The sequence below is a fragment of the Peromyscus californicus genome, unplaced genomic scaffold, assembly GCF_007827085.1.
Source record: "Peromyscus californicus insignis strain IS unplaced genomic scaffold, ASM782708v3 Scaffold_8__1_contigs__length_139910024, whole genome shotgun sequence".
Classification (NCBI taxonomy): domain Eukaryota; kingdom Metazoa; phylum Chordata; class Mammalia; order Rodentia; family Cricetidae; genus Peromyscus; species Peromyscus californicus.
Window position 1 is genome coordinate 43,497,333 of NW_026294606.1, and position 72,089 is coordinate 43,569,421.

Below are 72,089 nucleotides of genomic sequence, written 5' to 3' on the forward strand. Positions count from 1 at the left end.
TCAACAAAGATGGCCTTTTTCTGTCTGACTCATCATATCTTCCACTTTGTAGTTAGGGATGGTGAGGTCCCCATTATGGCCTGGGTATCACCACTCACTGCACAATCTTCCTAGTGTCCGACAGAATAAAAATAAAAGACATCTTTTGTTTTTGAAAAGAAGGAAAGATGAGTGTGAGCAAGCCAGTAAGCAGCTTTCTTCCACGGTTCATGCCTGGTTCATGAATACCAGCCCTGGTTGATGGTGGTTTAGGCCTTTAATCCCAGTACTTAATCAATTCATAGTGGAATGAAGGAAAGGAGATAGAGGATGTATTGATTATTCTTCAGTATTTGAGATCTACTTTCTTTCATTTTTTTTTTGCATGGCTTTACTTGTGTCCTCCTCACTATTGGTCAAAAGGGACTCATACTTCTGCTCCCTAAGGATACACCATTGGGCCTTTAGTTTCCTAAATGGGGAGACAGATCCTACTTTGTGTATAGCATTTAATCAAAGCTCAGGAGGGAGTGGAGACTCAGAACCAATACCATGTTTTATGGATTCCTGGCAATTCTGAGGAAATTACAAAGATGATTGGTGTGGTCCGGAATCAGAAGGTGGCTGTTGCTTCTGGAATAAAAGAAATAATTAAGTGTACCAGAGGAAATGTGCAGGGTGGGTGTTCTGTCTAGAAGGCTCTCTAGGAAGTTGAAGCTTGATGGAATTAAGAAAGCAAGTCATTCACATTTCTAGTCAGGAGTATTCTAGGCAGAGAAACTTATGGGTACAAGGAAAAGTTTGAAAAATAATGAAAACGCTACTGTGGTTGATAAGAAACTGCTGGTACTGATAAGAAGCAGAGTTGGAAGTTTTGTCAGGCCTCTTGGACCCTTGGAGAGGCACCTTTAAAGACTAAAACATAATAGATGAGATTGGATGTTCTTCACAGATTTCAAATTTGCCATTTGGAAGTAGCCAAGTGTGACTTGTATTTTAAAAGGAGAACTGATGTCTGTAGGAAGGATAGCCTGTCACTAGCATAAAGAAAGCCAAGAGATCTAAGACTGTACCACAATATGAGGATTGGGGAAGAAACTTAATTCAGGGCTTGAGGATGTTAGAGGACTTGACCAGTCAGATTTGGGAAATATTTTAAAGGTAGAATTTTACTTTATGTCTTATGTAATGTGCATGTATTTGATTAATCAGAAGAAATGTACTAAGAAATATGCTTTTAATTGTCTTTGGCTGAACAACTAGAATAATGGATTTGGTCTTACTGGAGTAAGGATTGGAGTAGGGATGAGTCCTAGTTTGGACTTTACACCTTGTTCACACTGTATACACAGTGCTCAGGGGTAACAGACAGTTGAACAGTCGAACTTGGGATTAAATCAGGTGGTAAGAATAAAAAGTAGGCTGTGTTGGTGATACAGTACCTAGACTCAGTTGTTTTGGGTAAGATAGTTTATAAATGAGCACTAAGAAAAGACACAGAAGTATTATAAGGATGAGGAGAGGGCCCAGCTCACAGGCATATGGCCTGTGCATCTACAAAAAATCTTTATGCTCAAAAGTGACTAGTCTTGGTAAATAACCTCCATTCAGTGTCTTGAGACTCTTAATAATTTAGAATAACTTTAGGTTTGAACTTTGTGTTGCAAATTGTATAGCAGGTCTCAGTTGAAACTAAAGTCTCCAGCTAAAAGCAAGAGCCAATTAAGTAGACTGGAACCCAAGCAAATGTGCGTTATGTCCTAAAGGCTAAGTTGATGAGATTATACACAGATGAACATAGCACTGCATGCTCTCAAAAACTACTGCAGGGTCGGGCTCTCTCAGTGCTAAGTTATGATCACTGCATCACAACATGGGTGTGCTAGCTGCCTAGACTGGACTGAATGAAAGAGCGAAGAAGATAATATTTGCAAGAAGAGAATGGGTATGGAATGATCTCCAGGACAAAGGGATAGAACTAACAGTCAGAAGTGCCCATGCTCCCCCCCAATGACTTTAACTACATAACAAAGTATGAAACTGTAAAGTACACAAAACCATTAATATCTGGAGCCTCCGGGAATTGTTTCTTTTTGTTATTTTCCAAATGTTCCCTAATAGGCATACAGTACTTTCATAATTAGACTTCCGAAAGTGTTATGGAGACAAAGAAACAGAACCTATCATGTTTGGGAGGACTCAGTATTTGAGGTGTCAGTATTAGGAAAAGAAAAGAGATCTCCTTCTGTTTGCCAGTAAAAGTAAATACCTAGCAATGGGACAGAGCAGTATGTTCTCAAGTAGAAATGTACAAAATGACTTTGACCTGCTTTAATTGCATAGGATTCATTTCATTTCTAGATCTGAATCACTGGTCATATTTCTCCATTGAATGTAACAGTTTGACAGGTCAAGGGGTGGAACTGCTTGGGGCTAAGATGCTAGGTGGGCCACCATTCCTGCTTCTCATTGGTGGTGCACATGCCCATCCAAATCTGCCTTCATGGGTGTCCTGATCCTGATGTTACTCCCCCAGGGACTTTCCGAGCATCTCTTGAAGCAGAGCCTCAATAATATTTAATTTTTTTGTGTTTGCTAAATTGGCTGAAAGTAAATGTCAGAATTTGAGGTCCTTGATATCTGTATTCAGAATTCTCTCCCTCCCTTCCATGTTTATGTCTTATTAACAGATTTGCCTGATCTTTTAAAAATTCATATAAAGACCATTGTTCCAAAAGGGAATTTTCAAAATAATATGTTGTTATGAAGAGATCGTTGCTGATTCCAAAACAAGCTTACCCTGGTAGACTCTGTAATATTAGCTCACTAATGCTTTTATTTTGATCCATGACCCACGGGTGATGAGTAGAGACTTTGGAACAACCTCTTAAGCTGAGCTCCTCTGAGCTGTTTATCCTCCACATTCTGTTGAAATCTTTATTAGTATTATAAATCTCAGCTCTCAGGGCAAAATGTGAGAATTAGATCTTATGATTGTTACACACCACATAGAGCTCAGCTATGTGGACACAGAGGCAATGACCATATTTTGGTGGTGGAAGTGGAGGTGGTGAGGACTGTATGTTTGAAGCCCTAAGGGTGGCAACTGGAACATTCCAGAGCCAAGGGTAGACACAGATGCCAAGGCTGGAGACATATACAGGAGAAGGCACATAGATTCTTCTGGGACAGTTGAAGCATTTAACTGAATAATGAGCAGTTTTATTCTCACACTCCCTTCATGAAAGACACACACTCATGAGTCTCTTTCATCTTTCCTAATGAATATCTTACGCTGATAAATGTATACTGTCTTTGTTTCCCACATAAATGTAAATTCTTTATAATTTAGCATAGTCATTTTGTTATTGTTATGATTATTGGGACAACGGTATAGCAGATTATGAGTACTGAGCAAGCAGTGAGTCTGCTTTGAAATCATAACTTTGTAATCTGGGTAGTGTGAATGGAGCTGTCTTCAAGTCAGCTAGAGGGAATAGCTTGCAGCCAAGCCTTTCTGCCCTTGACAGCCAATGATTAGTAAATAGACTGAAGCAGAGAGGTCAATGCCTTTGTTTATTATGGGTGAAAAAGCCTAGGGTATGCTTAGACATTGACTGTTCTGATCTCCTGAGGAAGAGCACCAAGGATAGTGTGATCAGTAACCAGCTAGACAACATTAGAGTTGGCTGCCTTGGAGGATAATGAGCTTAAGACAGGGAGTTTTCCTTAAGGAATGTGGGTCTCACTGACTCAGTCCTGGTTGTCATCAGGCAGGTTGAAATTGATTGCCTTAGAGAGAATCAACTACTCCCATTTGTTTTATTTGTGTAATAAAAATACTTGGATTGTAACTTTGGGAGGTTTAAAGAATATAAGTGTTTGCCTATCTGTTTGTGTCTATATCTTCTAGACATATTAAGACACCACTGTTTACTACTGGGTTCCAGAGAGGTGGCACCAATGGCAAAGGATCTGTTTAAGATTCTAGTTTTTGTATAACTTAGTGGTAGAGCACTTTATTAGCATCCATAAGACTTTTTACTCAATCGCTAGCAAAAATCACAGCAAAGATAGATAGATAGATAGATAGATAGATAGATAGATAGATAGATAGATGGATAGATGTAAAAGTAGAACATCTCACTTCCTGGGCAATGTTCAGAGTCAAGTACTAATCACAGCATCTATTGTCCTGCCTTCTTTCCATTGATTAGAAACAAATGGATATTCCCTTGTGACTGAATGGCCTGCACCCCTAAATGCTTTAGCACACAGTATAGAGTTGAAGATGTCAACTCTGATGGAAGATGTCAACAACTGATGGAATAAAGGAATACAATTACCTTTCCTTTTCCAAAGCTGCCATCCTCATTGGAAGGTATACCTGCACGAGTCATGGAAGGCCTAGCTCATCTGTTGGAGGACAACTGCAGGTCTGTGTGGCCAGTTAGAGAGGACTATCAGAAGTCTGGCATGACTTGAAGAGAATCACAGAGTGATCTAATAGGAAACTACAGAGTGCAGTTCAAGCAATCTCTTCCATATTCATTACAACCTCACACAGCACCATAACCTATTTTCCTAATACCAATACAGGTGAAATTTAACTCAATCCCTTACATTAATTCATTATCTAAAAAGCTTTAAGACACAGGAAGGGGAGCATTTTAAAACATATCACTGGTGCTTGTTGTCTTGTCTTACAGCACCTGCCCTGAACTCCACACATCTTCAGAAAAGAGTCAGTGAAAAGAGGATGATTAGTTTTTTCCCTGATGTTTTCCTGTGAGCACAGCTGGGGCCATTTCAGTATCCAGGAATTTCTTTGGCAAATGACTTAGGGAGGGGTGGAAAGTGAAATGGAAGAGGACTCTGGAAAATCTTTAACACTGGGGTGTATTCTCTTTCTAACTGGCTCCAAGGAGTTTCCACTCATGGAATCTGGCCTATCATAAAGAATATTTCTCTTCTGTACTTGATTCAACTTAATAAATAGTGTCAACCAACCATGATGGATGGCTAGAGTCTTTTACAGTACACAACAATAACCTTCATAGCTAGACTACAAAAGGACAAGAATTCTGCCATTTGCCTCTCTGCTTGGCCTGGTCTTCTAGCTCAGCTGGAACCTTTTGATAATCCTTCCTTAAAACCGGTTCTTTTTCCTGAATGCTGAGAGCATCTGCCATACATTCTTCTTTTAGCTGCCTTTATTGGCTAATTTTCTGAATAAAACAACTCTCTAAGTGTTTTATTATAAAGTTGTAAAGAAAGTAACTTTTGTTACTAAAGAGGCAAATAAATACTCATTTGAAAACACTGGAGCCGGTAAGATTTAGAATGGTCAGAGTCTTTCAACCCTTTTAAAGGTAGTTAAAAAAAAAAAAAAAACAGGCCTTTCCACTAAATCAATGATATATTATATGAGATGGTGTGAGAATGAGAAATGTTTGTTTCGCTTACATCTAGTTTTTTGTATGCTGTCTTCCAGTCATACTACACACTATTGAATCTCTGTATATAGTTGCATCTAGTAGTTCACATCACTGAATCTTTCTTAGGTAGCCACTATAGGGAAAAGGGGCTGGCTAAAGAAATCCACCAGGACCCTGGAGCCCAGAACTAGGGAAAGATGACTCAGATAAGGCCAGTGAAAGACACAGTTTGGCTCAGTCAGATCAGAGCCATCTCTGCCCCTGGCCAACTGACTTGTGAAACCAACTAATCACAGAGCAGGGCAGTAGAAACCTGTGCCCTAAGTCAACTCCTGGTTGACTCCACTCCCAAGACATCCTGTGTAAACCACTCTGCCTGGTCAGTGTAAAAAAAATAAAATAAAATAAAATTTAAAAAAGGCTGTTCTCTCCACCCTGGTAGAGGCAGCTACTCTCCTGGACTCCTCCTTCCCAAATAAATCTCTTTCTCAAAAGAGTTTTGGGTACGAAGATCTTCATTCACTGGCGTAGAGAAGATCCTTGCTGAGACTTCCCTCAGTGGACAAAACAAAGGAGAGCTGAAAGAGTAGAGCAAGGAGGAGCTGAACAGAAGATCTTTGCTGAGATCTTCTCAGTGGACATAGCAAGAGAGAGCTGAAAAGTAACACTTTTCTCCAGAGCCCGAGGAGATTGCTACATTTCAGCAGGGGTTTCCCCTTATGCAGAGTGAAGCAAAAGAAGCAACATCTTAGGCCTAAGAAGCAGAGCTCTGCTAGGAAGCCCCCTTAAGTGGGGGCTGAGCAAAGCTCAGCTGTAGAGGCTCTCCAGGAGAGGAGCAGGATTGCTATATCCTGCAGGGAGACCATCCCCCATCACACCAGGTATACCTTGACTTTCCTGAAGAGTCAGGATACCCTTCCCTGCTGAAGCAGTTCCAGGTATGACTCTCTGGAGAAGTCAGAAAAATTTTCCTTTCCGGGTTGGGCTGCTTCTTTGCAGTTCCAGCTTTCAGAACTGGGCTAAACAGCTCCAGGTGTCCAGGACACTTTCAGGGTAGAGCTGTTGTTCTGAGCATCTCAAGGTGTCTGGGATATCTCGCCCTCCAGGGCTGACCTGTCTCCTTGAAGTTCAAGCCATCAGAGCTGTCCTAAGCAGCTCAAGGTGTTGCCTGACTCCCCAGGTAGTCGGGACACCTTTCCCTAGAGTTATTGCAACCAATTTACTTACATTGTTGGTGCCCAAACCCGGGACCCAATCCACAGAATTGCAAGCAATTTACTTAGAGCCACTGTGTCTAGAGCCTATGATTCTCTTTCTAGATGACATCTGTTGGAGTCTGGCTCAATGCAAAGGCTCTCTTCCTCTAATAATTGTGTTCATTTTGTTCCCTACTAAGGATACACACCACAATCTCCAGCCTCGTTCTTCATAATCACTCAGTCAGAATCCTTGCAGTTTTGCCTCACTTCATATCTGTTATGGCATTTTTCTTCCTATGGCTACATCCTTATAAAGAAGAAAGTTATGATTGTTCTGTGACCTCTCACATTTTTAAACAGTAGAAATTATTTCACTGTAGATTATAAATATGTATCATAATTCAAAACCAGAAAAACCAATAAAGCATGAAAACGTTTTTACTTCTTTGTAAACATTTGATTGATGCTGTGTCCATTTAGAAGGCTATCAAACTGCCCTCTAAATTCACCTCTACCCATAAATTAGAGGAGCTCTCGGACCACATCAGAGAAATTCCTTCATGCAGTACAGGGTTGTTTACAAAGAAACTAACATGTGGTCAAAATACAGAGAATAAGTGTCAGTGGGTTGTTTTGCTACACTGAGACCTCTAGATAATTTCCCCTCCTCAAGGGTCAGGAACTATCTTAGAAGATGGGAAAGAAAGACTGTACGAGGCAGAGTTTGAGAGGACCAGAGTGTCCAGTGTCTACTGGAGAAGGCAGGACTGTTGTACTTATGATTCCACAGCAGCTACAGTTATCTACGCAAGACCTGCACAAGGTCAAGCCAGTGAGCAATCTAGCATGGAGTTGAGCCCCTATCCCTCAGGAGCAATGGAAAGTTGGTAATTTCTGGGAGCGAGAGTCAGTTTTCCTAAAGGGTTTGGCTTCTGTTAGGTTAACTACACTCCAGTGGATCGCCACACACCCAGAAGTGTGTGGGCAGGGCAAATTGAAGTCAGTGGATTATAAAATTTAATGTGACACACAATGAGAGGACTAGGCACTGTCATAAGGAGGAGTTGGAGGCGAATATGATTGAATTATGTTGCATGAAATTCTCAAGTAACTAATGAAAATATTTGAAAGTAAAATAAAATTTACTGAGTGTAATTTAAATGATATTCATTTTATTATGGACAACACAGAGTGATCAGCTTTGTTACATCTTGATGAATTGTCATGTTACTTTCTCAGTTTGGATTGGCTTCCCACTATCTTCTGTGTTTTCAAAGTCATAAAATATCTCCGAGAATGGCTTTAAAGTTATATCTTTTCAAAACCACTTTTCCCAGAAACCTTAAGCCTTTGCATCACAGCCTTTTCTTTGGGTATTTCTAACTCTGCCTTTTAGCCATCTGGAGTCACTCAAACTGTGTCAGTATCTTCTAATAGCTCTTTCTTCCATAACTCAATTTACATTAATTTGAATTTCACTTTAAGTTCTTTGAGAAATAGAACCAACCAGATATATATTTATTTTTTATTTATTTACTTTATTTATTTATTTTTTTACTTTTTTGGGGGGTTTTTTGAGACAGGGTTTCCCTGTGTAGTTTTGGTGCCTGTCTTGGATCTTGCTCTGTAGACCAGGCTGGCCTCGAACTCACAGAGATCCACCTGGCTCTGTCTCCTGAGTGCTGGGATTAAAGGCATGCACCACCACCACCCAGCCACCAACAGGATATTTAAATGCAACATTCCAATAATACAGTTTTTAGTAATCACCATTTCACTAAATAATATTAATCCTCTAAAAGATACCATTTAGATTTTGATTTGCATAAATTAGGATACACATTTCTTCTTTGTTTTACCTTCATCCAAAGGTGTGGAGAGATAAATGATCTAGGTCCTTGTTCAAGTCCAAAAGCTTGAGAACCAGGATTGCTTATTGTCTAAGAGCAAGGAGGAATGGATACTCACCTTAGGTAAATTTCCCTGATTCTACTTTCTCATTATATTGTATGGTTTTTTATATACATTGATGAGGCTAATCTGGTCTTTACTTGGCTTGCTGATTGAAATGTTGATATCAGACAACCAGAATGTTTTACCAGCTTTTTAGATATCATTAGCCTCTTAGAGCTGACTTACAAAACTAACCATCACAGAGTTCTAGTTCTCAGCTTTTATTGTTTCATGTACCTTCATCCTTGTGGCACTCCATCTATTGGTCAATTTCTTCTTTTAATGAGCCATTTTGGAAAATGTTAATATAAGTGAATCACTGGAAAACAAAGAAGAAACCAAACTATGCACTTTCCTGTCAGTCAGTGTGAGAACTGAATTAATAATAGATAAATGATAACAAACCACTGACAAACTTTAAAGTAAGTGATTTGACCAGTCTGATCATGATTCACATAGGTTACAAATGTAGCAATATGTGAGTTAAAAATACATGGAAAAGCCGGGTGGTGGTGGCGCACGCCTTTAATCCTAGCACTCGGGAGGCAGAGCCAGGTGGATCTCTGTGAGTTCCAGGCCAGCCTGGGCTACCAAGTGAGTTCCAGGAAAGGCGCAAAGCTACACAGAGAAACCCTGTCTCGAAAAACCAAAAAAAAAAAAAAAAAAATACATGGAAAAGGTCCCTAATTATGCAATTCCTTATAATTATTATACCATGGTGATCAAAATCTGAACAGTATACTTTACAGGATTGATATTAAAAATGGTGATTATTAAGAACTGTGTTATTGGAACTTTCCTAACAAAGAATGCCCTGACTTTACAAGTACAATTTAACAGCTTCGCTTTTGAATTGTAATGTTTCTAATTAATTGATACTTACTGCTCTGTATGTTAGTCTATTATGACTACTGCCTTCTTCACCATTTAACCACACAAGTACTTCATAGTATCTTACATGCATTCTCCTCCTAAACCAAGGTGAAACATTCTAAGCATTTGTACTTTGGGCCAAAGCTTTTGGCTGTTTTAAGGCATCAGGGGGAGTATATATTCCTGAATCACGCTTCAGGACTGGAGGGTCAAGTCTATTTTGTTGTCTTGGCAATTTCTATAGGGGGTGAATTTGAAGATGCTGGATCTTTCTGGGTGCCCTGAGTGACATCCCCAGTGAGATGGTTCTGCAAACTTGGCCATCTTCACAAGATTCTCTTCTATGTGCTGTAAGAGTGAGCTTTACAGAAACAACCAAAAAGATGAAGGATTTATTTTGACTTACAGTTTCTAAGGTTTCATTCTGTCACAGAAGAGAGGATGTGACAGAACAGAATGACTCACATTATGGCACCCAGGACACAGCGAAAAGTGGTACCAATGCTCCGCTTTCCTCACTGCCCCTCCCATTCTGCTTGACCTCTCAGCCCATTGGTTAGTGTCACCATCATTCAGAGTTGGTCTTTTTCCTTTTGCAAATCTCTAGAAAAACTCTCACAGACACATCCAGAAGTCTAGGTGACTATAAATCCAGTGAAGGTGCAAGTGGAGACTACCCACCACACCCACCAAACAGCAAGCTCCTGGAGAGGGAGATTCATGCTGAGTTCTCAAGGTGTAACACCAAGGTGCATTTTTCAAACTTGTTCTGCAGGGAACTCTATAAAGAGATGTCTGCTGATGTTCCATCTGCTATCTCTCAACTACAGGCCTAGGGAGAATAATTTCACCTTGGTTAGTCACCCAAGATATTTCTCTTCTTGACATTGCTACAGTGAGACACCAGCATCTAGTTTTTATAGTTTCTTGGTTGGTCCCTAAAAAGTAGGACAATATTCTTATTTTTTCTCTCTGTATGCCATAAACTTTTTCAGTAAGTAACAGATGAATATACAGGGCAGATCTGTCTTTTTATCCTCTACAGCTAAAGGAAACTATATAGTGTCAGTCTGGGCAGCATTTTGTGGCGTTTCTAACAGGAAAACATAATGAAAGAGATGTTAGTACCTTCTCAGGCTGTAAGAACACTGGCCCTTCTGTAATCAATTTTTAGGACAGTTACTCTCAGAGCCCAGCTGCTCTCTGTCCTATAAAGGTGACCATATTAGCTCACGTACAGAGGCCATTCATTGATGGCCTAGCCAGTGGACCATGTGAGGGTCCTATCTACAGTCAGCATAAACTTTCAGATACTATGAGACATCTAGGCCATTCCTACTCTCGGTTGGATTGTTTACCTTGTCATTGTGTCTGTCCACCTAATGCTCTGGGCATGGTTTATTAGACATAAGTAGAAATACTATCTGTGCCCTGGCTAAATGATGACATGCAAAATCTCTATAAAAGCAAGTTTCTTTTTATGCATTTTCATGAGTTGAGCTGGGGGAGGGAGGGATTTGTTACACAGCTGCAGTAACAAGAATAGGAACCGTTGGCACTGAAAGATATCTTCAGTTACTCGAGTTGTGAAATAAGTATGCTTATTCTGTACTTTCTGACATTTCCCACATGCACTCGAATAACACACATGTTCCATAAGATACAGTGAAAGAATACTAGGTGACTGTGTAACAAGAAAGGTCTGGAAGATTTCTCAGGCTTTGTATCCTGGATGCCACTGAGAAAAGACTGGGGTGTCTTCCCTGTCATCCTTAGGAAGGACACCAGTTAATTACTTTTCACTGTCAGAGTCTTTCATACAGCACCTTCTTTTGAATTATCCTAGAAACCACACTGACATATGAGGCTTAAATTCCTACTCTCACCAAACACTACCAAGATATAATGACCTTTATCTCATATAGTCGAATGGTTAACCCTGAAACATTCCTAACTGAGTTCCCACTAGGTGGTCCCACTCTAGACTACCCTTCTTCATTTTCCTATTTCATCTCCTGGTTGTGTTTTAACTGACATACTTAGAGATGAAAGACCTTACTAACCTAATTCAAGTGAGTCAGACAAATAATTTGAGCTCTCCCAAAGATGGGGGCATTCCTGAGCAGTAAGCAAGGGTCAGTTTAACCGGCATCTTGTCACACAAAACCACAATGTTGGCATTAATAATGAGCCAACAGCTGATAAAAGTGGATGTGTGAGGAGTTGCTTGTTTCATCCAACTGAATTCAATACATCATTTCAACTATGCAGATGTTTAAGTACTTAATTTATTCTTAGTAACCAAGAACAACTTCATCTGAACTCTTGGGGCAGAGTCACTATCTTCAGAATATATTGCCATCCGAACAGTTTCTTATAGCAATTTGTTTAAGCAAGTCTCTCAGCCCTTAACAGTTTAAAATTATATTCATATGGTTACTCTTAGGGAAAATGAGACTTAAAGTTTCTCTTGGGGGTAAACTAAGGACTAAAAGGTTATTTCCTACCATCTTATAACCTTAAAAGAGATAGTTTCTGAAATTAAAAAAAAAATTATTTTGCTCATTTGGGCCTGAAATAGCTGGATACTGAAAAGAGGGCTGGAACCCCTATCCTTGGAGGGATAAAAAAAATAACAAAAATTACATCTTTGTAATATGAGAGGCCCAGAGCAGAATGCTCCAGACGAAGGTTTGTGTGTTGGCAGCAAGCATTGCCCTTACAGCATCGGATGTCACTGAATCATATGGTATCAATAATGAGTGAGTTACGGCCAGAGAGGCCAAGGTTTGTCCACAGAGGCTCCAGATCCGAATCCTCCTCACAAATCTCAAATGAATGTTCATTCTGAACTCTGGCCAGTTTTGTGACCTTTTTGCTGACCTGAAAAGATTTTGTAGCTAGGATAAGACTCAAATTAGTGTCTGGAACGTCTCTCAGAGTGGCCAAAATATTTTCTTTATGACTGTGGAGCAATTTCCAAATCATGGTGCTTTCTGTACAGAGCTTTCCAAACTATTGAAATCCACAGTATTTCCCTGTATAAATTGTGTTTTCAATTTCTGTCTCAAGATTTGAAATAGGCTCTTTCAATACGATCAAGATACACACATCAACTGATAACATTATGCTTGACCTACTGAATTAGATTTGTGATCAGAGGCCAGAAATGGAAGCCCATGTTTGTAATCTATAATCTTTCAATAGTCTCTCTTCTAACATGGCTTACTTCAAGGCTCTAACTAAAATGATAGAAAGTAGTAGATGTGCCTTTTGAAATTCTAAAGATAACTTACACAGGAAAAGGAAACAGAATTGTCTAAGTGTCTGCATAAATGAACTATGACACCTAGTGCAGATGATGAGGATGACAGTTTTAGGTGGTCAAGTAGAAATTCATCATATATATTTATGTATAAATTACTAATATGTAACATATATAAAACAAGACAAATATTTTTCAATCCTATCTTAATTTGAAATTAAAAATTAATTAAAATCCCACTTTAAACATCACATTTAGTATTAATTTAGTAAAGAGATTGTGTTGGGCAAAAGTAGTCATTGTCATGGGATATTCAACTGATTATTATTCAGTATTGTTATAATTCTATTCCCAATGCAATATGATGAGAAAATATATACATAAGAATTGAGCATAAATTTTGTGCCACTGGTATAATTTCAGAAAGTGAAGTAAATTAAAAATTACTTAAGGGGACATATAAAGGATAAAATAGGAGTTAAAAGTTTTCATGAACAAGGTCTCTGCGCTGGCTAGTTTTGTGTCAAGTTGACACTGGCTAGAGTAATATTGGAACAGGAAACCTCAACTGAGGGCAAGCTTGTGGTGCATTTTCTTGATTAAATGCTTGTTCTTTTTTTTTAACTGTGTGACTTCTCTCCATTACAGAAACAAGGGAAGAAATGAAATACAGAACTGTTCACCATGGAAGATGGAAGAAACAAATGGATTCATGAGTTTCACACTCGGGCACAAAATAAGAGAAAACAAAGATGTTGAAGAACTTAAGCAATTTATTCATGGGAGTGTCTAGGAGAATCTGCAAAACACTGTGAACATATGTGTCTGACAATAAATGTTTTCTGGATTTAATATAATAGCCCTAATGGTATTAATTGCAATGTTATTAGCACTTTCAAAACCATGGAGCACTTGTTATATGCCAGATGCTGTGCTTAATTTAGCTTATATACTTTCTTGAATCCTTTTAAAATATGAAATGAAATTCAAAAATGAAATTCAAAAATAAAAACTCTAAAAACAAAAAAAGTTTTCATGAACTAGTTTTAATCAAATTAAATGAATAAAGGTGAAAATTCTTATTCACACTAACAATTCCAAAATAACTTGATTCATTCTTTAAAAATACTGAGTATAAACCAATATCTATAAATGTAAAAATGTTACTTAGACTAGAGGAATTAATGAATGAGAAATTCTATGACTTTATAAAACATTCATTATTCACACAGTGATTATTTTGGTCTCCTCCAAAGTAAATACGTAAAATCACAATTTAATCAAATCATTAACTTAGTATTTTGAAACCTGAGTACTTGTGTCTAAATTTCTTCTGCAAGAAGGAGGTACAGTAACGCTACATACTCTCTAAGAATGAAGAAACATCTCTCTGCTACATTTAAAACATATAAAATCAGTTACAATTAAAAGACTAAGATAATTATAGTGTCTAAAATAGAAAAATGGGTAAAAAATGTGAATGAGAAAGTTACAAAAAGAAAGAAACTAAATTCTTCAAGTAAAACTTTCCAGGCCAGCAAGATGGCCAAGAAGCCTGTGGATTTGAATTTGATCCCTGGAACCCGAATAGTGGAGGGAGAGAGTTAATACCCACAAGCTCTCCTTGGATATTTACACATGGAATGATGATCTCTCTCCCTCTCTCTCCCCCTTCTCTCTCTCTCTCTCTCTCTCTCTCTCTCTCTCTCTCTCTCTCTCTCTCTCTCTCTCTCACACACACAAACACACCAAAAAACAAAAAAGCAACCTTTTTTTGCTTAATTTACTTTCCTTAAAGACAATAAAATGAAATTTAGAGTTTGTCATTGGCTCTTTTGCTCTATTTTTCTGGTTGTTTGTTTTTAAAATATAAGACATTTGACAAACTGATATCTAATGAATGTAAGGAGGAAATGTATCTGCACTTTAGTATATTCTTAAACATAAGTTAATAATTTTGCTTATCGTGAATTTTATTATAGATTCACAGACCTAGGAAAGGAAGCTTATTACTATGCAGTGTACACTGGCCACAATTAGAAACTAATAATATAAGATAGCCTTTATCTCAGGTATAAGTGGCAGAAAACCAACTGTAGTTTAAAAGAAGAAGAGGAGGAGGAGGAGGAGGAGGAGGAGAAAGTCTTTTATTTCTCTTCCAAGCCAAAACCCAATTAGGCACTCCAGGGTATATACAATCCTAACAAAGATTCCAGGCTTTGTGGGCCTCCCCCTGAAGCTTCAGTACGGCAGCATGTGCTCCTAGACAGCATAATGGAAGAAGAGAGCAGAAAGGCGAAGTCTGTTGAAGTTCTGTCTCTTGAGTGTGTGCTTGGCATCTGTCTCATGATGCTTCTGCTTCCTGTTATGCAGAACTCAGTCACATTCAAGCTTACTTCTAGCGATGAGAGATTGGAAAATGTAGTTCTCATTCTAGGCATCCGTATCCCTAGTTACAGCATCAGAGAGTTATTGCTAGAAAAGAATAGGAAAATGGATTTGGAGGGAACCACTGGTAGCCTCTGCTGTGTGCATAAATGACTAGCAATAGAAAAGTAATTCCAGACAATTGCATAATGAAGTACTATGCAGTTTCTATACATACAGTAAAGTACTATTCAGCCATAAAATAATGAAATCCTGTAATTTTCAGCAACAAGGACTGGAATGGAGGACACTGTGTTAAGTTAGATAATCTGGGCACAAACACTCATGCACTCCCTTGTTTATAGAAGCTGAAAGACTCAATATGCTGAAGAAGAGAGTAGAGGACAGATCACTTGAGGCTAGGTGGGGACAGTGCACAACCAAGGGGTAATGTGTAGAAATGGACCACTTTTCTCCTTTAGGGGACAAGTATGACAACTGTCATCTAAAATTAATTTTACATGTTAGAATAACTAGAGGAAACTTTCAAGGTTCTTAACATATGGAAATCAATACTGAAGATGGAAATGCTAGTATCTACAATTTGATCATTGCACACTGAGAATTATCAAACTATAATACTGTCTGCCATAACTAAGTAAGATGTTATGTCAGTTAAAAAAGAATAAGGTTTAAAATTTTTAGAGCATGTGTGAAAAATACCAGCCGGGATTCAGAAGATATGCAAAAGTGGTCAATTACACATTATTTATAATAGTCTCAAACTGAAAATATTATAAATGTCACTCAGCATACAATGAATAAATCTAGGATGTTTATCTAGTGAAAAAATATAGGCAGTGAGAATGAAACAATATAATGCTCTGTACAACAGTATCAATTATACCTAAAATAAAATGTAGAGTAAATAAGGCAGGCAGAGAAAAATAACTGTAGAATTCTACTCATGCATAGTTCACAGCTAGGCACAAATAACCCATTTTAGGAGGATGGCATTATATGTAACAGCAGCAGTGACCGGGAAGGGATTGAAGGAGCCTTTGCTTGGCTGGGGTTTATCTAACTCCTTAGTGGAACGCTCCAGATCTGGCTCTGTGTATTGGGGAATGTTCCTCGTGTTCTGTGCTTACAGACATGCAGGTTTTAGCATACACATCTGTGGTGATATTGGGTTCCCCAATATATTGTGCACCTTAATAAACTTATCTGGAGTCAGAGAACAAAACAGCCACTAGATAGACATAGAGGCCAGAAAATGGTGGCACATACACCTTTAATCCTAGTATTCCAAAGGCAGAGATCTGTCTGGATCTCTGAGTTCAAAGCCACACTGAAAACAGCCAGGCATGGTGACATACGCCTTTAATCCCAGGAAGTGATGGCAGGAAGCAGAAAGGTATATAAGGCATGAAAACCAGGAACTAGAAGCTTTTAGGCTTTTAGCAGCAGTTCAGCTGAGATTCATTCCGGATGAGGACTCAGAGGCTTTCAGTCTGAAGAAACAAGACCAGCTGAAGAATTGGTGAGGTGAGGTGGCTATGGCTTGTTCTGCTTCTCCAATCTTCCAGATTTAACCCCAGTACCTGGCTCCAGGTTTGTTTTTATTAATAAGACCCTTTAAGATTCATGTTATACACATCTTACATCTCAGTAAGATACTTTCCACTTTCTTTTTTTTAAAAAGGAATCTCATATTTGACCTCAAATTCTTGTCCCAAATTCTCGAGTGTAAACGGTACAGCTGTGTACCACCACAGTTGACTCACAATCAACGTCCTTAGTACAGCTGTGAACCACCACAGTTGACTCACAATCAACATCCTTAAAATAACTATCCCTAATTACGGCTCAGTTTTACATATTTCTCTTGAAATAAAAAAATAAATAAATAGATTCACATGCAATCCATGAGTACCTGTCTTAGCTAGGGTTTCTTTTGCTATGATAAAACACTATGACTAAAACACTAGGAAAGAGTTTATTTCAGCTTATAGTTCCAAATCACAGACCATCAATAAGGGAAGTCGGGGTGGGAACTCAGGACAGGTGCCTGGAGCAGGAATTGATACAGAAGCCACGGAAGGGTGCTGCTTATTGGCTTGCTCCTCATGGCTTACTCAGCCCACTTTCTTATAGACCCAGAACCACCAACCCAGGCATGGCATCACCCACAGTGAGCTGGGCCCTTCCACATCAATCATTAATCAAGAAAATGTATGACAGACTTGCTCACAGGCCAATATGGTGGGGGTATTTTCTCAATTGAGGTTCCCTTTTCTAAAAAGCTTGTGTCAAGTAGACATAAAACTAGCCAGTACAGAATCTTAAGGTAACTAAATACAAATTCAATACATGGTAGATAGAAAGGTATCTGGTCCATTTTCTGTCACCTTAAGTGCCCTAGATATCATAGGAAGTCTCATTACCAGCTACTAAGGGACAGCTGATAGTGGTCAACAATAAAAAATTCTATCCATGAAATTCTTTACCTACAATAGTAATTTTTCATTTAAATACAGATGTTAGCATGACATTAACAGAGTCAACTTTCCAAGATTTAACAAGAAGGTTGTTGTTTTTACTCTGTACACAGGGCTGTGCCCTTGACAAAGATAAAGCAGGTAGAAATCATAAACATGCTACATATGCAAAGAAACACCGTGCTTTCTGCATTTAAAAAGTATTCACAAAAAAGCTGGCATTTTCTTCTTTACCTGTGAAGTTGAAAGTTCACCTGCTCTGTAGCAACAATAAGGAAGCAGCTGTGATCTAGAAAACATGGCTTCTAAGATGTGAAATCCAGTTGTGAGCCCATGATATACACAGACAATGAATTCTTAACCTTAGAGCCCCTATCCCCATATTTGGCAGATATATGAAAGTGCTATAAAAAATGAAAAGGAAAATGTATGTGACTCATGCAGAGGAACAGCTTTTCAAAAAAGCAGTATGAGTGAGATTCAAAGAAAAGATGTAAGCCAGTCTGTCAGGGTTGGGGGAGCATCAGGGGAAACAGAGAACAAAGTTTCAAATGAATATAAACTGCCCCAGGGAGAGCAAAACCAGTTTGCTTTGGGAAAAAGCCAGTTTAAAGATCATGGGTGTTCTCCAGAGTTCAGTGGAAAGACAGTGGGGGATTGAGCAAGGAATTAATGACTTACGAACAAGACTAATTTTGAGACTATGCACAAGGCTCATGACCTTCTCAACTTCCTTTCAAATAACAAGTCTACAATTGCTAAGATTTGGTCAAGGATCTGAAGACTGGCCCGTAAACCTTGTCTCTCCAAGCAGGGCATCAACAGTACATGTGGCTAGAAAAGATAGGCAGCTTCACTTTCCATTGGCCAATAACCAAACCTTCTAACACAACTGTGCTTGGGAAACTCATAGCCCACGCTAGCGCAAATTTTGCCTTTGTATGAATCTTTTGTCTACATGATATCTACCAGCATAAAAGACAAAAGTTCCTTCAGCTCAGAACTTGAGAACTCTTGACAAAGGTGACACCTTTAGGAAAACATAAAATACCAATTTCTTCATAGTGGCCTCCTTTTTACCCCCATTACAGCTAGGCACTCTCTCTGTTTCTAGGCATTGCAAACCATTGGAGAAATCATTCTGAGGCTCCTTTCTACTCCCCAGGGAGCTTATTTTGTGCTTTATTTCTGTAACATCTTCAAGCCAGGCACAGCTAACCTATTTTAGCAGGATGAAGCCATATTTAAGGGACACAGTGACAGAGAAGGACAATGAAGGGGCCCCTTGATTTGCTGGTGACTTTCTGCCTTCTGAGCAGTGGTATTTTGATGGAATATATCAACATACTTCTACAAAAAAGAAGACTATTCACATGGCTCATGACATTCTCCTCAACTTCCTTCCCAATAGAAAACCCACTATTGCTAAAACTCTGTGACAGTGGAAAAAAAGTCAGCCTAGTTGCTATTATATTGATCTTGATCTTGACCTACTTAAGGTTGCCCACCATTTCCTAAGTCAATTTTCAGGCAAGACCCAGGCCAACACATTCTTGGAAAGAGAAAAAAGAGAGAGGATAGTTCCACTATTAATTTAGAGGTCTGTTTGTCTGTGGAGGATGAGGAGGTAAATGTGAGCGTGTAAAATAGTGTACTGAGTCTGAACTGATGGTTGTCTGAAGAAGGATGGACTGAAACAAACAGCCTTTGCTCTACAGACCTGGTAGGTCACAATGTGGCTGAGAAAAGGAGGCTAAATAGAGCAGTGTATTTTCTCATGAACATGTTTGTTACTCGAATGTTAAGAAAAGGAAGTCATTTAATATCCAAGAAGGGGTTCTGTGCAAAGGCGAGATGGTGGGAATTCATCCAAATTGGTTTAGACTCTTAGAAAATCACAGCTATATCACAGATGCCAGACGGCTTCCAGCCTCACCTGTCCATGGTCTGTGAGTTTGTGATTTGAGCTCCTCAGGACCTATTCAGCTTCTGGGTGTCATTCCTAGTATATTACAGTTTTTTGAAGATTATTGTTCACTAAATATCCATCATCTGAACTTTAGATTGTCTTCATTATGTTTGTTTTCCATTGTTTTACATTTTAATCTCTATAATTATATTTGAAGTGCGTTTTTGTACCCAATATGTTTTTGGGTCACAAACTTTATCCACTCAGATAAGCTCTATTTTTTAATTAGTGTGTTTCAACCAACTTACATTTAGTATAATATTGATATTTTCATAGTTATCCTTTCCTTCTTTGGGGTTACAGGAATATATTAGTATTCAACTTTATACCTTATATATCTATTATCTCTCCACACAGACTTCTTTCTTTTTGTTTATTTTTGATAGTGTGGTTTAATTACAACATTTCTCCCTTCCCTTTCCCTTCTCCAAACCCTCCCTCAAACCCCTCCCCATTCGCCTTCAAATTCATGGACTTTTTTATTAATTGTTAGCGCACACGTATTTGTATTTTTACATACATATATGTTACTAAATAGAGCCTGTTGATTCCATATAATGTTTATGCGTCCATATGTATGTGTTTAGGGCAGACTGTTTGTCACTGGACAATAAATCAGTGTGCTGTTTTCTGGGGAGGACCACTTCTGGTCCCAGCTTTACTCGGTTGACTGTAGTTCTTTGTGTAAGTTTGAGGCCTCACGGTGTTTACCCCATTCAGTTTGGCTTATTTGTTGATTCAACCTTGTTAAGCTCAGAGTAGGTGGTCAGACTGGTGAGACTTTATGGGTATACCTTTGATATTACTAGACTTCTTGTTGGATAATTTAGGTTTCAACATTTTGTAGTTTATTTAGATTCAATATTTTACTGTCTCAAGAAAAATATAGGACTATTGTTTATAATTAGGTTTGACCCTTCCCACTTTAGGTTATAATTGTCATATAAATTCGACAATGAGACTCCATTTGCCTTGTATTACACTTCTCACAGCAGCATTCTTATTGAGATATTTCTTAGCTAATTTCCTATTGATGTGATAAGCCATCTTATAAACGAGTCTTTGTGGGATAACGGCATCAGAATGATAATTAGGGTCCATGACCTTCTTGGCAGGGAGATGGCAGCTGGCAGGAAGGTATGATGGTAGAGCAGTAACCAAGAACTCACACCTTAAGGCACAACCATGAGACAGTGAGCTAATTAGGAATGGCATGGTCTTTGGAAACCTCAGCTATACACCTCCTCTAACAAGACCACACCTCCCTTTTTTTTTCCAAAAGTTCCACAACTGCAGACCAAGTATTCAAATATATAAGCCTGTGGGATACATACATTCAAACCACCACAGGGTAAGAAAGAGGAGAACTGAAAGGAGGAAATGAAGTTGAAGTTTACTGTAATCCCTTGAGATAACAGATGCTCTGGGAAGAGAATGACTTTCTCTCCCCCGCTGTTTCTGTTTTTAGGAGCTGGGATAAAAGGGTGGGGGTAGCAGAGTTTTCTCCACTCTAACACTTGAATATCTTGTTCTTATATATTGAACCAACCAGACAACTTCTCTAGCTCTCTTTTTCTGTGTCAGTTTCTACCAGTAGGTTTCTGATTTCCTTGAGCTCAGGCTAAATAATACTTATTTAAGAGGAAAAAAAAAAAAGATAAACTCAGTACAAGTTCATACTCTATATCATAGGGTTTTTAAAATCTTATTTTCCTGTTATTATCTGTTTGGTTTAAAAATCTTCAAATAGCTGCTCCAGGCATTCTGTGGGGGTTTTATAGGTACATCCAGAAATAGGATGGACTTACTCCATCTTACTCCTAGATAATTTAAAGTACCAACATGATACAACATAAAACAAGAACAAAGTAAACAATTCAGATTTAGTTGAAAGTAAGAAACAATAAACTACTTTCAGGCTGAGTGAATTTTCCTGGGTAGACGTTTCTGTCTATTCCACAGAGAAGGCACTGACAACAGATAAAGAAATGATCCGCCCAAGTCCTGCTAAGTGAAGCAGTGACTTTATAGTGGTCGCTTACAGCATGGGAGACTCTTAGGCAGCTATGACACGGTGGAGTCTTACCCCAGCATGGGTGACAGTGCATGGAAGCTGTTTGCCTAGAGTGCCCATGGACAACTTGCAGTTAGCTCTACTGAACAGCCTCCTTTCCCCATTACTTATGCTTTTATGACTTTGGAAATGATCGTGGAACTTTCTAAACTTCTCACCCTCCTCAATTTCAGGAGCTCCTGGGCTCTTTAAAGTTCATCCCTCCTGGAGGGAATGTTTAGAGAAAATAGCCACATAACACAATGTCTTGACTTCAGAAAAGTAAGTGGTGACAAAAACCAGATCTTGGATTTTCTGGTTCTATGTGACAGTGGGGTTTCCAATAAAGCCAGAATCCAAATGATCAGGAAACCATGTTTCCTAAGTAGTTTTGGATCTGCTATCTGCTAGTAAGCTCTGTGTATCAGGAAATTAATTAACCATAATTTCCTGGTTAGACAGTGAATTATTTTCATGTTAGGTGACTTGCTTGGTTCCTGACAAATATTTCTAGACATATGGAAGCACATGAGTGGTCTCTATCAGAACTCTCTTTTTTCGCCATCCCAACTGCTCTTGATCATTGTAGATGCTAATTTCTCTCTTTCTGCTGGCTTCTGCCATCTTAGCTCAATCTATCTTTTGAGATAGTTATTTCTCTGGCACTGACTCTCTCAGTACAGATTTATTTTCCACTTCCACTTGTATTTAGAATTTAATGTTAACAGAGAGGGAGAACAAGGAATAGGAGACCATGGTAAATGAAGACCACATGAGAATAGGAAGAAGCAACTTGCTAGAGAGGCCCACAGAAATCCACAAAGATACCCCCACAACAGACTGTTGGCAATGGTTGAGAGACAGCCCGAACTGACCTACTCTGGTGATGGGATGGCCAAACACCCTAATTGTCGTGCTAGAAACCCCATCCAAAGACTGAGGGATCTGGATGCAGAGATCCATGGCTAGGCCCTGGGTGGAGCTCTGGGAGTCCAATTAGCGAGAAAGAGGAGGGTTTATATGAGCGAGAATTGTTGAGACCAAGGTTGGATAAAGCACAGGGACAAATAGCCAAACGAATGGAAACACATGAACTATGAACCAATGGCTGAGGGGTCCCCAACTGGATCAGGCCCTCCGAATGGGTGAGACAGTTGATTGGCTTGATCTGTATGGGAGGCATCCAGGCAGTGGGACCGGGTCCTGTGTTCAGTGCATGAGTTGACTGTTTGAAACCTGGGGCCTATGCAGGGTCGCTTGGCTCGGCCTGGGAGGAGGGGACTGGACCTGCCTGGACTGAGTCTACCAGGTTGATCTCAGTCCTCGGGGGAGGCTTTGCCCTGGAGGAGGTGGGAATGGGGTTTGGGCTGGGGGAAAGATGAGGGGGGCAGGAGGGGGGAGAACAAGGGAATCCGTGGCTGATATGTAGAACTGAATTGTATTGCAAAATAAAAGAAAAAAAAAAGAATTTAATGTTAAAAAGAGGAAACCTTCCAGGCTCAAGTTAGACCTTTCTGAAACCACTGAAAAACTGGGGTAGCAAAGTCACTCCTTACAAGGATCTGGATTACAGGATTTCTGCTTTGAACTATTTAGACTGGGGTGTCACCCAAGGGTCAGTCTCCTTTGGATATGTGCCATAGATCTCACAACTCTGTCATGGTGTCCAGGAGGGAGAATGCACACAAACACTGAATGACCCACACATCCTCTGTCACTGAATTGGCTTTTACTTCTTCTGCTTTCTACATCTTGTGAAAGTGCCTCTTCCAGATGAAACGGTGAACACATTTCAAACCATTGCCAAGGTTATCTGGGGAGTACACTTCCTAAGCTCCTGGAAATACAAAAACAAGGCTGAAGGGAGTATTAGAATTTTGAGTGTCAACAGTTAATTTTTATCAAAGTGATAGCATTTAATTCTGATAAAATTTTATTCAATTCTGATAAAATCCAGTGAAGAACAAAACATGCTTTCTATCCAGCAACTCAAGCCTTCAGTACTGTTCATCATTGGGAAAAAGTTTCATGGGTCACAACACATCTGCCAGTAGTAGAGATATGGTTTTAGACTTGATTTTGTGTTGGGAGCCATGTAGCCTAGTTTCAGACCAGTATATGAGTGCTTATCCACTGGGTCTCCAGATAAGGCAAAAGCCCATGGGGACAGTCTCACTAGGCAAGGACCAGTGGACTTTGGGGACAGTGCAGAATATTACTGGGACCACTTGGCCTGCACACTCTCTTTCTCTTATAATGACTGATGATTCTCTTGGTGGTTTTAGTGTCATTTTGTCAATTATGCATTGGACAGATGTGATCATTCCTGGAAACCCCATTTTTTCTTGAATATCTTCCCCTAAAATTCTTTGGGAGCTGATGCTTCCCAGGTTTCTTGTTTGGGGTGCCAGCTGTCACTTCAGACCCTGGGAGCTGTCCTGATTCAGCACTGACAGGATCGGAGGCAGATCTCCCCCATTTCTGTAAATATGTTTTGAACAAGATTGTTGTTCTTGAAAATGTGTGCCGATGTCAATCACCTTTTAGTTTTGTAAAGAGAGGATGTACCTGGCTCCATATTTGGCAAAGCTAGCAAAATGATAAGTGTTGTTTTGGGCTTAAAGATGTTTTGATGTAAACATTGGGAAAAAATATATTTGGCATACTTCCCTCCGTTTCTCTTTCTTCCTCTCTCCGTCTTTTCCTCTCTTCTCCCCCTTTACCCTTCTCTTTATTATAGTAAACCCTTTCCATGTGATGCTGTGCCTGGGGTGGGAGTGACTTTGCAACCTGCCACATCACCCACAATCTCATCTGCATGGTGTGTCTGCACCATCCGCCGCAGGGCACCTTGGTCCAACCCTCCAAAAGGCCTGCACGCCCTATCATTCAACCGTCGAAGATAGTGTTCAGTGTAGATAACCCAGTGACTCTGCAAGGAGAGGTGTTTGTTACTAAGCCAGTGTGCAGCACCTGTGCCTGCTGTTTAATGACCTTCCTGTCTAGATTCTAGCATAGAAAACCCCTAAGGCACCTGGACCTGTAATAGGGAATAGTTTTTGGAAACCACTGGGAGACATCTGAACTCACTCTGTATTGTGCTAACGGGAGTACTTCTGGTAAATATTATTTGTAAAATATGTTAGATATTTGAATGTACCAAGAATTCATAATAAAATATACTTATTGTCCAATTGCCATGAAGAAAACATGATTCAGGGAATTTTCTTACTATGAATAAAAGCAGAACTTGCCATTTAAAAATTTGAGCAAAATAAATAAAGCCAAATATTACAAACTTCTAAGCCTTTTATTCTAACAGATGTGCACAAATCCTAACAGCCTTGTTTTGAATAACATGGTCTCTATGTAAACTTACCCTTTTTAAAATTTGTCATTAAACTAAGAATATTTTTTTTATTTTTTAAGTTTTTATCATGCTATGTTTTGTGCCCAAGACTTCCCTATGCTGTGGAAACTGTTTACTGGTGTGCTGCATCCCCAGACCAAAAATAAATTCTCAGATATTGTCTCAGCCTCCCAAAGGAGAACATTCTTTTGTTCTGTGTGGTGTAGGGGAATTGCTGCAACACTGAACACAGAGTGGAACTGTCATGTTTAAATTAACTTGCAATGTAAATAAAGCATTTTGAAGTTAAAGTATCTTTGGTAGTAATATTAATACTGTAATTAAAATGAACTAATTTTACTAATTTTATCAGAACAGTATAAAATAACTTTTACAAAGAGTAGATACTAACTTTATGTGCATATTGGTTTTAAAAACATTAATAGCCAACTGAAATAAACATTACATCACTGCAGAATAAAATAATGGCCAAACTTATAGAAGTTTTAATTGCTGTAAATATGTTTCCAGACTTTAACTTTGACAAAGCTATACAGAGCTCAATGTTCTCTACATTTAGCTTGATTGACATTTATCATTAATATTATTTATGATTATCATTATTTATTCAGAAAGTTCCTAAAGATAAAATTGTCATATATCTTGGAGTCATTTCCTACTGCCTGGCCTCACCACTCTGCAGTAAGTATTGAATGATCAAATTCCAGGCTCTGACTAAAAAACTGGATATATTAGAGTAGAAGCTAAGAGCAGTCCAAGAGACAGAAGCCTCAAGGATCTAGTCTATCAGCCAAGACAGACTAGTGAAACCAAATCCCTGTAGAAAGTTCTCTTCAGCTGCATGCCACAGTGCATTTCGCTACTGTGGTAGTTGCTGGGAAATGAGATGGACACAGCTGGGATAGTAAAGTAAAAATCAGCAAGTTAATGTATAGAAATGGTTTCATTCAAAACAGGATTTTCCTTACATTCTTAATTTAAACAATTTCTGAACTCCATGCTTCCTTAGTTACCTCTGGGAAGAGGCTTCCTGGTGCCCATTCATACAACTGGAGGCCTGTCTGTGCTCTTCATCTACTGGGCAGTAAGGAACTATCAGGATTTTAGTGCATGGGATTCAGAGTTGAGGAGGCTGAAGCTGAAATCCTTCTGTAGCACACTGATGAAAGATGGCCACTATTTCATCATCATTGGTATTCTTTTAAGAATTATTAGACATTATAGAAAACAATATAGCAGCATTAAACCCATGGTGGTTTTGGTAACTTGTACTTGACCTATCAATGTTTTAGCATTTTGCTCTTTGATTTGCTGCTAAACTAAAAGCATCCCCCATAACTTGCAGATCCCAGTCCAAGCAGTCCCTTGGCCTTACACAGCAGGCCTTGTTAGCCTCAGCAATTCCAGCTCTGACCCAAGTCTACTAGATAATGGAAATTTCTGCTAGCATCGTAGTGACAAAACACAAAATGCTAGACATGAAAGCCTCCTGACTTTTCAGAAAGAATGCAGTATTACAATTAAAAAAGGCTTTTCTTTTTTTATTTAAAAGATTTTCCCCATTTTACATACCAACCGTAGTTCCGCATCCCTCCCCTCCTCCCACTCACCCCTCACCTCACTCCCCATCCACTCCTCAGAGAGGATCAGGCCTCCCACAGGGAGTCAACAAAGTCTGGCATATCAAGTTGAGGCAGGACCAACCCCCTCTCCCCTGTATGGAGGCTGAGCAAGGTATCTCTCCACAAGGAATGGGCTCCCAAAAGCCAGTTCATGCACTAGCGATAAATCCTGGTCCCATGCCAGTGGCCCCACATACTGCCCAAGCCACACAACTGTCACCTACATTCAGAGGGTCTAGTTTGGTCCCATGTAGGTTCCCCAACTGTCAGTCCAGAGTCAGTGGATATTAGACATAAAACAAAGGATAACCAGACTATAATCCACAACCCCAGAGAAGCTAGGTAACAAGGAGGACCCTAAGAGAGACATGAATGGATCCCCCTAGGAATGGGAAATAGATAAGCTCTCCTGAACAAATTGGGAGCATGGAACATGAGGGAACGGGATGGTTCAGTTGGGGAAGGGACAGACAGGGAGAGCAGGGAAAGAGTTATCTTGATAGAGGGAGCCATTATGGGGTTAGGGAGAAACCTGGTGCTAGGGAAATTCCCAGGAACCCATAAGGATGAACCCAGTTAAGACTCCAAGCAATAGTGGAGAGGGTCCCTGAACTGGCCTTCCCCTGTAATCAGATCGATGACTTCCCTAATTGTCATCATAGAACCTTCTTCCAGTAACTGATGGAAGCAGATGCAAAGATCCACAGCTAAGCACTGGATGTAGCTCCCAGAGTCCAGTCAAAGAGAGAGAAGAGGGATTATATGAGCAAGGGACATCAAAATCATGATGGGGAAACCCACAGAGACAGCTGACCCAAGCTAGTTGGAGGTTACTGACTCTAAACTAAAGAGGCTTTTCATTCCATTAAATCCTGGAGATTTTTTGAGGCAGATGTTAGCCTAACAGAAATCTGAGAAAGAGCATAAGTCACTTATTCAATATTCAGTGGCAAATAATTGATGATCTTGAGCCAAGTGCTCCTAATGCAAAGATTGCATGATCTGTCAAACTACTGATAATGCTTCTCAAGTCTTTTTTTTTCCTTTGCCTAACACCCCACATTTAAAGTCATTCAGTGGCTCTCAGAAATTCTACAATGGTCTACCATGAGAACTAATTACAGTGAGTCATGATTCCAATGAGGTTCCAAAAATATGAGGACTTTCCTATTCATGCTCCCAATAGGGCCTGGGGAGTATCCATAACACGGAAAGCCAAGCATCATTACAGGGTCAGCATGGCTACAATTTGGTCTCAGTACACAGGGACCTCCCACTCTCCTCTGTAATGTAAAAACACATTTGCTGAATTCCAGAGTGTCCCGAACACCTCACATATTTCAAAAAGACTGTTCGAGCTCAGAGAATTTGTTTAAAGGAGAACAGAGCTCCTCTGTAATAATGTAGTGGCAGGAACAGAAGTTGGTCCTTAGGGATGTTTCACCTTCACAGTGATGAAGAGTCCATGGCCAGTAGATGTGAAGGAATCACAGTTAGCAGGCACAGAAGCCATAAAAGCTGCACACTGATAATCACACTGGGATGCCAGTTTTAATGGCCTTCTAGAATCTAAATGTGAATTAACCAACAAGTGAAAAACCCTAAGTCTATTCTGGAGTTAAAATATGTGAAAGAAGGCCAAGGGTATAGCAGTCACAGATCATGATGATCAGCTGTGATAAGTGAGGTAGGAACACCACATTCTATTGTCCAAGGCTTCATATACTCAGGCTCTTCCCATGGGTTTTGATGACACTAACCATAGATTTCTAGGGACTGTCTCAGATCAACAAGCTGGCATCAGCCACCATGTCTTTCTGTGGAGTATTTCTCTAGTTATGCATGAGTCTCCAAACTCAATCCATAGTACTACCAAAACAAATAGATACAAAACAAAAGCATGCAGTCAGTCTTAATCTGCTCATTATGTCAGCTACTTGACAGCCCCCCCCCCCACTTTTTTCCCCAAAAAACCTCCATCACAATTTCCACTATCTGGTAGCCTTTCAGACACAGCTACAAGTTTACATGACTTCCTGTTCCCAACTTCTTGCTCTGAAATTTTCTGCAGAGTTCACTGTTGTCATTCTGTCTTTTAGGTTGATAGACTCCCTACCACACTATAGACTTTAAAGGGCTCTCCAGAGGCTCGGGCCTGAGAAAACTTATGTTTCTTGGTTCTTTGGTTTTTTCCTCACTGCTTATTAGCAACAGTGTAATTTTCTGTTCTCTATCATCTAAGAGACATCACAGTAACAGTCATAGATCATGATGATCAGCTGTGATGACCAGAGTGGAAGCACGGTTCTATCGTCCTAGGCTTCATGTACTTAGGCTCTTCCTGTGTGTCTTGCTGACACTAACCAGAGACTTCTAGGGATTGTCTCAGGTCAACAAGCTGGCATCAGCCACCCTTTAGTACCACCATCTACTTGAGGCTTTCTGAATGACACACTCTAAACCCTGCCTGGCGTGGGAGAGTTCCAGAGAGCAATTCTAGTGAGGCAAGGGCTGTATCAGGGAATGACTTTGTGACTTATTGTTTGCTAGAGATCCTATTAATGGAGTAAACAGTTCTGTCTTTGTCTCCTTTTCTTCCCATCCAATCTCATTCCATTAGGCTTGAAATTGATGGAAACATTTCTAACACTTGGGATACAGACAGCAAAGGCCTTTATTTGTTTTAGTGATTTGTAGTCTAAATGGTTGTGTCTGTATGACACCACTGAATGTTTGTGATCCCTGTGAGCTGATTCAGGTCACTAGGATACACAGGTGATATGCAAAATACAGTTCTGTTAAGTATATATCTTTAAACAGATTCCATGGGAAATGCACAGAGACAATAACATGGAACTACAGAAGAGAAAAGTCTACCTTCTGAGGCTTGTCCAGGTCACAGGACAAAAATAGGTACTCCTACTACCATCCTCCTTCTATAGAGCACTGACTAATTAGGGCGATTACCATGAACTTTCAGTTCTCTCTAAGAAACCTGCATGCTCATTTGTAGAGAAGGCATCTATAGTGAAGTCTCAATTTTCAGCATTGCTCATTGCCCTAGCTTGCTTTCTATTGCTGTGATAAACACTGTGACTAACAGCAACCTGTGGAGGAAAAGGATTGTTTCATCTCATACTCCAGGTAACAGTCCGTCAGTGAGGGAAGTCAGGGCAGGAACTCAAAGCAAGGACCTGGAACACAAATGCCTGGAACAGAAACCGTGGAAGAGACTTGCCTGCTGGTTTGCTCTTTGGCTCATGCTCAGCCAGCTTTTTCACACAACTCAAATCTACCTGCTCAGAAATGTTACCACTCACAGTGGCTGAAACTCCCACATCAATCATCAATCAATATTCTTTCCCACAGACATGGCCATGGCCAGTCTGATCAAGGGAATTCTTAAAGTGAAGTTTGGTTTCCTCTTCTCACATAACTCTAGTGTCTGTCACGTTTACAATAAAAACTAACTAGCACACTCATTTTATTGGGTCCTTTGGAGTTTACTATTTTGATGCTAACATTTACTTCTGATTAGCTTGTGATGTATCTAACAAGAAGGATAATTCAGAGCAGATTTCAGCCATTCACATGATGATGTGTGATTCTCACCATAACTACATACCTTTATTGTTTTGTTATTTAACTACTATCCTTTGTTTATATACTATCTAAACTCATTGTCATAACCTTTCATTTTTATTATTCTTATACTTATTTATTTATTGTGTACCCATGAGTGTATGCACAGCCTGTGCCTATGGTTACCATGACGTGCATATGACTTCATAGGACAGCATTTATGCTGTGGAATATTTCTTTACATGTGTGAATATATGTCACTATGATTGGTTTAATAAACAAACTCACTAGCCAATAGCTGCGCAGGATAAAGTTAGGTGGGAAAGTCAAACAGAGAGTGATGGGATGAGGAAGGGCAGAGTCAGAGGAAACACCAGCCAGACACTGAGCAAGCAGGACATGTAGAAAATGAGATAACAAGCCATGAGCTATGTGACAAAGCATAAATAGAAATATGGGTTAATTTAAATGTAAGAATTAGCTAGTAACACACCTGAGCTATTGGCCATGCATTTATAAATAATATTAAATCTCTGTGTGGTAATTTGGAAGCAGCTGCTGGGACAGAGAGTGGATGGGTCAGGACAGGAAAACTTTGCTATATACATTCGAGAATTGGTTCTCTCCATCCACCATGTGAGTCCTTGTAATGAGGAAGGTTTAGCAGCAAGCACCTTTTCCAGCTGTGTGATCTTGGCAGCCAACCATTTGTTTTTATTCAATCCTGTCCCAGTTACACTGCTAACAGTAGTACACACCATCCTTACAGAAAACCAGGGCATCGGAAGTGACAGTAACAGTGTCTTTAGTAATTATTAAGAAGAGGTGTAACAGCTAGTATAAGGTGTTCATCTAGTTGAATGACTGGCTGGTTCTCCATTTTTATTTCAAAAGCCAATTAGGAGTAAAGGACCTTCATCGTGCCATATGCAGTGATTTTCCTTCCTCTGTCACAGAGCTGATCCTTGTGAGGTGGAGGATGCAATTATAAGACCTTTTGGAGAGTAAGCAGTGGAGCACATACTGTTGCCAATGAGCAGTCTTAATAAACAGACAAAAACAGGAAATGTATGAACATTCCAGACCTAGACCTCTAAAAACCCTTATGAGTCTGACGTGATGATCATTCTTAACACCCAGTGTGCCCAGAACTCTACCCTAAATGGTCAAAGACAAATAGTTTATTTACCTTAATGTACTTCCCAGGAACCTCACATTGTGCTAATCTTATTTAACTCATCCCACCAGTGAGACTGGTTCCCATTTTTTCTCCTTTGTCTGAATAAAACTGATCTATTTCTCTAGCTTTATGTAGCTTGGAGGTTCCCACATGTTGGTCCTTAGTATATTTGTATAAGGGAAGCAAAATAAAACAAAAACAAAGTAAATCTCTTTACTTCCCAAAATACAATTCCCACACAGATCTAAGCAGCCCTACCTATGTGCTGTTTATATATTTGGTAACCTACCTAGTGTCTTGTTCATTCTTAAGACACTAAATGATGTTACTCATTCATTCTTAAAGATTTGAGTAAGAGCTTTCCAGTCTAGGATGAAATTTGTATTTTGTTTATTTTACATACCAACAACAGTTTCCCCTCCCTCCTCTCCTCCTGTTCTCTCCCCCACCCACCTCTTTTCTACCCCCATCCACTCCTCAGAAAGGGTACAGCCTCCCATGGGAGTCAACGAAGAACGGCATATCAAGTTGAAGCAGGACCAAGCTCCTTCCCACTGTATCAAGGCTGAGCAAGGCATCCCACCATAGAGAATGGGCTCTAAAAAGTCAGCTCATGTGCCAGGGACAGATCTTGGTCCCGCTGCTAGGGGCCCCACAAACAGACCAAGCTACACAACTGTCACCCATATGCAGAGGGCCTAGTTCATAGCAGCATTATTTATAATAGCCAGAACCTAGAAACAACCTAGATGCCCCTCAACTGAAGAATGGATAAAGAAAATGTGGTACATTTACACAACGGAGTATTATTCAGAGGTTTAAAAAAAAAAAACAAAAAAACAATGATCGCATGAAACTTGCAGGCAAATGGATGGAACTAGAAAAAAATCATCCTGAGTGAGGTAACCCAGACCCAGAAAGACAAACATGAACCTTCGCCCAGTAACTGATGGGAACAGATGCAGAGATCCACAGCCAAGCACCAGGCAGAGCTCCGGGAGTCCAGTTGAAGAAAGGGAAGAGGGATTATATAAGCAGGGGGGGTCCAGATCATGATGGGGAAACCCACAGAGACAGCTGACCTGAGCTCATGGGAGCTCATGGACTCTAGACCGACAGCTACGGAGTCTGCAGGTTGGGTTATTTTGTAGTCTCTATGGTTTATTCCAAGGAACAAACTGGATGTTTGATGAGACAAACTTTAAAGAACCCAGAAGGTGCCCAGTCACCTTTGTATCTTCTTATCTAGAAGTGTGTCTACCCCGGCCTATACACAACAAAGAAGACAGACTAATTTAAAGTAAAGATGGCTGACATTATTTCCAACCCCTTTGCCTTCTTTTTTTCTTTTCTTTAATACCCTTAAGTTGCCTAGTTACACATCCTCATCTTTTGGAAAACCTAGTGTCCTCATTCTATTTTCCATGACCTATCATGTGTATCCTGCTTTTATACACTTGAACTCTAATTTTCTATTGACTACAAATGCTTAGCAGTCAAGAATGCATCATTATTGCCTATGGCAAGGTTCTGGTTTGATACCAAGGCCTCAGACTGGTCTTCATCTCTTTCCCCAGTGTTTGATGTTCCCTTGTCTGGCTGGCTCAGTTCTTATGATGTTTTGTCAGTGTCTCAAATTACATTCAAAGAAGAACTTACCCAAGTTTACCATTTCATTTCCATTTATTCAAACTGGCAATGGCATGAGAATATTCTCAAGGTGAAGAGGGAGAAACCATAAGATAGTTTCTGTGCTCACCCTTCAAAGGAAATGGTCACCTGGCCTTTACCAACTGTCCACATCTGGGCATCAAGAGGAACCATTGGACAGGTTCTTTTAAAAATAGGTAATGATCCTTTAAAGGACTGAGCCCCGTTTCACAACATGTAATTTTGCTAACCACTCTGTTTAGAAAACCGGCTCGCTCTGGTTTCCCAGCACCCGTAGCTCCGCTTGACGCAGGAGTTTTGGGACTGTGTTGGTCATGCCACTTGAGATTACTGGATCTCACAGGATGCTGCAAGGCAGACACACCCCAGGGTGACTCACTGAGTGGGAAGTTTAAAAAGATGGTTTTCCTCAGTCACCAATTAGATAAACCACATTTTCCAGGAGAAAAACAGTATCTTGGAAAAGTTCTTTGCAAACAAAGCTTTCTTGGTCATGCTGCTTTGGGTCTTCTCTTGTTGCAAAGGGAAGTGTGACCTTAACTTTAATTGCAATGACAAATTAGCCAGTATAATAATGCCACACTTTCCGTTTCCCTTTCCTACCTTTCCCCCGTTTCTCTTCCTCAGAAGGAGATACTTGCATCTTACTGCTGGTAAAATTAGAGCTTCCGTCCACTTTGCTGTGACCTCAACATTGTGGTTTTGGCCAACTCTGTGATGAATAAGCTGTAGGTGCCAGCCTGAGCTGCTTCCTCCACCATGTTACCTCTCCACGTTTTCTTTCTTGCTTTCATTATGACTATATTGAAAATACTCTTCAGAAAAAAATCATTTGTGGTATGAACCTTTTTGAAAATGGCAGTTTGTATTCAAAGGGTCTGGTAAGGAGAATTAGGCAGCTAAGAACCATTCAAACCTGCTCTCCTTGAGTGTGTTTGTGTAGTTTGTTTGCACTTCCTGGAACTACTGTAGAAACTTTGCCACTATATTATATGATTGCTGAAGAGGAAGAAGGGTTTGAAATTTCTGCCATGCAGTATCTAATTCACCCCAAACACACTGGCTAACATATTCCAATTAAACCATCTTTATTTAGCATGCAAAAATAAATAAAGGCCATCAAATATTTTGGACAAAATCTCTTAGTTTTTGACAGACTACTGAGACCAACATGGCAGGAGTTATTGATGTAGGTGCCAAATAGATACTCTGAGACTAAGGACCTACAAGAATATCCTTATATAGACACCTTGTGGATCAGAGGTAAGTACCTGATTCTCATCTCCTCATGCTCTACTCTTCTGAGGGAAAGTAGACCTCTAGTGTATGAATACTGGGAACTCAGGAACACTAACATCTCTCTGCTTATTGGTCCCTAGAGCTCTGTCTTCATCAGATGCAGTTTATAGTAGTCAGAAGTAATATGAGCTTAATAAATTCAAATAAAAATAATGACAGGAGATGGGATGTGAACATAGCAATGTGGCTATACATTGTGAGTATACGCAGTATATATGCAATGTGTATGTGTAATCTATGCCATATTCCATTTAGGTGGTGGACAGCATTATCTCTATTTCACAAATGAAAAATTTGGGCTTAGATTGGTAGTTTGCTCAAAGTGCTGTTGATCTTGGCTTTAAGATGTGTAGCCTTAAATCTTGAATAATGCTGCTTCTACCAAGTTATATTTTGCCTCTAGGATTAGATATTAGATCACTTATTCCCACTTTAATTTCATTAGGTCTCTTTTGAAAGTGATTCTCAGAAGAATGGTGGGAAAACAGACACCAGGGAGGTAAGTCTGTGGTCTTCCATGGTGGTACTCTGACTCCTTTGTCATAGCCACTGGCTTCACCACTGTCTCCTCTGGGGTTTACAAGTGGGAAGCTGACGGGATTATGCAGTTCTTTGAGACAGAGCTGAACAAATCACCCATAACTTTCCATATGCTTTGCTTCTTTGGATATCATAGGCACTACCCACTGTTCTGGGGGCTTAGAGAAAACATGGCCTAGGGGTCAAGTACCCCCATGGCTGAAAGTGGGCATCACCAAGCTTTATTATAAAAGGCTCTGCAGTGGCTAAGCAAAGGTGGAGCAGCCCCTGGATGCTGACTCCAAGTACAGGGAATTTCCCACAGATCTTCTAATTGGGTTGGTGCTTTACCCCCAACCAAGATATCCTACCTGACACTTTCTTTTAAGTAGCTGTCGGAAGTTATTTTTTGTAAGCCAAAGTTGAAAATTTTTACTAGGAATGGTTAATCAGAACTATCATATTATTTTCATAACAACGAATAGATTTGGAGAAGTCAGTGAATGCAAAAAAGAAGGTCAAAATTAAAGCCACATTAGATCACGAGGGTACTAACTTACTACTGGACAACTCCATTTGTGAGTTCATCACTGACAGAGCCATTAGGAGATAGAGTCTTAGTGGAGGAAGTCGTGAAGTCATGTCTTTGAACCATGATCTTGAACTTGTCCTTGGCCTCTTCTCAATCTGTTTCCTGGCTGCCTTGAAGTGAGCATCTTTGCTTCATTGTAACCCCCTAAACAATGGGGCCAGGTAGCACAGACTAAAACATTTGAGATCATGAGTCACCTTCCTCATTTATGTTTTTTGCATGAAGGGTTTTGTCACGTTACCATCATGTATTAAAAAATAAATCCATCCCATATCCTCTCTAATTTTGTGTCAACATTTATCTATAGCAATAATTTTCACTAATGGGTAGCATCATGTAGGTTATTCAAAATAACTAAGGCAGTTTAACAGTAAATGGAAGCACTGTAGAATCATTGACCTTAAAACAGTTAAGATAACCGTCACTCAATTGATTTAAGAGCTTTAAGCAACTCAGACCACTGACTAGATAAGTTCCCTTATCAGGTGTTTACACTTGAACTTTCCCTTCTCCTACAGCTGCTATTCTATGGTACAGTCTACTTGAATCATATGTAGCATTGCCTTTCTTTTCACATGAGAATTTTGGTCTTCTGAAAGGTGATATTGAGTAACAAAAATAGGAGAATTAAATGGCTTTTATTTTTAAGTTCTTAGAATTTTAGTTTTACTTATGTGCATAAGTGTTTTGCCTGCATGTTTTCTGTGTACCATATGTGTGAAGTGCCTAAGGAAGCCAGAAGGTGGCACTGGATCCCCTGGATCTGGAACTACAAATGACTGAGCTGCCACATGAGTGATGAGAATCAAACTTGGTTCTTTTGAAAGAAAAACCAGGGCTCTAAGGCACTGAGCAATCTTTTCAGCCCTTAAAAAATATGCACTACATTATAATTAATTAACTAGTTAAGTGTGTGTGTGTGTGTGTGTGTGTGTGTGTGTGTGTGTGTGTGTGTGTGTGTGTTTTCTGGGGAGGTATGCAGAGGACAATCTTTAGTAATTGATGCTCTCCTTCCACCATGCGGATTCCAGGGATCAACTCAGGTTGTCAGGCTTGGTGGCACGCACCTTCGTGTACTGTCATCTTGATGGCTTAGCTTTCCCTTTGTTCTCTACCTGGAGTTTCCTGTTACAGACCCTTACCCTTGCCCACTTGCCATTCCAACTTTCAGTTCCGTCCAGCTGGGTGCTCCTGGGAAAGTTCTCACTCATGACCATTTAGATCAAGTCATTAAAGTTAGTTGTCCAGCTGTAACTAGAACCTGGAGAGCCCTCCTTAACTATCTTTTTTCTTAATTTTTAAAATTTTATTCTTGACTTTTTTGTACATGCTATGACATTTTCATATAATTAGAGAGATATATGTATAAATTACATATATATATGTACATTTATAGAAAGTACATGCTTGCACGAAGAACTGTTATCCCAACAACGCCTACAGTAGGAACTGTTATCTACATCACTGTCTCATGGTGTGTAAACTAAAAAGGGCCAAGTGAGTTTCTGAGAAATAATGACTGTGAGCAGCAGGGCTAACAGTGGCAATCCCTCTCCACCATTCACACTCTAAAGCATCTGTATCATATGTGTATCTTTATTGTCTTTGATAAAAATAGGTGTATCTCATCAGAAGCTTATATTTGTTATTTTCATTTATATTTTTATTACCAGAATCTTGTTTTCTAAAATTCTTTGTAATGGAAATGGAGAGATTGCTCACCAGTTAGAAACACTGGCTGCTCTTGCAGAGGACCCAGGTTCAATACCCAGACCATCATGGAGGCTCACAACCATCTATAATTCCAGTTCCAGTGGATCCAATGCCCTCTTCTGGTCTTCTTGGGCACCAGGCATGCATATGGTTCACATACGTACATGCAGATAAAATACCCTTACACATAAAATAAAGACAAACCTTTTAAAGAAATAAAATTCTTTGCAATTTCCTTCTCTAATACAAAGACACAGGGCAGGGTAACTACATCCCTACTCACTAAAAAGGAAAACCATGATCTGATCAGAGACATTGAAGTTACCAAATTTAAAAATTAGTATGCTTTTGTCATGCTAAATACATGTCATTTACTCCATTGTGATTGCTAATTGTGTTTTCTACTTCCTTGGCCCAATATACCTAAAACTACTATGGCATAGCCTATCACAAGTTATCTTGAGATAGTGTTGTTTGCATGCTTTTTAATTTGGTCTTTGCTCTTCCTCTAGCCTAAGCTAGCCTCAAACTCAGTTCTGAGAGGTGTGATTAAAGTTTTGCACCACTGTGCCCAGTCAGGAACCTGGAATTTTTAACTTCCAGGCTTACCTACACAGAGTCTCTAGCAATCAACAATTACAATTTTACAAGTTCATACCAAAGGCCTCTAGCCACCCACTTCTGTTCCTGGGCTTTGACTACCAAGACTTTGCACTTTTTGAACCAAGGTTTGGAACAGCAGTTTGCTCTGTGACAGATCTAATAAGAACATTGGGTTTTAGTGTGTTCTGTGTTTATCTTATTACAAGAGTGACAACTTTCATATTCCCTGCATCCAGGTTGGAAACTGAAGTCAGAATAACAGATCCCATCTGAATTTAGAGCAGTGGCAGAAGAACTGATAGAGCTACAGTATGCAGAGCATGGGCTGGCTTTGACATCCAGAGAACAGTACAGGCAAACAAAGGCATGTACAAACATGTCTGAAATCACCAGAGACTGATCTGAAGGAGGATTAACAGCACACACTTTCGCAACTGAGGGAACTTACCTTCTTAATGCCCTTGTTCCAGATTTAAGTTTAAATAAAGTATTTGTGCTCCTTGCTGATAGGTTATGACATGATTTCCAATGAGATACCAGGAATTCTGCCATGGAAACAAACATTCTGTTCTCCAGCCTCTGTTTGTAGAAATTCAGGGAGTGTTTTCTTTCTCACAGACAGCAATGTTGGTATGATTTTGTAGCTGTGCTGATTCACCTGCTAGTTATTCATTGTCTTAAAATATTCAGTAGAATGCACATTTTTCCTTGGTAAAGATGATTCAAGGTAAACAGAAAAATTCCCACAAAGAAAACATCAAACCCAGACAACTTTATTCAATAGTTCTATCACATTCAGGAAAAGGTAAGATACAACTATGCTCTTGCAAAAAGGCTAACTATTAGTATTTGAACCAAATATTAGGAATATGTACTTAATAACACATAAACAGTAATACATAATGAATCAGATAAGTCTTTCTAAGATTGTAATAGTGGATTAATAATACAAAAATCAGCAAATCTCTCTGACAGTTTAAAAGAAGATAGTTTTGGTGGCTTTGTAATCTAAACAAATAAGGAAAAATAAGTTCTTACTAAAAGAGTACGGTTTTTCCTACATCAGTCAACAGAGTTAATTCATTTTCACTGAAGTGCCAAAATGTGCATAGGCAGAATGTGGTTAAAGTTCTTGGAACTAGGTTCTGAAGGTCCTGATACAAGTGGTTCAGAGCATAATTTGGATAAGGGACAGTTTGTTTTGTTTTCACTTGAAAATATATCTCTATGTTTTACTATTTAATCTTGGAATCTCCAAGAAGTAATCAACATATTCCTAGAACTGCTCTTGGATGCCTGGAACAATCAATAGCATCATGGAGTAAAAGAACAATGTCAGAATTCCATGACTAGCAAAGAGGAAAGGGATCTAAACGTCCAGAGAATTAGGATATTCCAGAATGGATATGCTGTGGGAGGCTGGGCAAAAGCTTAGCAATTACAGCCTGTGCTCTCCAGAAGCATCCACTTTATCAGAACAATGAATTCTCATGAAATATGCACCAGCATCACTGATATTCTCTCCTCATTAAGCTTGGAGTTATCATTACAGAATGAGGTCCACTGATCAATGGGAATAGACCCAAACAGTAGAGACCAAGAGTCTGGCTTATATTTGCCATACAAATCTAGGTGGGTATATATATCACAATAGACAGTGGTCTAGAGTGACAGCCATGGGCAGCAAAGGAAATGTTTATTAGAATGTATTAATATCTATAATGGTCCAAGAAATGGACACTTTTCTCACCTAAACCTATTGGGCATAAGCAGAGATGAGATTAAGGATTCTACAATGTCACAGCACACAGTAGTCATTTCCATAATCCACTGCAAAGGATTTTAAGCTTTTTGCTAATGGGAAAGTAGAAAATCCAAACATATTGAGGACTATTGGGCAAAGAGACTGAATTAGCATTGACATGCAGAGATTCAAAGTGCCAAATGGATAGAGTTAGAGCATATAGCAGTCAAGTAATGAAAACAGCCTGCCCAGAACAAATACAAGGTCCACTGAATCAAAGCAGAGGCTGTTTCTCTGAACCTTGGATTTGAAATTGTATATTGAATAATTCGTATAACCTTGACTTGGTCATTTAATCTGAAGAGTAGCACTGATACCAGCATGGAAAACACACACAAAAAAAGCTAAATACAAGATAAACTGATTTACATAAGCAGTTAACCTCAACCATCCCCTCCACTGTCTCACTGAGTGCTATCATAATGACCTCAAGAATGAATTCATCATGAAAGCAGGGACAGTGGGTACAGCAGCACTGATCTAGTACCTGCTATTGCAAGATGGCCAACCTCCAATAATAAAAGCCTTTTCCGAGCCTGCAGTTTGGATGTTCATGGAGAACAATAAGCAACTTAGTGGGAAGGGATTTTATGGGGCCGGAGCAGGTTGATTTGTGGAAGCTAAAGGGAAGGAATGCTTCCTTCCACTGGGAGAACAGAGTTGGACTGAACTGAAGCTATGACTACTGTCCAGACCCAGAAGACCCTGTGACAGAGAAAAGCTGATAAGGCAAAGGGATAATGTAGTCCATGTAAGCCCCATCCCAAGCCACTCTAGTGTCCAGGCTCCTCCCCTGAAGACTTCTAACTTCCAGGTTCTACCCACAGAATCTCTAACTTCCCTAACTGCTGGACCTACCCCCACCCTGCACAGGAATGTCCAGGCCCCTCCCCTTAGTACCTCTAACTGCCAGGTTCCACCCACAGCATACTCTAGCTGCCCTAACTGCTGGGCCCTGCCCCACCCTGCAGAACAAAAAACGCAATCTCTGGACATGAAATCCCACCAGTCTCCACCCTGGAAAGCTCCACCCTGAAAAGTTCCACCCCCTTTCCAAGAAGCTCTATATAAGCTCTCTATCCTGTTCAGTTTGCTGTTGTTTCTTGCTTGAGCAGAGGCAGCCACCCTCCTGGTTTTTTCCCTCCCAATAAATCTCTTGTGTGAGGTTTGTTGTGTGGTATGACTTTGTGGTATTCCTTGGCTTCTATCTGCCAGGATACCTTTCCATCCAAGCTGCAATGCTTACAGTCCACACTTCATCATCAGGATGAGCCAGGGATGCTGTTCTACTCTATGGGCAAAGAAGAATAAGTTTAGTCTGTAGATGACCCACTGGATCATCTCTTCACATACTCTTACCTAATTTATACACAGGAAAAAAAACACCAATTTTGGGAGCCATGTTCTGGATGGCATGGCTGCTGTGGGATGTTCTGTATGGCAAATGTGTTGCTGATTGGTCAATAAATAAAATACTGATTGGCCATTGGCTAGGCAGGAAGTGTAGGCGGGACAAGGAGGAGAATAAAGCTGGGAAGTGGAAGGCTGAGTCATAGAGACACTGCCAGCCGCCATGATGACAAACAGCATGTGAAGATGCCGGTAAGCCACGAGCCATGTGGCAAGGTATAGATTAATGGAAATGGATTAATTTAAGCTGTAAGAAAAGTTAGCAAGAAGCCTACCACGGCCATACAGTTTGTAACCAATATAAGTCTCTGTGTTTACTTGGTCGGGTCTAAGCGACTGTGGGACTGGCAGGTGAGAGAGATTTGTCTTGACTGTGGGCCAGGCAGGAAAACTCAAGCTACACATGGCAGTCAGAGTCTCAGGACCTTTTTTATACCACATGGCCTAGACAAAGCTCTAGAGTCTAGATGCTGTAATGGAAAGGAGAAATTATGAGTTATACTCTTGAGTAATTTGAGTGATTCATTACTTAAATCATTAGGTAGGATCTTAGGTTAATTACATTCAATTCTATTTCCTGTTGCAACTTTACCCAAAGAAGAGAATAAATAAAATCCTGATATAACTTAAGTGTTGGGGAATGTTTTAAAGCAGCAACAACCAGAACTAGTATGCTATGAACTGAATGCTGTATCCTCCCCAAATTCACACTGGAATCCTAACACCCAGTGTGCTAGGATGAGGTAGTGGGGATTTTGATAAGTAATCGGGTCATGAATGTGGATGTTTTTTTTTTTTTGTTTTGTTTTTTAAGATTTATTTATTTATTATGTATACAGCATGTATGACCAGAAGAGGGCACCAGACCTTATTACAGATGGTTGTGAGCCACCATGTGGTTGCTGGGAATTGAACTCAGGACCTCTGGAAGAGCAGTCAGTGCTCTTAACCTCTAAGCCATTTCTCCAGCCCCGAATGTGGATGTTTATGAGTGGGATTAACATACCATTATAAAAAGAGAAGAGCTTGCTTTGTCTTTCTACTCTATCACTTTAAAATCTAATAAGACAGTCATCTACAATTCAGGAAGAAAGCCTTCACCAGATACCATATGCCAATACCTTGACATTAAACTTCCAAATCTCCAGAAGTGTCAGATCAATTCTTGTTTTGAAGCCATCCAGTCAATGATCCTTTATTGCTGTAGCAACTCAAACCAAGACACCCACCTCAACACTCATTCTCCAAGTTGCCTGGAGTGTTGACTGCAGACAGTTGATAGTTGATTCTGTAACAGGTGTTTCTGGCTGATGCAACTGTTTGCCAAATGTGTTTCCTCATAGAAACAGATGACATTTAACTGTCGATAGACGGGTGTTAAAACATCTAGCCCCTCAAACTCAATGTAGGACAACACTGAAGAGCCTTTCGGGCCCCAACACTCAGCATGTTACCTGACAGGACACATCTATATCACAATTCTTTTTCTTCTGACACTTGTTTCACTTTTTGACAGTTGAGGAAATGTACTTCTCTACATGAACCTACAATTCAGAGTCCTTTGCCCAGGGGACCTAAGTCAAAACACACATTTATTATGGATGCTTTCAAGATGATTCTAGAATATAAATGGAAGTACAAAATAATAGTTAATAAACTTCTAAAAATTAAAAGTGGAGAAACAGATAGTGATATTGAGATGCCCTGTACTATGAGGTATCAAGATTTATTATAAAGCTGCAGAGAACAAGATGATGTAATTTTGCTACATAAACAAATAATGATGGAGAACAGAGAATTGACCATAAAACTAAGTTCAGAATAGTTGGTTTCATCTGCACTAGATTTTCAAGCATAATTATTTTTGGAAAAGCTTATTTTATTTTTAATTGTGTATATTGTGTGACTGGGTACACATAAGTGCAGGTGCCCATTCAGACAAGAAGAATCGGATTCCCCAGATCTGAAGTTATTGAGGTTGTGAGCCTCCTAATGTGGATGCTGGGGATCAAAGTTGGGTCCTCTATAAGAACAGTATGTACTTTTGTCTGCTGAACCATCTCTTTAGCCCCTTGAAACATAATTCTTAAAACTCTAAAATAATTTTCCTTTATTTATAAGGGAATAAATACACATACACAATGTACATACATGTATGTTTTATGCAATAGCTGTGCACCTTATACTTTTATACTTATGAGAATTATTTTAATGCCCACAAGGCACTTCTGGCTTAGCACATTTGATGTATAATATAACTACAGAGCTGATGTGAACTACATGAAGAACATCGATTATCCCTTTCACTTACCACCAGTTCAGACCCACACTACAGTCTCTTCCTCTACTCCCACATTCAGTGTTTCTAGCAAGGTGCTACACCACTACCCAGCATCCTCCACTGGCTGCTGCAGGTGGCTGCTATTGATTCCTCAGAGGTAGCAAAATACATGAAATTCTACACAACATCAAGTAGATGTCTTTTTCACTTGTCTTTCAGGAACACAGCATTCTTAATAAATAGCAGAGAAAGTGTTTTTCTTTCTTCATGGGCACCTTTGTTTACAACCTTAAGCACCCAAGTCTATGACTTTGAGTGACACACTGGGGAGTGTCACCCCATCCTAATGCTAGAAGAGTTGTTTGCTTTGTCAAATTCAGTCTTATTTTAACCCTAGTCACCTTAGTCACTGTGACCAGAATTATGTAAACTTTCTAAATAGACTAAATATTCTAAAAATACAGTAAAGCACCAGCCTCCATGCCAACCATGTCACAATATGGTGTCTGACCCAAACCCACAAAATGAGAATATGATGGGAAAGTCATTTATCAAACTGGCAGTGACCATAACCAGCTCTGATTACTGTCCCGAAACCAAAACAACTGAATGGCTGGTCTCAAAGCAATTCTCCCTCTCTGGGAAGTTATTTTATTCATGCATTCCTACAAATACTTGTCAAATTAGTCTTACAATTTAAATTCAATATTGAACTATTTCCAAATTTTAGCTCTGTTTTCAGAATCTTACTCGAACTATGAGTGTGGGTTGTGAAAACCTAATGATTTCCATGTATTTATTGTCAACTAAAGTACAGCCCGGGATATTTTAACTCCTAAATGAGTATATTTGAGTATTGCTAAACATGGGAAGAAAAGCACATCAAACACTATGAAAAAGACATCATCTGTCTATATTTGTTCACAGTGGCAAACATAGTGTCCATAAAGCTCTTTTCTTACATGTTTCAACTGGGATTCAAGAGCTCATAGACATACCAACTCAGGCTCTATCTGCTCTCTCTTTCTTTTCTTCCCATCCTATAGTTCTGGTTATCATTGGTAGCACTATAGTGGCTTTAAATCATTTACTAGAGTAGAGGAGTTTCCTTTCACTTTTGTGCCCATTTACTTTTTGTAAATTTAGGGGAAACAAGTTTTGGACTTGTACCAATATTACTGTATTAAATTTAAAATGCTCACTGTAAGTAATAGGATGTGTGTGTGTGTGTGTGTGTGTGTGTGTGTGTGTGTGTGTGTGTGTGAGAGAGAGAGAGAGAGAGAGAGAGAGAGAGAGAGAGAGAGAGATAACTTCAATCTACAATCCTGAATATGTAGTGTGAACTTAAGTTCCCTGAAAATAAAATCGCATGTGTGTTGAAGATTTTGTAGACTAGTTGGCTGATTAGAACGTTGCAGCTGTCGAGAATTCGGATGTTGCAGATCAAGAGCCATATGCATTTTTGAATGCTCCCTTAATGGACACTTATCGCCAACCTCTAGTTTTGCCTTGGAAGATTGGGTATAACTTGGAATCCATCAACTTAGCAGAATGCTAGCTTCCACCAAACAAAAGCTGAGGATGTAAGCATACAGCATGGGAACTCACAGCAGAGGCTTCAGCACGTTGCTGTAATCTACTCACTGGCATTCCCACAAATGCGTTTGGCACGTGTATTGATTTGTGAGTTAGTCTGTGAATACAAAAGTCTGTTTAACCTCCTCCACAGTGAAACATGTCATTCAGGATAATCTGAATCCATGTCTCAGGTCACTCATATTTGCCTCAGAATAAATTATCTCTTATTCTCATTGGGGCAAGAGATAGACATGCTTTGTGTTTATATTAGCTAACATTCAAGGTTTCTTAACAATGAATTCATTCCACAATAAGAGACTCTGTTTCTTGTTCGTGTCTGAGAAGCAAATACAAACAGTACTTTAAATTACAGGGTCTAAATCTCCAATAATGCACTGCACTCATCAATTAGAAATAAGTTTACATTAGTAAGAAGACTAGCAAGTAAAATTTGTAAGTGATGAGGAAGATGTATGAGCAGCTCCACCCTTCACAAATGGGATCTAAGAACCTGAGAGTGCCACTTCGGAGTTAATGTTCCACTGCATGCCCATTGCCCCATCCCCCGTGATAACTTAAAGGAGTATCCACTAGTGACCATGATGTCATTGTTCTTGCATTTCTCTGTAGCTGGATTTTTCTCTCTGGGTCCCGCCAAGCCCCGGCAGTCCGACAGCCCACTTATAAAATAAACACACAGACGTTTATATTATTTAGACTGTTTGGCCTAATGGCTCAGGCTTCTTGCTAGCTGTTCTTGTATCTTAAATTAACCCATTTCTATTAGTCTATAAGTTGACACGTGGCTTGTGGCTTACTGGTACCTTACATCTCGCTTGTCATGGCGGTGGCTGGCAGTGTCTCTCGACCCAGCCTTCCTGTTGCCAGAATTCTCTTCTTTGCTTGTCCTGCCTATGCATCCTGCCTGGCTACTGGCCAATCAGCATTTTATTTATACAGAGCAATATTCACAGCATTTCTCTTGTGACAAATTTTGAGGTCAGAGAAAGAGCTAGATTGTTTTGGTGACTGTTTACTGATGAATGCACCTGTGAAAACTCACTTTCAAGGTGACAGATCCCTGTGAGGTTTAGAGGAAGACATCATAACTCCCTCTGAATTGATCAGATACATAGAGATGGAAATGATAGAGATAGATAGATAGATAGATAGATAGATAGATAGATAGATAGATAGACAGACAGATGATAGATAGGGAATCAAAAGGGGATTTAACGGAATGGCTGATAGGCACTTGGTAGTCTAACCATGACTGTCTGCATGCTGACAAGGCTGAGAACCTGGTAACTGCTCAGTGCACAAAGCAGGGCTCTTCAGTAGCCACAATCTGGAACTGAAAACCTGGAAGATTCCTGAAGAGCCACTGATCTTCAGTCCACATTGTAACCCTAGGAAACTGGAGCCATGCCAGCAAAGAATGACAGCAGTGGCATAGACAGATTCACGTACCAGCAGGAAATGAAGGCAGCAAGGAGGCCATCCGACTTTCCCTTCAGATTCCGTTGTATCTGAGTTGCCACTGCAGGGATGCTGCTCACTATGGGGAGAGTCTTCCCTTGGTTAATGCTTGGAAAAACTCTCACAGACCTGCCTGGAGGAGTCTCTTAATTAATCCCAGATCCACTCAAGTCAACTATCAAGAGTTACCATCACTCCCTCCCATCTCAAGTTGCTGAAGGCCACTTACTCAATAACTGTCTCTGAAGAGTTTTCAGCACCTAATAACTAGAAACCCTGAAAGTGATCTATATTAATACTTAGTGATGGCAAAGGTGTGATTAAAAAAGCATGAAATGCAAACGATTTGTAGTGTTTTTGAAATCTACAATTGATATCTATTAAAGTTAGATATTTTCATGTATTTCAGCTCAACATTCAAATTTCTAGAACTCTATTCCATGGGTATTGGAGTACAAAAATGCATTAGAGGAAATACATAAATTATTGAAGTATTGATTTAAACGGCACAAAATAAAATTTAAGAATTATAGCTGTTAACCTAGTGAGACAGGGTTGAAGACTATTTGCGTTATGTGCTATGTACCGTTGATAGCTCTTGTTCAAGAACATCAGTGTACAACAGCTGTGTTGAATGATGGAAATGACCTAGAGAGAATATTTAATCGTCTCCTTTTATAGAGTGATAAAAAAGCATATGTGATGTATGTGGATGCACTGTATTTACAGGATAGATCACATGGGAGTAGAAAGAGGAACAAGAGCAAATGGCATGATCAGGCAAGCAGAAAGCAGGAGTTGAGAATGACTGCTGCTAAAACATCTGTCACAGGATATGGTTTATTTGAAATGATCCATGCATTTGTAACCATGCATAAATTATAAGATCTACAAGGTAGATCTCTAGCTAATGGCTTAAAAGGGGGTATCTTTTATGTTCTGCTAGTTCCCAAAGGTTCCATGTGATAAGGCCTCAGCTTGCCTGCTCCCTGTGCTAGCTAATGGGAGCAGGGATGATGAATGGGGCTTATGTACCATGGACTATGGCACTTGCCTTAGAAAGGGGTGAAAGGAGGCAGGCAGATCTCTGTGAGTTTGAGGCCAGTCTGGTCTACATAGGCTAGTCAGGGCTCTAGAGTCTCACTGTCTGAAAGAAATCAAAAGCAACCAAAAAGCCATTCCCCCACAAGCTCTCTTTCCTTCTGCCCTCCTGTGTGGACTCAAAGCTTCTTGGTTCTGCCAGAACTCCTGTCATAGCCATCTGCCCCAGTGCGGCACAACTTCTCAAACTGAGTTAAATAAACCTCTTTTCTCTTTAAGTCTCCTGGCTTGGGTAATTTTGTTACAGTGATGAAAAATTACTATGTACCTAAAGTATGAAATAATGAATAATTTTACAATTCTGTCTTGGGATAAAGGTAGCAAACCTCATATCTATAAACATGTATCTATTATTTTAAAAAATTATACCAGTAAAAAAAATAAGCATGTGAATTTAAAAAAATATTGTCTCCCATTCTGCAGGCTATCTCTTTTCTATGTTCACTATATTATTTGTGGATTTTTTAAAAGTTTGATATGATTCTGTTTTGCTTCTGTTGCTGGTGTCTTTGCAGTATTATACAGAAACATCTTTGCCTATTTCAATGTCATGAAGTATTTTCCTTATTCTTCCTTTAATTAATTCAGAGTTTCAAGTCTTCTATTCATGTGTTTAATCTGATTTGAATCAATTTTTGTACATGATAAGAGATAAACATCTAATTTTATTTTTCTACACATATAGAAAGTGTTAACTAAAGCTAAGGGTATATTAAGAAGACTTATCAAAATCCTCTAGTTTGTAAGACAATTAAAATATAACTTTTAAAAGGGTAGTTTGTGTAGTGGTCCCCTGGAAGGGTGAACACTGCTCTTCTCAGGAGAAACGGGTTATTGAAAAAAAAGTCTCAATGCCAGGCAAAGATTACTTCCCTACAATTTATTGGTCAGAGAGGCCCCAGGGTATTATTATCATTGCTCTTGTGTGCCCACCATAACTTTATGGCAAGTACTACTGCTGAAGACACCACCTACTTTGATTGCAGGACATAGAGAAATCAATTCCAGCTGACAAGGAAGCTCTATCTGCTGACTAGCTTCCATAGTACTCGAAAGGCACTAAGCAAGCTGCTGGGAGTGTTTGACCCAGCACTGGACCTGGCAAGGAAGTGCTCACTGGAGAAATAGTGGCACAACAGTTATTGGAATAACCAACCACTTTCTGATTGGATTTGAGGCCTGCTCCATGGGAAGAAATTCGTGCCTGGTACTGTAAATCTGATTATCCTTGAAGAAAATGGAGACAGTAAATTAAGTTTCCTTAAATAGTTTATTTAAAACCATTAAGAGCTCTATTAAACTCTCCAGTGTACTTCTTTCCTTACTGTAAATTCTTAGATATTTTTTCAAGTGTCATACAATTGCATTCATTACTGTTTGTGTGATCCAATTGCAATTTTGACATAAAAGGAGGAAATGAGAGTGTCATTTGCATTTTATGAATGTGTTATTGCTACGCACCCCAGGTATTATCCTTTCTAAAAATTATCTGTGATTTACATGTAGTTACCTACACTGTTCAGTGAACTACATTATCACAGATCCTTTCGGAGGAAGAAAGTGTCCTTTGTTGGCAACTGTTCTGCTTGTTTTGTTTTTGTTCTGTCTATTGTACCTGCCCTGCCCCCACCGTGTGTGTGTGTGTGTGTGTGTGTGTTACAAAAGTGTAAATGTATGCAGGTTGAATACATGGAAGGCTAGAAGATGCTGTAGGAAAGTTTATATTACATAGATTCCCTAAAACAAATCTTTAAGTGGGGCCTGGAGCCATCATGCCTGCCTCTTGCCTGTCAGCTGAGGACATGGTTTAGAAGGCAGTAAACTTGGAGTTTGCTTCCTGGTTGTTTCCTTAGTTCAAGAAGGTGATCCACTTCAGCAGAACTCACGGAATGTTTTGCTGTGATTATCTTTGGATGAGTCTACAGAAAAACTGTAAAAAAAAAAAAATAGAAGTGAAAACTGATCCCAAGGATTGCGTGGGCAGATAAGAGCAAAGAGCAGTTGGTAGGGGCTGGGAAAGAGGTATTGCAGGATGATCACAGCAGGTCTGTGAGGTCACTGCAGAGTGAGAGCAGCCTCTTAATGGTGTTCTTTGTGCTTCACATACCTGAGTTACACAGTGAAGGGCTGCTCTTTATTAGAATTATATCACAAAACACAGAGCAAAGAGGCCGTGGATGGTGCTCATTCTTCTGTCTTCTTTATTCTAATTTTTGTGAAATTATAAGGAATGATTTTACCAAAAAGTAGCATTATTAATCATGATCTAACTTCCAAGGAATTCATTTGATGGGAGGTGGTGTGGAGGGAAGTTAAACAAAACCTTTTGTGGGTTTTATTTGATGATGATTCTGGCTTTTCTTTTCCTTTTTTTTTTCTTTCTGTTTTTGCTGGAGTTACAGTGCAGCTAAGGAAAATATGAAGCTACAGAGACTTAGGGTTGTGTGATTTAGAGATAAATATCTGTGTAACATAGCCCCAGTGAGACTCTGATGTGGGAGTGGGAGGAGGGTGGGAGAAAGTTGAAAAGCAAGTTAATCCCTTCTTGTCTTCTGCATTTGCTCTTTAAACCTCCTGTGACATTTGAAGCTGTATTTACCCCCTAGAAGAATATCTTTGCAACATGAAAACAATCAATTGCATAAGATAGTCCTCAGTTCTGACTTCTTGTGAGAATGCATGCGTAAACTGGAAAGCGACAGACTTAGAAGTCAATCCAGCTTCTATCTGTGCATAGTGTCAATGTTCATCCTCCTTGCTGTAATGAAAACCAGGTGTCTGACAAAATGACGGCTCAGCATGTATAGGTGGTTGCTGCTGCTGAGCATGAGCACTTGAGTTTGGTCTCTGGAGAGAGCAGACACATACAGCTCTGACCTCCAAACCTGCACAGTAGAATTTGCACACATACACACACACATATAAACAACTGCCTGGAACCAGTTCATCTGGCCATAGAAATGGTTCTGAGAAGAGAATCAGCAGGAGGAAAGGAAAGGGTGTCATTGTCAGAATTCAGTTCAGGCATTTATGCAGACTTCACAATTCATGAAAAGATAATTCACATAAACAAAATTCAACCACAGATATTCCTCTTCCCACCTCAGGTCCTTCAAATTACAAGTTAACTACTAATTCTAGTCAACTGAATAATTCAACAGACCAAACATGTAATCATTTGCTGAAAGTTCAAATGATTTAAGTAGCTTCACCCAACCTTTTATTTACATCCAAGACAATTATTATATCCACATCGTTCAATGAATGATCATTAGCCACTTTCTAAATACTTCAAAATGTCAAGATAAATCTAAATTCTCTAAAGTTAAATAAGCCCACCCTATTTGCAATAAGAAAACAAAAAGGAGGAAATTATTCAAAGCTGACTTCTAAGACTATCACAAAAATAATATAAGTTATAATCATATTTCCAATTGGCTGAAAGATAAAAACATTATTTTCTCAAGTGAACAAACATTTGAAGGTCAAATTGTTTTTCATGGAATTAAAAACTTACTGTGTGCTAATAGCCAATATATGAAACAGCCTCTGCCCATCAAAGGATGAATGAATTACAAACCATCAACTTTTATACATTGCAATATTATTTGTCCTTTACAAACAGGAAGTCCTGCCACTTGTAATAACCTGGTGCCAAAGGAAAAAATACAGACACAGGAAGACAAATATTGCATGATATGCCTCTGTGGGAAGTTAAAAATAGTTGAACTATTTCACCAACAACCAGTTGGTGGTGCTGTTTGGGGAAGTGATGTAGCCTTGCTGGAGGAAATACATCACTCTATAGGCTTTGAGAAGTCATAGCTTCACCCCGCTTCCAGCTTACTCTCTCTGCTTCATGTTTACCATTAAAGATGTCATCTCTCAACTTCCTGTTCCTTCCACAAACCCACCATCCCTCCTCACACACTTTTATGGATGCTAATCTTCTGAAACCATAAGCCTAAACACATTTTTTTCTTCCATAAGTAGCTTTTGGTTATAGTGTTTTATCACAGCAGCAAAAACTCACCAATCCAAAACCATACACATTTTACATGTAAAATGCTAACACTGTCTAATAATAATGTATTTCAAACTTGAAATTTGCTGAGCAAGTAGATGTTAATGTTCTGTTTTGTAATTAATACATATTGCTCTTTGATAATGTAATATGTATATACAATGCATTCTGGTTACTCTTCCCATTCCACCTTCTCTTATTGCCTCTTCCTTCCTTCCAATCTCTTTGCCATATTCATTATTTTCTGTTTTGTTTTGTATTCCACAGAGTTTAAGTGTTATTTTGTTTTTATTTAAGCCACAGGGTCATCCATGTGGCTCTGGATTTAGAACTATTCATGAGAACCAGGTGTGTTCACTAGTGAGTATGCTACTGGATACTATGTGTCCCCATCTCCTGGAATCTGTTAGTCATCAATAAATTAGCAGTAAGTGGTAGTGACCTGTCAGTTCCCTCCCTATCCATGGATGGCCATCACGGGGATCAGAGTTGTGTGGGCCCACAGTCAGTAGACACAGCTGCTGTGAGTTCATGATTCTCATTGCTGTGTGGTGCTTAAAAGACATCTTTGCAACCCTCTTCACAATCTTCAGCCTTACATTACTTCTGCTCCCCCCTTTATAATATTCCCTTAGCCTTAAGGGGGCAGTAATAAATGTTTTGTTTAGAGCTGAGCCTCAGCTGTCCTTTCCACAGCATCTAGTCCACCCGTGGATCTCTTCATTCACTTCTGTTCACTTGATGAGGAGAATAGGGCAAGAGAAATTAAAGTTCTGATTAAAGCTGAGAGTTGACTTTGTCTGTGGATATAAACAAAGATATGAGAAGGTGCTCTGATGTTAGGTCGGCTCAGCTAATCAGCAGTGTTATCTTCCTCCGTAAGGTGTAAGACCTATTCAGTAAGGGGTTTAGGAATGAATTTACAGTATGCGGTATGATTCCTTCCTGTAGAACACGACTTAGATCCAATGAGGGAGCAATTGGCTACACTGTAATAGTTGTGGCACGATTGCACCAACAGGTATATCTTGCCTGGCAGATTGGTGTCACATTTCATGGAGTCCACAGCTTGATAAGATGATACTTTTATTCCCCTGCCCTCTCATAGCCTGCATCACACCATGTAGTACTCTGTGAAAGCTAGTCGGTAGGGAAGAAGCTTTGAGCTCAGTTATAGCTTGATTTCTCTATATCTTAAATTTAAGGTTTATAGTGTCTTCAACACAAGAGTCTTGGTTACCCACCACAACTAGTTAATAGGAACCTATATTTGAAGAGTCTCTGGGACTTCCATAATCAGTAAATCATATAGAAATATACCACTCACATAGAATTTTGACATTGTTGTTTGTGACCCACTACTTATCTGATAAGCATTGTCTAGCCTTTTAGGGTATCTTCCTTTCTTTTACACTTTTAAATTAGACTACCAGACAGTAGGTTTTCATATACCAACTTTGTTTTGATTCATCCTACCTCCACTTAACTCTTCCCCCCCATTCTCTAATTCCTTTCCCTGTTTGACTCTTTATACCATCACGATTCCCCCCTCCATCTTTATTTCACCTATATACTACTGTTCCTCTTCTCTCTCTCTCTCTCTCTCTCTCTCTCTCTCTCTCTCTCTCTCTCTCTCTCTCTCTCACACACACACACACACACACACACACACACACACACAGACATAACTGTCAGTTGATGAATATGTTAATCATAATCATCTTGATTTTTAAAATCATTAGTCAGTATTTACTTATATAGAAACACCATGCTGTATACCTTAAACGTATGGATCATCCCTCAATGCAAAATAAAAGATTTAGAAGGTTACCACAAGCAGTTAAATCACTGGAACAGTCCAATATGGACACATTCCAGATAGGTGATTCTGTCCAATACATTTTCAGTTGAGATTCTCTGCATTTCCAGATAGAAACTTAATCATTGCTTCTCAAGTTTGGTCAGCTTTGATTTTATAATCTTGTTACACCTCTACAATGTACAGTACACATTGCTTATATATTGTGTATGTCATCTTTCATTTATTTAGATGAAGAGAAGGAGACAGAGAGAGAGGAGAGGAGGATAGAATTATAATGGTTGGTCATCACTAAAACACCAAGGCACATCAATGTTTGATCAGAAAGATCTCAAATTTCCAATTTCTGTTTTCTTTAGTGGGGATGAAAACTAACCCACTGTCAGTACAATTTCCACTTAGCACTTCATTACTGTGCTTTATTTCCTCTTAGGAATATTATATTTTCTAAATAGCCACAATAAAGAAGAAATGCCTATAAAGATACAAGAAGTTTACAGAACACCAAATAGACTAGAACCCCCTAAAAAATTCCCCCGTCACATAATAATCAAACCACTAAACATACGGAATAAAGAATATTAAGAGCAGCAAAGGAAAAATGCCAAGTGACTTATAAAGTCAGACCCATCAGAATAGCACCTGACTTCTCAGTGGAGACTCTGAAAGCCAGAAGGTCCTGGACAGATGTTATACAGACACTAAGAGATCAGGGATACCAGCCCAGACTGCTATACTCAGCAAAACTTTCAGTCACCGTAGACGGAGTACACAAAATATGGCTTTGGAATACAATTAACATGTTTTCAAATATTATTACAAGAAACAGGTACATATTTGGTCTAAATCCCTTTTATTAAAAGTCTTTTGTCATCCTTTTCCTTGTCCGTCAAGCAAAGGAATTGTTTGCAGATTCAAATTGAGAGGATGAAACTTATTTCCAGAGGCATATGACAAAGAGGAATGACCTACAACCATTTTGATGGATGTTCACCAAGAAACTGCAAGGTATTTCCCCATGCCTAAGGAAACACAGTGTGATGATAGGAGGGAAGAAATTAGGAGGAGAAAATGAAACTAGCTTATGTAGAAATGATAAATGACTTTACCGAAGTGGTTCTGCTGCCATCTATTTTAAGACTGACACTATTAGGACAACCCGGCTGCTTCTGTTCTTCTAACCAAAGTGAGTGGCTCAAGTTGGTTCGTTTTCATCAGGCTCTTGGCAACATCTGGATTAAAGAGCGTAGCTTCGTCTCTTGTGTTACATTGTCCAGGTGTGTAAGTAGCATGATTGTCTCCGACTGTGTCTGCATGGTGGGTTTATCACTGCATTTTAGGGGTGGGGGTGTTACTCATCCAGGGTCAGTGTAGTTGGATGGTGAGATACTTTCCAGTTTAGTTTGTGAGGGACTTCCATTCAGATTGCCATAATGACCACTAATTTCCATTTCCCCCGAGTGAATCTCTTTCTTTTCCTTTCCTTTTCTTCCTTCCTCCCCCTTTTCATCTCACTTCCTCTCGTCCTTCCTGCCTTCCTCTCTCTCTCTCTCTCTCTCTCTCCCTCCCTCCCTCCCTCCCTCCCTCCCTCCCTCCCTTCCTCCTCTCTCTCTGTGAGCAACACAACAGTGGGTTTTATATTCTCTTTGAGTCACATCCCCTTTCAGAACTAGCATCTTACAAACTGTCAAAACTTTCCCTGAAAAAAAAAAAAAAAAAAAAGCTTGTGATCAACTGAATGTTGAGTACATCTTCTCAGCAGGTTTTTCCTGTGACACCAACATTTAAAACCATTGAAACAAAAGTCGGGACCAGGTTAAAGAACACACACATGTGAAGTATCTGTGAACAATGTTGTTTACTATTGTTGCAAGACTCGGCCCCTGACCGGCCCAGTAGCCTAGAAGGCAGGGAGGGGGTGGCAAGCTTAGTTGTCAGCTCCATAGAGGAAAGGAAATATAGAACTTGGGGAAAACAAAGCTTTGCTCAGTAATGAATTATAAATAATACCCCAGGACTCTTCAGTAAACTGTACTTTGGAAAATCTGCATCAGCTCAAAGGCAGTAGTAAATTGCATGTAATGTTTTTATTTGGCCACTTAAGAAAATAAGAGGACATGGAGTTCTTAGGGGGGAAACAACGCATTCAATTCACCCCTCTGTCAATCATTTCCATCCTTGGAATACAGTTCGGAAAATTTTGCTTCTCAAAGCTAGCCTGTGGATTGACATGAGTCTGCTACCAGCCTTCTAGAACTCTGTTTCTACCTTACAGAAGCTAGGGGGGAAGAAACAGCACACATGAATCTGCAAAAGGAAACATTGACACATTTAGATAGGTACACAAGAAACATCCTATTATAGAAAAGACTTTCCTAAAAATAACGTGCCATGGCAAAGCACACTACATGACTAGAAACAGATGAAGAGCCCTAACAAAGACTGAGAAAAAGAAACTTCCGTTGACATTCAGAGAAAACATCTAAGTCACTTGAAAATGCCTGGAGATTTTAATAGCAATGCTTCCTTCCTTCTGGAATGAAGCAGAAATAAAATCTAACCCACATATATCCATGTCTATTATATCTAGATAGGCTAGTGTTAAAGAATAAAACCAAACTTACATCGACAACCAATGAATTTTTCCCAAGGTATCAGATGATAAAAATGATGCTGCCGCATCAAGTTACCATCACAGAGTAAACATTAGCAGAGTTCGTTGTAGCAGTGGCTAGTAGACAATGACACAGAAGCCTGTCCTAACGTAGATATCTTTCTACAAGTGCACAGAATGAGCGGTGTATAGGAATGGGGGCAGGAGACAGACTCCCTGAACATATCTTATTTTAGAAGGCTAACTTTGAAACATAAAAACACTTTATAAAATATAAAATGTTAAAAGTTAAAATTGTAAATTATAGTGAAATTAATCTAAAGTGTGTGATTAACTGATGGCATACTCACACAAGGTATTAATTTTATATATATAGTATATACACACCATGTACATTATACATATTTATATATATGTGTATTTTGTGTGTATGTGTATGTGTGTGTAACTACATATATATAAAATCTTAGTTAGACTTTTCCTATGTAGCCCTGGCTGTCCTAGAAATCACTATGTAGACCAGGCCCGTAACTCACAGAAATCTTCCTGCCTCTGCCTTCCAAATACTGGGGTTAAAGACATGTACCACAATGCCCAGCCTCTGAAGATATTTTTATATGTATATCCCTCGTGAAATATGTCCCAAGGGCAAAACTGATACAAGAAAGACTTCAGAGTTACAATGATATCAGTAGTAATGATTGCTTGTTATTTGAAAGGTGTGTACATAACGTATACTTATCTCATGTTATCACTCCTAAATCTTGTGTCCTCAAGCCAGGTTTCTGTTTGTGGGGAGGGAGATGTAAAGTGTTGAGGATGGAATTTAGACCATGTGCATGCTAAGCCAGAACTATGTTCTCAGACCAAAAGCAAGATTCTTTGCAGCAGCAAAAGCAAATGTAGATGTAAGAAAGAAGAACAGAAAATTAAAGACTTGTTACTTTTGAATTTGAAATATTGATATCAATTGTTTTCAGCCAAAGGAACATGTGAGGAGTGGCAAACCTACAGCTCCAGCAGTCAGAATTTAGTGTTGGAAACAGTTTCCCTCTGAAAGGTGCCTGAGTTCCCAGAAGATGACTAATTCCAACTCTTAGACAGAGAAGATTCAAGACCACCATTAAAACTCTCATACTGGATAACAAGGAATTTAATAAGGATTACATGCACTATATCAAAGGTCTTAGAGTCAACATTAGAAGAGTGTCAAAGATAAGGCCTGCCCATGAGACTGAGGATGATGGGGTGGCTTTAAAGGACTGAGCTTGGAAGATAATAGAGCAAAATTGTAGCTGAATGCTAAGGATGAATTACCTAGCCTGCAAAGGGACTTGGGCAGAAGAGGACAGAGGAAGATGGTGGCGGAATCAACCAAAATAAAATGTTTGGAAATCCCATTACTTTGTTATCTTAATTTTAAAAGGAGGATGAGTGTCTAGGGAAATGGCTCATCAGGTAAAGACACTTACCACCAAAAGGGACTACCTGAGTTCAACCTCTGGAATTCCCCCAGCTACACCCTACATGCTACCACACACAAGTAAGTGCAATTTTTAAGTACAATATATATATATATATATATATATATATATATATATATATATATATATATATAAAGATAATGCACCATGAAAATCAGTGAGAAAGAAGTTTCCAGGTACCAAACTATATAAAATTAATTCAAATTTCTAAGTTCATATTGATACTTCACAAAACAAAAGGAAACTGTCAGGAGGAGGGATAAAGGGTCAGGGATGGTATACTTGACTGCACTTATCTTTATGAACCTCAACATTATGAATAGTGAATATGCACACAAAAAGAAAATGGTATTTTTTTTTTTTTTCGAGACAGGGTTTCTCTGTGTAGCTTTGCGCCTTTCCTGGAACTCGCTTTGGAGACCAGGCTGGCCTCGAACTCACAGAGATCCTCCTGGCTCTGCCTCCCGAGTGCTGGGATTAAAGGAGTGTGCCACCACCGCCCGGCGAAAATGGTATTTTTAAAGCCACCTCTTGGATAATTCTAGTGAACAAACCAATTACTATTTCAACAAACTACTAAAATATAAGCACAATTGCAATGCTGTAACTCAGAGTAAATTACGGATCTAAGGACTGGGCACTGACTACTGACAAGGTCAAAGGAGGAGGACAGCCAGGCAGCTACTGTCTTAGTTCTTCTTGAGGAAAGAACTAAGCTCCTCCTCCTCCAAAGAAGTCATCTCAGAACGATCAAACCTGGACCTGCCTGACCCTCCAGAGCCTTTGCTCATTCTCAGAGAGCACACAGAACAAAGGGAAGCAATCAGCAGCGTCCACAGGACAAGCAGCTGAATTCCTTTAGCAAATAAATGACAAAGAAAAGATAAATGGAAAAGAAACCAAGAGAACAAGAGGTATCAACGTTGTGTGTTAATGCTTACAATAGGCTTTAATTAGATCCAGCTTCAAATAGACTAGGAAAAATGACATTAAAAACATAACTGGAAATTTTACCTGTCTGAATATTGAATGATATTCAGTAATTATTAACTATGGTATTACGGTTTTATAAAAATGGATGAACCTTTTCTCTTTAGTTGTGTTTTGAAATATGTAATCATGAAATATAGTTGGCTGTCTGTGACTGTGTTTCATGGGTTCGTGCAAATAAAAGAAAATATGTAGAATAAAAAGTTTCATCTATATTGAACAGGTAGGTCCTTTGCTTACGGTGATTCCATAAATGATGCAACATAGTAGCTATTTATATGATGCTATGTTAACCTAAGTGTCATATAAAGTGTGTAGGTGATTTCGGCTGTACTGGAGGATGTGCATGTTATATGCAAATACTATTCCATGTTATGGAAAGACATGTACACCTGAGGTTTTTGATATCCACAGGGGCTCTATGAAGGACATCCAAGGATGACTATAAAATAATGCCTGGAATCTGGAGCAAAATAATTTGAGAAAGAAGTCTTCATACCAGTTTTTAAAAAAATGGGTTTCCTGGAGTTAAATAATGGAACATGTGGAATTTATTATACCATACTTTATACATGTGTGTGTTATATACATACAATTTCATGTATATATACATGTAATTTGCTTTACTATTTTTCTCCATTAGGAGATATTTTCCTTCCTTGTGTGTCTATGAAAACCAGTGTTCATGTGAGACCACAAAGGGTTAACAAAGCCAGCCACTGATACATCTGGGGAGCATTAGCTATATTAAGGACAAGCCAGCATGAAAAGGTAACCGGAAGAAGCCACTGAGTATTTTCTGGTCAGGCTTTGAGGTCATCTGAATTGAGGCATTGTGGTTTACAGTCTAGCAAGGGACACGTATCATTTCAGCGCTTTGATGCAAACCCGAGCACAAGAGTCCCTCTGGTTTGGAGTAGGATCAAAGCTGAGCAGAAGACTTCTTTATTGAATTTAAAATGCTTTGCATTAGGACACCTTTCAGTAAAGAATGGACAGGAACTATACTATGGTGACAAAAGGCAATGTCCTTTGGGTTTTTTGTATGCTGTCAAAATTCCTGTTGGTCATATAAATGTATACAGTGATACACAGTTCTAAGCATCCACTAACCAGGACCTACTGCATCTGTCATGCAGCAGCTCCACAAAAAGTGTAGAAACCCCCATTGAGGTCTGATTAGAACGCTGACAGTGTAACAGCTACCTGGAAGGTGAAACCTTGAAATCAGAGAGTTTCCAAAACCTTGACTTTGCTATTTCTGAGCTTGCTGAGTGGGATGGTCACTACTTTCCAGTTCCCGCATCTATAAAATGTATTGACACTGTAGGAACATGCCTAATGCATCTGTCCTGCCTAGCCACCAATGATCCAGAAACACTTGCTTTCACACTTGCTTTCTGTGATTGGTAACTTCTGTGCCTTGCTCTTCAGGTAAGGGCAATTTTGAATATTAGCCACTTACATATAGTCATCACTAAGTTCCCTTCTACGCTACCAAGTCAACCTCCATAAAACATCCCAGAAGCAAGTCTACACTGTCAGAGTAATTTTTTCTTTTATGGTAAAAGCAATTTTTATAAAATTTTATTAGCTTCTGCCTTATAATATTCTAATAATAAATATTGACACAAATGTGCAGGTGAATGAATATGGTTGTGTAAAAAGAAGCCAATGCCCACCTTGTAAACCTTGTTTAAAATCTACCATGAACTGAGACCATTGCACTCATTGGAAGGGTTTCCATCTACCCATTTGGGGTTCAAATAGAAGCTTCTAAAACAAAGCAATAGAACCAATAGTTTAGTTAATAGGCCACTCTACAACAGCATGGATCTACTTAGTATCATTATTGTATATGCAATCCAAGCTCACTGCAGAAAAACTACAAATATTTTCAAAAAATTGAAAAAATATTGCTTAAATCCCCATCTTCTATATACAATCCATGTTCTACATATTCATGTTTCTCTCTGCAGATTTTTATAAAAATTATTTTAAAAATCATTTTTAAAATTTGGCTAGTCATGTGTTATTTTTTCATCTGATACTCTTAAATGTTTTCAATAGGATTTTGCATAGATCTGCATTAAGAACTATGAAAACAGAGCATTTGCTGTACATAGACCTCTACTCAGTGAAATTGGACACATTTTGTTGGTTTCTTGAGTACAGATCCTAATAGTGAAATGTGATGTGTGAAAATTCCCAGGGGCAGAATCTCAGTGTGCTTCAAATTCCTTTTCCTAGCTTTGCAGCTTGTGGCCCTTGAAAGGAATGCTTTATTCTCTTTCCATGGCAGACTTTTCTATGTGAGCAACACAGCATATTTGTAGGAAAAGCCACAGAAGTTGGATGAAGTAGGCAATTTTGTCTACAATCGCCCTTGCCTGGACTTTCTTTTCAGGTGTAAAATGCTTCATTGGGCATCTGACCTGCGTATTGGTGAAGGCACATGCAAAGGCATGAGAGAAGGTGTATGATTTGTTGAATCTTCGCACTATAGGTGCTGCTGGAATGTTCTTTGTGTTTAAGTGTGTGAATCCAGATGACCAGCTGTTTAAGACAGCCGTGGGCAGTCAAAATTTTAACTCAGCTATGGTTCGGTTTTTACAAGGCTAATGTTACTATATTCTAGGTCACTATTTTTTTTAAAGATGAATTTTGATCTAACAAATATTGTAATGAGCCTTCTTTATAAGCTTGCAATGTTTTATTTCCATTCTATCAAAGTGAGACACACCTTTCATGAAGACAACTGGGATGAAATGCTCTATTTCAAATTCAGAATCGCATTACAGTTCTGGTTTCAGTGATTATAAATAAGAAGTATATCTGGGTGACCAGAGTTCTTTAATTTTTTGTGACTAACTATAAGGAAAACATTTACACAGAAAAGTTTTAGTCAGCCTCTCTTTAGTTTATACACTCCAATATCCCCAGAATTCCTGCTGCCAGTGTTCTCATTTTTTATGCATCGCTGGTATGATCTGCCCCAAGAATCTAATTTAGAAACATTCCACACACACAAGGACTCAGCTTGTGGCCAAAACTGGAACGGTGTCAACTCTCCAGTAGGTACCCTGTGGTGATATTTTATCTGTGTACCCCAATAAAGCTTATCTGAGGATCAGAGGGAAAAGCCAGCCACTATATTAAATGTAGAAGTCAGGTAATGGTAGCACATGCCTTTTATCCCAGTAATCAGGAGGCAGAGATCCACCTGGATCTCTATGAGTTCAAGGCCACACTAGGGAACAGAGCCAGGCATGGTGACACATGCCTTTAATCCCAGCACTAACCATAGAAGTCTGGAGGTCTGTACAGACAGGAAGTGATGTAGCTGGGCAGAGAGAGGAAATGAAATGGCAGAACAGAAAGGCATATAGGCGTGGGTATACAGGAAGTAGGTCTCTTTGGAGACTGAGGCGTTGGTAATATGAGGTTGGCTGTGGTTTTTCCTATTTCTCTGATCTCTCAGGTTTTAACCCCAATATCTGGCTCCAGGTTTTTTACTTATAAGACCATTTAGCAATTCGTCTTACAGTACCCAGTTCAAATTCTCATCTCCACACATGACGTGGGTTTGTCTGCATTTGATAGATGATAAATCACACTGACCCTGCAAGTAAGGAAGTAGTTTGGTGGAATTCCAAAACTCATAAAATATTAGAATACAGGGAGGTCAGGGAAGTTAACCCAAATGTATAACACACGTGACCAGTGTCCATAGCAATGTAAGTAGAAGGAAGCAAGCTTCTGGAACAAATGTCAGCTTCTATACAAAGATATTTCTCCAAGTCTGCCCTGTCATCAGATCACATTAAGCTCAGGGAAAGTTTGACCAACTATCTGTCATCCATGTTAGCTACGCTGAAATTGACTTATTTATCTCTCTCTGACAATTAATTGCTATTGGGTCTCAGCAGCAGGGAGGGCAGAAAGAAAAGGAAAACAACAAAAACCCGAGCCAGTGCTCCTCCTAAACTCTGTCTACTGTCTAGCCTGGATTTGGCAATGTTGGTTTTAGAGAACAGCAGAAGACATGGCTTATTAATTATTAGAGTATGTCTACCCTGGCACAAATGATTAGATTTATAAGGGAGGAGGTTAATGAGATTAGGTGAGGATAAGAGCAGACCTGTAGTAAAGAACCCATACTCCACATCTATCTGGTTCAGTTTGTGTTGAGGAGCAGATTGGAATAGTGTTCAGGCAGTTTTGACAGATGCATTTGGAGTTAGGAGGCTGTGCCAGTACAGATAATGCCACAGGGTCCTGATGAAGGCCATTGGGAGATCAACCAGAATCAAACACATACTGAATTCATTAGTGACAGAGACTCACAGTGGGGGAAATCCAGCTAGCTACAGTACTGGAAACTGCAGGCCCTATAATTTGGTGGCTTAACATCATCCTAGAATTTGCTACTAGTGTAGGGGATGCCAGTTTTGTCAATGGTACACAGTACCATGTTGGGCCAAGAAGTGAGGAAGCTACAGGTCAAATGATGGAGAAATGGGAACCAGGCTGAATCATGAATGAAGAAACTTGAAACTGAGAAATGATCCATGGCAATCCTCCTAAAATATATAAAGATTTTAAGTACTGAATCCAATCAGGACTGTAGCATGCTTTTAGTCAAACCTGAACCCAACTTTGGATCCAAAAATTTTGCCATAGGGCTTCCAGGGAAAAGACTTCAGGTTGAGGTAACAATCATCCAGATTCGGAAGGATTAGGTATACTGGAAGTCAGTCTAGGAAGGCACAGGAGCAGTGAATGGAAGCATATCAAGAGGGAGCTTAGAGAGATGAAAACCAGATCAATGACACAGGTTGGCACTAGCACCATTGCAGTAGTAGGGAGTGAGCCCTTTAATTCAGTCAGAATAGACTCAATAGTGTCTTTAAGAATCTTTTGTTAAGACAGTCAGTGGGAAGCTATAGCATGACCTAGACAGAAAATCAAAGTGAAGCCCAATAGCGTAGATGTAATTCTGAACGGTTTTATTAAATAAGAAACACAGAGCCAAATGCAGAGTTAAAAGCCCCAGAGGTCAGAGAGCAGTAGCTAAGAGCAAAGACCAAGACCCCTTCTTACCACCCGCTGCCGTCCTTCCCCTGAAAAAGAGACCTACTTCCTGTGTGTCTGGCTTTTTATTGACTTTCTGTTCTGCCTTCTCATTGAATGTAAACCCAACTACATGACCTCCTCGTCACTGACTGTCTATACAGAACTCCAGGTCTCTATGGTTGGTATCAAGATTAAAGGCATGCGTCTCCATGCTGGTGGTGTCCTTGAACACACAGAGATCTGCCTGTCATGTGATCAGGATTAAGGGCATGTGCTACCACTGTCAGACTTCTGTTAAATAGCTTGCTATTAGCTCTGACCCCCAGGCACTTTTATTTATTAACATACAAATAAAATCACATTTCAGAGCAAATAAAATATCACCATACAATAGTTAATGGCAAATAATCATGGGCATGAGAGAGTTCTTGTCAATGAAAATATTAGAGTAAAAAAGATGAAAAATAATTTTAAAATTTCTAGATTACCAATACCAGAGTTACTTATTTCTCCACGAACAGTTCCTCTTTTTACTGTCTTTTGAGAATTTTGTAAAAGATGTGCTTTGATCAAATCCAGCCCCCTTTCGCTCCTTTCCAATTCTTCCCCCTCACACACAACCACTATGTTCTCCCAAATTCATGCATTCTATTTTACCAATGGTGTCAACTCAGGGCTGCCAGTGTGACCGTAAGTGTGAGGCCAGCCTCCTCGGGGCTACATCCTTGAAGAGAATTGTCTCTCTCTCCCAGCAGCCATCAGTTGCCAATAGTCCCTCCTCTACAGGGGGGAATTGGTGACAGCCCCTGTCCCTCTCATGCTGGGATTTTGTCTGATTTGATCTTATATGCGCCTTCTGCGTGTCGTCACCACTACCATGACTCCACATGGGCAACTGCCCGGCTATGTGCTGCACACACTGTTCCACTGTAGCCAGCCTCCGGTTCTGGCTCCCCAGTGCCACTTTTCGGGCTACAGTCTGTTATTCTCCACACTTTGAGCAGCCATGAGTCTCCGTGTTAATCGCAGTTTTTCAAGTGCATCATTAAGTTAATAATTTGCCCATATTTTTGATGTAGGTATTTTACTTCTGTAAACTTTCTTCTTCAAGACTGCCTTCTCCGAGTCCTACAGATTTTTGGTGTATTGTGTTTGCTATTGGTTTATCTTTATGTTTTAGGTGCCATGACTTGTATTCCCAGTTTTCCTGGGCCTTCTTGCTAGACAGACAATTCAGAACATTGGTAGATACAAGAGCCCATGCTGGAAGTGTTGAGTGTCAACTTCAATAAATTTAGCTTACCCTTTTGGACTCAGTCCCTATAAATCATAGTTGATTATCTCTACTTAGTTAATGTTCAATTATTTTAAAAATATGCAATTGCTCCAGAATCTGAAAACATCACTTTGGTTGTTTGGTGTCATTTGTATCAGACCTTATGTACTAAAATGTGCCTTCAGCCGGGCGGTGGTGGCGCACGCCTTTAATCCCAGCACTCGGGAGGCAGAGCCAGGTGGATCTCTGTGAGTTCGAGGCCAGCCTGGGCTACCAAGTGAGTTCCAGGAAAGGTGCAAAGCTACACAGAGAAACCCTGTCTCGAAAAACCAAAAAAAAAAAAAAAAGTGCCTTCAAAGTATCTTGATTAACATGAAATATCAAAATTTTCTGAGGTAGCTTAACCTTCTTCCATGGAGTTAAGTCCAAAGCTTAGATTTCAGAGCAAAGAGACAGATTTGATATTAGGGTAATCAAATTTATTAGTCTGAAATCTTGTGGACAGAAAGTTTAGATTAATTTCTTACTACTTAAAAAAGAAAAAAGAAAAGCCAGATTATGTAACCAAGGTTGACAGTATCCTGGTCTTCTGGCCTGGCCCACCTCCCAAATGCTAGGATTGTAGGCATGCAGCACCATGTGTGGCCTTGGTCCTCCTGAGCTGTGAACATTCAAAGCCAGTTAGCATTAGCCATGATGATTTAAGAGGCTCTCAGGTCTACCAATAAATATGTAGATGTGAGTTTGTGTGCTGTATTGTTGAAAGTTTTCCTGTGCCCAGTACAGGAATGTGTGAGATAGTCTACGAGTTCTGCAGGGAGCACTGTCATCCTAAATGGCGTAACTCCATTTAAAAGTGTGTGTGTGTGTGTGTGTGTGTGCGCGCGCGCGCGCGCGCGTGCGTGCGTGTGCGTGTGCGTGTGTGTGTGTGTGTGTGTGTGTGTGTGTGTGTGTGTGTGTGTGATGTTAAGTAAACATAAAAGATGACTCCCTATGACTTGTTCAAACATCCTTAGAGTTAGTTAACCCTCCTCCCTCCATCTCCCTCTCTGTTGCCCTCCTCTCTGGATAAGTTCCTTCCAACCCAGTTTTTTCCATTTCCTTCTTCCTAGTGCTTGTATCCTATTAACCCTGGTTTGTCACTGTCACTTTGTGTTTTTATAGCAATAATTGTTTTTCTTAAATTTTGTTTTTGAAATTTCTGTTCACTATATTTGAAGTTATGGATTCTTTATTTTCTAAGAAAAGAAAGATGTTTTGTCCAAATACTCCCTAAGGCCCAGAACATTTAGATTCAAAATCACAATAATTTCTTTATTTATTCTTTAAAATTTTTGTACAGATATACAATATATTGTAACACACTCAGTATACCTCCTGCCAGCTCCTCATAGTGTCCCGCTCCTTGTCTCCCTCCCAAATTCATGTCCTCCAATTTTACTTTTATTGACAACCCTAAGTCCAATTAGTAAAGCCCATATGTGCATGGATATGGGGCCATCCACTGAAGCATGACAACGTATTAACAGCCATGTCCCTAGTGGCTTGCTCTCCTTCTTCAGCAACCATCCACTGTAAATAACTCCTCCAACAATGATGGGACCTCTGGGGATCCTTCCTTAGTCCTTTTTGAATTTTTAGTGGTTTTATATTGTGTAGGTCTTGTATAGACAACTAGTTGCTGTGAGGTGATGTGTAGCACCCATGTCATATCCAGAAGTCAGTATGTGTGATGGCTATTCTTGGTTGTCAACTTGACTACATCTGGAATTAACTGAAACTCAAGTGAGGAATTTTTTTCTTGATTAAATTGTATGAAGTGGAAAGATCTATCTTACATCTGGGCCACAATGTTTGGTGGCAGCCTAAATAAAGTATATGAAAGAAGGTAGCACTTGCTCCTTACCTGCTTGTTCTTGCTCTTACAGGCAAGTTCATTCCTTCACTGGCATTAGAGACTACTTCTTTGGGATTCTTGCATGTACTGAAGACCAGCTGAGACATCTGGCATCAATGACTGAACAGCTACTGGATTCTTAGACTTTCCATTGGTAGACAGCCATTGTTGGAATAGCTGAACCACAGCCTGTAAGCCACTCTTAATATACATGTATTTATATATGTGTGAACACATATATTCTTAACATATGTAAAATATTTATATATGTGTTAAGAGTATATATATTAAATACTCAACACACAGCATGGCGTATGTGTGTGTTGAATATTTACATATAAACATATATGAATATTTTATACATGTTAAGAATATATGTGTGTATGTATATATGTGTGTGTATGAGTGTTTTTTGTGTATATATATATACATATATATATATATATATATATATATATATATATATATAAATCATTCTATCAATCTCCTCCTATCTAGAGCCCTGAATAATATACCATGCTATAATACTAACTTGCCCCCAAGGTTATAACCACTGATACAACTGCCTTTTGATTGGCTATGAGGCTGGCTCAACAGGAAGGATTTTATGCCAGGCACTGTAAACCTGGTCAAAAATCCATGAGTAGGGAGAGCATATAGAGGGTAATATACTCTTGTTATTATGTTAAATAGTGATGTTGTCAAACTCACATCTACATATTTATGTTCATACCCATCAGTTTGTATTTCTCTCAGTTTTGGTTAGGAAATGCTCTTTTTGACGTGGATAATGGTTAATGCAGAGACTCATAACAGGCCAAAGTACCAAGTCTAAGTAACTGTGAGTGCTCAGCTATGGATGAGTCATCTGTACTAATCTCCTTCATCTATGGAGCATCTAAGAAGAATGAGCAGAAAGAATGTTAGAGCTGGCTGATGGGGAGGAGAGCTGTGAAGTGCCAACCTCTGTACTTGTTGAGTGACACATTTCCTGGGGAGACACACGCATACACTTATTTAGCTAACCCAGGTGAAGAGCCTGTGATAGATCAAAGTATGGATGCCACAAAGTCCAACTTGGTGAACCAATGTGTTTTACTAGGGTTATCTACAGAATATGAGTAAGGGGGGTACTTACAGGAGCACAAATGACTCACAGACAGCTGCGTCACTAAAGCCCACCCCTAGCATGGGTGACAGCTCACAGAAGTTAGAGACCTGGAGCATGCTACACAGCCTATAGGTAGCGCAGCAGGTTGAAGAGTGTCCTTTCCAGGTGACTCCATTGTCCTAAGCCTCTTCCAGGAAGCTATGCTGCTGTCTGCTTCTTCCAGGCAGCTGCACTTATCTGAGAATGATTCTCAGCAGCCTTTTTGTTTATATGATTTTAGGGAAGTAGGGGCTTGGTGAATCTGGTCAGCTTCAGGGACTTCTGGAAGCTATTTTGAGTTATTTCTATCTTAACAGAGCTTCCCTACAGGATGGAGTGTTACCTCCCTTTAGAACATTCTGTTGTTTCATCTCCTTATAAACATCCTGTCCTAAATATCCTGCTGTTTTACTTTGCTTTTATACCTTATGTCTTAACAAGTTTCCCTCCAAGATGAAAGGATTTAACCTTGGAGGAAACTGTTGTGCAACAGTACTTCATCTTCTGAGAATGGCCTGTTTGTTTCTTCAGTGATTTATTGGCTGGGTTGTTTGATCCCTTGATATTTAGTCTTTTGAGTTCTTCGTATGTTCTGGGTATCAATACTCTATCATCTGAGAAGATGACATATTTTCCTATTCTGGAGGGTGCTTCTTCACTCTGTTGTTTCCTTTGGTGTGCAGAAGAAATTCAATTTCATGTAATACCATCTGTCAGGTCTAGACACTGCTTTCTGAATAATTGCAGGCCTTTTCCTCCAACAGTTCTGGAATTTCAGGTCTATGCCTTTGACCTGGTATTCCTTTCCATCATCTAGCCTATTATTCAAAGAGTTGGTCTTTTCATGATGCCCCACATTTCCTCTATGCTCCTTTGGTACTTTAAAAAAGAATTTCAAATTCCTTGCTCATTTTGTCTGCATCCTTTACTTATTTTGATTCCTGATGTTCTACCTCCTGTTTGATTCATTCTTCTTGAAGGGCTTTCTCTTGAGTTTGCTAGTTGGGTTATTGGGTTTTTGAAGTCCATCTTCACTTCAGCTTCAGTCCTCTTTAGTATTACTATTTCTTTATTGAGTTTCATTTTCAAACTCTGGAGTGTCTTTATTATTTCCATCAACTTAGTGTTTTCTTGGGCATCACTCAAGCACTTCTTATCTTTAAGTTCTCTTTAATTTTATTGACCTTTTTCTCTGTGTCTTCTTTAAGCTTCTTGAATTATTTGATGGAATGTATGATGGTTCTTTTAAATTCTGTGTCCTGGGGCTCATCTAGGGAATTCTCATTGGCAACTGTTTCTACAGCACTAGTAGGTTTTGGAGCAGGAATACTGCCTTGACATTTCACATTGTTTGTATTTTTGCAATGAGATCTGGGCATGTGGTCTTTTTTAGTTCTGAGTCTGATAAGAACAGAGCATGTTAGGAAGAAGAGAAGATGTGAGGCCAGGGTTGGTTCTAGAGGCCATAAATAGCTTATATAAAATAAATTCAGGTGGACAGAGGGTACTGGACTGGTGTGCAGGATGTGTATCCTGTTCTAAGCCTGGAGTGTGGGGATAAATCTAGCTATACCCTAGAGAAGGATGTGAACATAATTTAAAAACAAAACCCTTATACAGCTCAAAATGTTTATTGTTTGTTTAAGGTTTTTTTAGTTTTAGAGACAGGGTTTTGCTTTGTAGCTTTGGACACTGTCTTGAAACTCATTCTGTGGACCAGACTGGCCTGGAACTCACAGAGATTGCCTGCCTCTTTTTCCTGAGTGCTGGGATTAAAGGCATGCACCACCATCGCCCAGCTCAAAATGTTTTTATAAAGAAGAGTTTAATCTAGCTTTTCAGAAGGTAGAATAATTGTCCATATGCATAAAAAGATTAATTTATGTGTTAAAACAAAGTTATTCTGAATTAAAGCTATAACATGGGAGATCAAACATCCTTTTGCCTATGGTCCCACTTCTATCATTGAGAATCTTAGCTTCTGGCTCCAAATCTAAACAAAGCAGTGAGCTCTTAACACCAATACCATTTATAAAATGAACTTCAGATGCACTATACTTCAGCTTCTAGACACAGGCTCTAAAATGTAATGTCAATAAGGTGTCCACATGGAGAGCTACACGTAGCCTCTTTCTACACAGCTTCCTCTGTACCTTTGAACTCTAATTAGTAGGCTGTCCTACAAGGGCAGACTTATGTCAACTCTTTCCATGTATAATAGGTAACTCCTAGCTTCTTCCACGTATTTCAATAAACATTGACTTATTTCCCCATTGCTGTCCCAAGACTACACTATCCTCATTGCAGTACCATTATAACAAGTTTTGATATCTGGTACATTAACTTTCTCATCTTGGCTTAGTTTTTTTTTTAATTAAAAAATATTATTTTTGTTTTGCCTATACTGGTATTTTGCCTGCATATATGTTTGTATGCCATATGCGTGCCTGGTGCCCAGAGAAACCAGAAGACAGCAGTTATGGACTGCTGTGAGTCACCATGCAGGTGCTGGGAATGGAACCCAGATCCTCTGTAACAGTAGCCACTGCTCTTAAACACTGAGCCATCACTCCAAACCTGTATCTTGCTTTTCCATAAGGATATAGATTTCAGTATTTTGTAAAAAGTAGATATGCCTGAATTTTTTCATCCATTCATATTTTATGACACACAATTTAGGTTTGCATTTCTTTGATTTCTCTTGATACCTGTGCTGTCTTTATAAAAGTCTGGGACCATTGCATTAAGATTTGTTCTGGGTTGCCAGCTACAAGACAGTTAGAATGCTTTTCATTATAAAAAGCAGTTGTTAAGTTTCATGTCTAACAGTTTCTAATAAATAGAAATGAATACCACCCCTTCCTATAAGGTCTTGCTCTGTACCCTAAGCTTGCTGCAAATTGGAGATATTCTTTCCTCAGCCTCCAGGTCCTGGGCTTGCAGGCATGTACCACTATGCCTAGCTGAAATACTAGTGTAGAAGTAACCGTCTTATTAAATAAGAAACACAGAGCCAATGCAGAGATGAAAGCCCAAGAGGTCAGAGCTTACCCTTTACTGCTGTTGTTGTCCTCTTCAGCCAAGAGACCTACTTCCTGTGTGTTTGTCTTTATATAGACTTTCCGTTCTGCCTTCTCATTGGTTGTAAACCCAACCACATGACCTCCTAGTCACTGCCTGTCTGTACAGACCTCCAGGTCTTCTATGGTTGGTATTGAGATTAAAGGCGTGTGTCTCCATGCTGGCTGTATCCTTGAACATACAGAGATCTGCCTAGCTCTGCCCACCAAGAGCTGGGATTAAAGGCATGCACCACCACCACCCAGCTTCTGCTATGGCTTGCTATTAGCTCTGACCCCCAGGCAACTTTATTTATTAACATACAAATAAAATCACATTTCAGTACAAATAAAATATCACCATATACTAGATTTTGAGTATTGATTTTATACAAAATAGCATTCTGCTGCACTCATAGATCAGTGCCTTGCTCAGCCATCATCAGAGAGGTTTCTGCCTGTAGCAGATGGGAACAACACAGATATCAATAGCCAGACATTATACAGAGTGAGAGACCTTGGAACATAGACCGAAATGGAGTGTCTCCATCAAACTCCTCACCTCAGGGCCCAGGGGTCTCCTAGGAAATGGAAGCCATCTGTAAGAGCTGCAGGGGATGGAGGACATTAAGAAAACAAGGCCCTCTAAATCAGCATGATCAAAGCTCATATGAATTCACAGACTAAGGTAACACACACAGGGTCTGTGTGGGTCTGTACCAAGTCCTCTATGTACACAGTATGGCTTCCAGCTCAGTGTTTTTATGGGGTTCCTGAGGACAAGAACACGTGGGTTTCCTATTCTTGTAACTTCTCTTGGGCTCTTTTCCTTCTGTTGGTTGGTCTTGTCCAACTTCAACGTGATGGTTTTTGTTTCATCTTATACTTTATTTTGTTATATTTTATTATTATCTATTTCGAGTCTGTTTGCTTTCTAGTGGGTGGATTCCAGAGGGATGGGGAGGTGGAGAGGAACTAGGAGAAGTAGAGGGAGGAGAAACTGTAGTAAGGATATAATATGCCAGAAAAAAATCTATTTTCAATGAGAGGAAAAAAAGAAAAAGTTTAAAACCTGCCATTTTAATTTCTCATGGTTTACCATGTGAATATTTTTCACATTAAAATCAATCACATGAACAGAAGACACAATAAGTTATCTTTTATTTCTCATTTCTATGTCTCATTCCTTCCACTTCTTTTGGATAGACTTATTATATTGATTTTACTTCACTATGAACTTGAGTGGAATACTAGCTAGAAAGGATAGCAACCTTCTCTTACTCCCAATTTTGAAGGGAA